This window comes from Dermacentor albipictus, chromosome 6 (genome assembly GCF_038994185.2).
Source record: "Dermacentor albipictus isolate Rhodes 1998 colony chromosome 6, USDA_Dalb.pri_finalv2, whole genome shotgun sequence".
Lineage (NCBI taxonomy): Eukaryota > Metazoa > Arthropoda > Arachnida > Ixodida > Ixodidae > Dermacentor > Dermacentor albipictus.
The window spans coordinates 21,379,502-21,436,128 of NC_091826.1; the positions used below are offsets into that span (position 1 = coordinate 21,379,502).

At 44.3% G+C, this 56,627-nt stretch overlaps 2 protein-coding genes across 11 annotated transcripts; both read left to right on the top strand.

The window, feature by feature from the left end:
- The first annotated feature begins 4,295 nt into the window (after positions 1-4,295).
- Positions 4,296-12,924, top strand: LOC139060832 (probable basic-leucine zipper transcription factor E). Of its 7 annotated transcripts, none has more exons than XR_011515065.1 (4): positions 4,296-4,489; positions 4,581-5,510; positions 5,645-5,763; positions 6,007-6,378. XR_011515065.1 is itself a non-coding variant. In XM_070540058.1 (2 exons), exon 2 carries the CDS (start codon positions 4,604-4,606, stop codon positions 5,417-5,419), a length of 816 nt encoding a protein of 271 aa, XP_070396159.1. In that variant the 5' UTR covers positions 4,303-4,489; positions 4,581-4,603; the 3' UTR covers positions 5,420-6,378. The 7 variants fall into 7 exon arrangements, 1 of the variants encoding a protein (XP_070396159.1); XR_011515063.1 differs by adding an exon at positions 12,016-12,924 and having other exon boundaries at positions 4,303-4,489; positions 4,581-5,763; positions 6,007-6,060; XR_011515062.1 differs by adding an exon at positions 8,172-12,006 and having other exon boundaries at positions 4,303-4,489; positions 4,581-5,763; positions 6,007-6,060.
- A 1,113-nt stretch (positions 12,925-14,037) lies between these two features.
- l(2)gd1 (lethal (2) giant discs 1) lies at positions 14,038-53,071 on the top strand. Of its 4 annotated transcripts, none has more exons than XM_070540059.1 (25): positions 14,038-14,249; positions 17,578-17,728; positions 18,712-18,818; positions 20,503-20,609; positions 21,454-21,607; positions 24,413-24,524; positions 26,773-26,943; positions 27,986-28,155; positions 29,189-29,273; positions 31,862-31,975; positions 32,956-33,110; positions 33,746-33,818; positions 34,488-34,670; positions 35,703-35,842; positions 37,791-37,847; positions 38,559-38,684; positions 39,514-39,572; positions 39,878-39,994; positions 41,580-41,644; positions 44,779-44,823; positions 44,903-44,955; positions 48,591-48,642; positions 49,586-49,685; positions 49,773-49,863; positions 52,427-53,071. In XM_070540059.1, exons 1-25 carry the CDS (start codon positions 14,187-14,189, stop codon positions 52,544-52,546), a joined length of 2,670 nt encoding a protein of 889 aa, XP_070396160.1. In that variant the 5' UTR covers positions 14,038-14,186; the 3' UTR covers positions 52,547-53,071. The 4 variants fall into 4 exon arrangements, with proteins under 4 accessions (XP_070396160.1, XP_070396162.1, XP_070396161.1 ...); XM_070540061.1 differs by having other exon boundaries at positions 14,039-14,249; positions 26,836-26,943; XM_070540060.1 differs by lacking the exon at positions 44,779-44,823 and having other exon boundaries at positions 14,039-14,249.
- Positions 53,072-56,627: the final 3,556 nt, after the last annotated feature.

Genomic DNA, 56,627 nt, shown 5'->3' on the forward strand with positions numbered 1-56,627 from the left:
AGTGGCCACAGAACGCTGTCCGCGAGTACAGTGCATCACTGACAACCCGGTCCACCTTTTACGAGGAACACCGTCCTACGGTGGAGCTTTGTGTGACCATGGAGATGACGTCTCCAACTAAAAAAAAAAAAAGAACGAGAAGTAAAATTGGCCCGCTGCCATTTCTCCTTCTAGTTGCCAAAATTGCGCGACCTTCGTCGTGCCAGCGGCAGCTTCCAAGAATCGAACTTTCGACCTCGAGGTTAGGCGCTCATGGAAACGATTCTCCTTCTGGGAAATCACGCCGCACACAGCAAGCAAAGGCAAGACAGGCTGCTCTGTGAGCATCCGGTGTTCTCCATTCGCAAAGCAGGGCCAGGTATTCGTCGCCGAGATATATTTGCTGTTGATGATACGTTTCTGACGCGTCATGGTACATAGTTCGGCTGCTATGGCGTTTGCCTGCCGAGCACGAGGTTGGAGGTTCGACTATCGCCGTGGCTAATGGTGCTCGCGTGTGTCGTGCGTTCATCATCGTCATCATCATCATCATTATCATCATCATCAGCAGCAGCAGCCTGGTTACGCATAGAGTTTCTCACTATAACACCTAGAGGGTAATCTGGCGCCACCGTCTATGTGAGTTTCTAAAGGGGGCACCGTGCCCTCATGGGAATGACGGTATATGTGTCTGCGAGGCTCGTGTTGGCTGGTGTTGTAAGAGGCTTCGTCTAAAACGTGGATATGGCTACACAAATAACGCGTTCTCAAAGTAGAATCTTCATAACATGTTTCCATTCACGCATATTACATCTTTACTCACCCACAATGCATGACCAAGTGAAGAAAAGCAAGAACAGACGACCAACTGTTTCAAAGCGAGCGCGAACCTTGTCGTCTGCCCTCCAACTTTAGCAGCCCGCTGATACTTTTTACGTAACATTTAGTCGTACACACAATAGCAAGTTCTCATATTTAAATAAAACATCTTTTCGCGTAATAATAAAGCTAAAACAGCTTTTCACGTGCTGTTTTAGTAGAAAATGAACCATTGTGACAGACGGAACGGTACTTGCCAAGCGCGTCTTCAAGATGTCCTATCTCTACGAGAACGATGCCAATCCGAATCCACAATATACCGGCATTCCCATGCATACCACAGCGCAGCAGCGCCAGATTTCCCTCTAGGTAATGTAGTGAGAAACTCTATGTGGTTACGCCCACTGCAGGGCAAAGGCCACTCCCATACTTCTGTCGTGCGTTCGGTGCACGCTAAAGAACCCCGGGGGCTAAAAAATGAATCCGGAACAGAGCCTTGGAAGCGAGTGCGAAACGGCTTTTGTACGCGGGAACTTCTTAAGGATTTTCATTCTGCCTGCTGAGGCAAGCGTCCGTGGCCGAATGAGAAGAGTATACCGGACATGTACTTTCTGCGAATCCGGCCATCGGACAACTTTATTTCAATTTATTTAAATATATTTACACTTGCACATATCCGTGACATCACGGCGACGGCGAAAATTCACCTGTAGAGTGTTCATAAATTGCTATCGCAGTAAATGAACAAACGAACTAGGATACACAATCCACAAATCCTCGCTGAAAGCCGTGCGAGTTGGTTTCATCGTGAAACACGCATGAAAGGAGGTCCCCTTCAGCCGCGTACTATTGGACATTATTTCGAATAAGTATCCCCAATGCTCGTATTTTATTACGAATAAATTTCTCTCTCTCTCTCGCTCTCTTTGTAAAAAAAGAAAAAAAAAAAGAGAACATTCTCATCCACTGGATTGTTGCACGAAGCTAGCTACAAAGGGAAACCCATACGGATAAGAAGGAAAGAAAGATAGGAAAGAAAGCTTCTCAGCTGAAGAAAAAAAGTTCGTCTTCGTCCGGGTTACAAACCTGACACCAATGCCTTTCCGGGGCGGTCGCTCTGTACCATCTGAGCTAACGTGCATCTTTACAGCGCTAAGAAGGCTGAACACAAGCAAACACAGTGCCAATTCTGTGCGTTGGTTGTTTGTTCTTAGTATTCCTCACCGCTGTATGTTTCTTTCACTCTCTGCCCGCGTCTACAGCTCGCGCCGTGGTTTACAACATCGCGCAGTCCGAGAGGAGGAGGAAGAGGAGGAGGCAGACGGCGGCCGCGGGTCACCACATGTTGCGCCTCTCACGGCGCGTTCTTGCGTGTGGGAAGCGGCGGCCGCCGCGCGGGGGCGATAGAATCGGGTCCCCCGCGCCGCGCTGTTCTCGTGTGAAGACCGCATCTGTGGCCGCGCGACTACCGCCAAAACTTCTTGCGAGAAAGACACCCAGTGCGCGACCCGATTGCGTGCGCCGGTCGACACCACATATCGCCGCGCCGCGCGCGCGTGCTGCGTTTGTTGCGTGTACTTTGTACCTCCGGGAAGCGCCGCGGTCACTTTAATTTGTGCGTGAGCCGTGCTTGCGGGGCCACTGTGGCACGGCGGTTGCACGCGATAGCTTACGGCGTGGGTGTGCGCGCGTTTCTGCTTGCGAGGCAGCGGTGCTAGTTGGCGTTTTGGGTTTAGGTATGTAGGATTAGTAGTGGGTTACACGCGGCGAAGAGAGAGAGTCGGAGAAGCGGCAGTCGCGCCGACTGCTGCGTTTTGGTTGCTCCGTGGGCAGATGCTAATTTGCGCACTACGGACTCTGTCGGGATTGCGGGAAAGGGAAACGCATGAAGTTACACAATTTTGAAGAAGTAATAAGGGTGGGCGCTTGCGGTGCCATGGCGGAACAAACACGCGTTCTCTCACTCACTCACTCACTCACTCACTCACTCACTCACTCACTCACTCACTCACTCACTCACTCACTCACTCACTCACTCACTCACTCACTCACTCACTCCAATTCAGGTCGGTCAGACCGTGCAGTTCAGTTAGTTCAGGCTGGTCGCTCAATCAGTCCGTTCACGTCAGTATGGTCAGGTAGCTCAGACAATTCAGCTCAGTTAAAGCCAATCAGCTAACGTCATTCAGTCAGTTCAGATCGATTAATGAATAAGGCAGGTCAGTCAGTCTGTCTTTTCACCTCAGATGTAGTTCTGCAAGTTGAGGTGAGTCATATCACGCCATTCAGCCAGCCAGTCAGTAAGATAGGTTACTCACTAATTCAGTCAGTCAGTCATATCTTGTCGGGAAGAGGAAGCGCTACAATATAGTCGAGGGTTTATTGAGGAGGAATCTACAGAAGACTTTGGAACAATTTTTACGGACGACGTTGTTCACTGCGAAACAACAATAACAGATTAGACAACAACAACAGCTGTTTCATCCTTGTGGGGCCGTAAATAAACGCAAGGGCAAAACAATTACATTGCAGTGTCAGGGTGATTAAAATTAAGGCCGGTGTGGCCTGTACGGCTGCATCCACCTACTCATTCTCGCAGCTACTCTCCCATCATCATAACGTTTCTGTGCAACAGGTGCGGCCTAACTCCTCATCTCGTCAATGGCAACAAATTGTTGGCCGATTGTTGGGCTTGCTAACTGGCACTTAGGCTTCGGAAGAATTGCAATTCCCCGTACCGCAAGCAGCAGTAGGAGCTCTAAGAGTAAAAAAAGATTACTGTCTACGTTAATGCCATTAGGATTACTCATCGTCACATTTATCTGCTGTGGCCGAGAAGTAACCTACGACAAGGAGAGAGAGAGTGAGAAAGAGAACGAGATTCTGCTCAGCTGCACTGTGTACATTGACCAAACTGGCCACTACCATAAGCAGCAGCAGGAGGAGCTGCATACACGCCTCATACACGATGCCTTTCGGTTGAGGCATTAGAGTGCGTCGTTACATTGCTTCAATGCTAACCGCATTAACATCGACATTAATTGTGAAATTGGTTCTGCCGAAGTTTTTTAGACTCATCGGTGAACCAAGCATCTCCCGCATTTAAACTTGCGCGCCAGAGCAATCACCGTCGTAATATTTTGCACTTTTATTGTGACGGTTAAGGCGAAGCAGCAAAATAAAAGAAGTGCAACAACGTGAAAAAAATTTGTTTACTTATAAATATAAATGTTAATGCCTTATTTTTCTTATTTACTTTGAGGTTTTATTATTATTATGGGGCGACACGGTGACGTCTTCGTCTAAATTACAGTACGACAAAAGCATCGACTTTGAGATTGTAAAACAACACATGGCTGTAGTAGCAAATCTCGAAGGCCATAATGCACACCCAGAACTTTGTTGAAGGGCTTACTAAAGAATATAATGCTCGCGAACTATTTCTCTACTTTGATCAACCCGTATCGCTAACGCAGAGTTACTCTTGCGTTTTTTTATAATTTTGTTGTAACGGTTATCGAGCGCACTATTGCAGTTCCTTCGGCGCTTCGGTAGGTATTCTCTCCTTCGGTTAGCAACTCTGTGTGGTCCATTGCCCTCTTCTTTTGTTGCGAGATTGCGTTTCTGCAACGTTGCGCTCGTGTGGAGTCATCTATCAGTCGAAATTACCAGCGACAGCTAACCAAATCGGGTACGCTGCGCTTATAAAGACAAGTATCAAGTAGAGTAAGAGCGCGAAGCCACAATAATGTCCGCTGTGGACGCGTTTCTTTTTCCCCCAGCTCTCCAGGCCGAGTTGGAGGACATGGACGCCGGACCCATTCTTCGAGATATCATGCTGGGCCACTACTCCGACGGAGGAGCAGAAGGGGACAGCATCTTCTCCGACCTTGCAGTAAGCGAACTGACGGCGATCGCCGAAGAAGCACGTGGCGCCTTGTCCGAGTCGCCTGAACCGATCCTGACACGCAGGGCGTCGGCGAAGCGTTGCAAGTCCCGTCGCCAGTCTAGGCCTAACTACGCCGTGCTCGCCGGTAAGTGCCGCACCCGCGTAAAAGGCGAGTCGGTATCCAGCTCTGACGAAGTTCACGTAGATGACGATGAAGACCCGGTTTCGCCGGGCGATGTAGAAGAGGACGAAAGCTTAGACGCGTTCAAGACCCGGGGAAGTTGTATGAGCAAGAATGCCATTGCCGCGCGCGAAAATAGAATTAAGAAAAAGCTATACGTGAACAAGCTCGAGCGAAGCGTCCGCCACCTTTCGACGGAAAACGCGACGCTCATGAAGCGCACGACCGACATGAGCCGAGAGATCGAAGAGCTGAGCGAAGAGGTGCAGTACCTGAGGAGTGTGCTCTGCAACGTTGATGAGATATCGGCTCTTGTGCGCAGCGTTCGGTCGGTTAGGCCTAGCTTGGCGACGAACTTGAAGAGTGGGTACTCTCTGAAGCGCGAGAGAGTCGAAGGTGATCACGACTACATCGGTACTGGTGGCAAGAGGAGGCCGCCCGTTGATAAGAAAGCGGGTGGTGTGTGCATCCACGTCGCCAATGGAGCCGTGTCGTTGGAGTTTTGCCATCGGTGCGCCAGCAAGTCCAAGGATCTTCGGGAGGCACAGTGACGTCGCTGAGCAGCGTTCGTTTAACCGGTTTGAGACGACGCCTGGGAATCGGCGGCTCCATGGGTGTGAACTTCTGGACAGACAGACGATGGTCGGTACAGCGTGTCCAATTTACCAGCGTTAACTATAGCAGGACTTCGAGTGAGAACTCTGTGTGTGTGCCGCTTCCAGTTTGGGTTCTGAACAGACGCTTTTTTTTGCTTTTCACGGATTCTCTCGTTTCAGGTGACCGTCTCGGGGTGGCAGACAAGCACCGGGAGACTGCAAGCTGTACCAACTATTGGCACAGCGAGGGTGGCTGCTTGAGGATCATGGTCACACATTCTCCCACACCATCTGCGATGGTTGGTATCCATTAACCACCCCAGCTGTACAGACACAACAGCTAGCAAAGCCTAAGTCACTTCGTGTTAGCTTTTGCATTGTCACTCATAGCAGCTCCACTGGCTTGCCAGCACTTTTAACAACTGCATCGTGATTGTGAACTAGGAATTTTTGTTAGCTGTTGAGTGTGTAGACAGGGCAACACAAACACTGTTGCGCTGGGTCTGAAGAACCAGTTATTGGAGAAGCTTTTTGCTTTATAGCTTCCACTGCGGTCTCGGTGCTGACCTGGGGATCACTGCACTCAAGTGAGGACGGTATGTAGTAGGTCTGGTAAATCTCGGTGATGTTTCTACATAGTGTGATGATACCTCTTCACAATTTGTTCTTTTTTTTTTTATTTAGGATTGTAGCTGCTTGCTAGGCTAGCAAGGCTTTCAATTGTTCATTGTTAGTAGTTTTAACAATCGTGTAAATGAAAATGTACTGTTGTGGTAAACATTAGTGTATGTGAGAAGATTGTAAATACCTATGTTTTGAGCTGAACACTTGACGGGTATATGTGCCCGAGAACTGTAAATATTGAATGAATGACAAGTTGAGTATTTGTGAAATAAATGTGTTGTGCCATTCAACAGTGTTGCTACTTTCCTCTAGGGCTTTTGCCTTTCAGAATCTATGTACAGCATGTTGTGTGCTGTAATGAGGATGCCTTTATGTTACCGGATGCTATCCAAGTCTTCCCGAAACTTAAGGATATGCACGATGATTTAGTGCTGCTGTGTTGGAACTCGTGCTACTCTAGAGGTTACCACTTTTTGGAATGGTAGGATGCAAGTGGCAATCTTGTGCACCCTCATGTAGCAGGCAATCCAACATTAAAGTGAAACTGCATTACCTATGCTTCTGCAATTTTCAAAGGTGGCACTATTAGTTGATGCTTGGTAAACCAGAAACTGCAAAAGCAACAGGCAGGTGGCCTTGCCTCGTGAAGATTTTGCGCCATTTAAAGGGACCCTTAAACGATTTTGTGCAAACATACTTAGTCATTAGAGTAAGTCCTTCTGATCATCAATTGATGCAAGTGTTCCGCATAAAGCATGTAATTTAAAAGGTTTTAAAAAGTATATCGCTGCCGATCGCAGCACGCTGCTCGGAGGAATTTTCAGCCGCCCATACCCTTGCGACGTAAATCACCCAATTGACGTCAGTAGGGCAAGCTATCCGATTGGCTGCCCAGGGTGCGTCATCGATAATTCTTCCACCTTTATAGTGATGTTCATAACAGTTGGAATGGTAGTTAATTTAATTCTATGAAAAGAATGTAACAAAGAGAATGCACAAGAACAGTTTCTCGCTACGCTTAAGCACTTCCGGCACACAGCAAGCGTCTGCTTGTGTTGCAACGTGCTCCATTTTGACGAGAGCTCCACGGTCAGAGTCGGGTCTCGGTCCTTTCACGAGTACTATGATTTGACTTTGTTGCGTTGTGGACTGCAAACGTAGCGACTGGCAATATGTCAAGCTGCAACATTGTGTCCCTCTACAAGGCAGCAGACGAGCGGTCTGGCTGCAGTGCATCGGACTCCCGCTATCCGATTGGCGCCAGGGTTTGGGTGTTTGCGGCCGTCACTTTGCACTGGAAGATTACTAACGCAATAGCGTATCGCGAGTCCGTTATTAGGGTAAATGCAAGCGCAAGGTGACAGAGCCTGGCCGCTTGACTGTGTCGTTTCACGAGATAGCAGAAGCACAAATGTGAGTGGTCTGCACGCTGCAGCCACCTGGTGGCACAGAGCTCAACCACACACAGTAGCAGTAACAAAACGCTCGCAATGCACGCTGCTTTTATAGCTCTTGCTTGGGGTCGACTGCCAAGCAGCTGGCGGAGAGCTTGGAGAGGCTTCGCGTGCGAGCTCTTAGAGAACCGGAAGTCGACGACATGATGTGCCATCATGACGCAGAGCCAGTGAAGGCGGAGCTTAGCCCCGATCAATCGGCGAACGAGTTGAGAAAATGCATGACTGTAAAGGAGGGTAACTTGTAATCGTCCGTGGCTCTCTTAATAAGACTTTTCACACAAAGTGTGGTGCGAATGATAACTTTAGCTGTACCTTGCGTGTTTACAAAATTTGAACAGTGTCGGGGAGCCTTTTAATACTGTGCTTTGTGTCTTGTCCGTGAACAGTAATAGTCGTTAGTCTTGCTTGTGCTTCCTCTCCTAAAAATTTTGTGCTTTAAATTCCGTCAAGAATGTTATGTTGTGCTGATAATGTGCTTGTTGTTCGCGACTTGGAAGTATAGGGCACACAGCGTTGAAGCAAAGAGACAGATTAGATCACAAGAGCGGCCAAAATAATTCACCCCAATACTTGTCTCTATGCCCTTAGTTTGTTTCAATACAGGATGTGGGTTTGTTGTGTTACAGTTGCTGGATCAGTTGCGGGATTGCTGCCCTGTGGTCGCTTTGGCTGCCACTCGTACACAGTGAACACCATTCTGCAGTCTTATTGCTTCATGACATTGGCAAATATTGTTCTGCGTTGTGTTGCAGTAATGTCGGTCACTTTAGCCCTGCTGCTTGGAGACAACTTTAGTATTCAATTACACTTCTTTGGATTTGTTCCCAGTTTTCGTGCTCACCAAGTGGGAACCTTTCATGTTCGAGAAGTGTGCGGTACAGTTTATCCAACTTTTTAAATATATGATGTCAGTACTCCTTTAAGATAAGCTTATGGCGTGCATGCAGGACATCTTTGTGGCCTCCCGATCGGAGTACAGCTAGCGTGGGGAAAGGTATAACGTGAATTTGACCTGCATATCCCTGCAAGTGCAGTGGAAGCTGCGGGCGAGACTGGTGTATGAAAGCTGCTGCCTTCCTCTGATTGACAGCATGTATAGTGGGGTTCACTGTTAAAGGGGACATCTAGGCGTGCGACTTTCACCTCGCTGCATTTACCTAGTTCATGTTCCGGCTAAAGCTATCTCAATGCACTTCACAGATGTGTAGATAGTTGCCAGTGTCACCATCTGCAGCAAGCCATCTGCTGAAAAACTGGGCGATTGTATGTTTGCTAGAGGGAAAAATTTGCACGTGTACTCCCGTGTTCCCTCCAACAGTGGACTGGGCTGTACGCGAAGCCACAAAAGCTTACAGGGCAATACGAGTTTCGTGGCAAATGCGAATTTGTGCTCTGTTGAAGGCCAACTGTGACAAAATTTCACTTTGGTTATTAAATTTGTTATAATTGAGTAGTATGTGCCACTAAAGCAAACTTTGCCAGGCCACAGGGCTGGTAATTGCATAGTTTTCTTTAGAATAAAAACAGGAACAGTGCAACACAGGACGAGTGAGTAAACAGGACAGAGCGCTGTTTTTACTCGCTCGTCCTGTGTTGCGCTGTTCCTGTTTTTATTCCAAAGATGAACCAACCAGCCCCATTGAACACACTGCATAGTCTTCTTGTTGGCAGCCTTTAAACAGCACCTAAGTAGACACATGCACCTGGCAGTTGTCGCTGCAACACAAGTCCTAGCATCCCGAGATTTATCTTCTCTCTGCAGGCAGCCGTGGGAGCTGCCAGGGTGTCTACCAACCGGGAAAACCGGGAATTCTCAGGGAATTTGAACAGTCTGGAAAAACTCGGGGAAAACGCAGGGAATTTGTGCTTCCATCAGGGAAAATTAGCTGTAACTTTATTGAAAGGGAACGAAAGTCATGTTAATGCTGGCTCCAGTAACAGAGGAATCGCAGCGAATCGTCATTGACGCCGTGTCATCGGCACAATGTATTGCCAGAGTAGTTAACGACCGATTTTCTAGACGCCCGATTTTTCGGACATGCCCGATAATTTGCACGGTTTTGCGGCACCACCACGTACTCCATATAGTGAATGCATATTGCCCCGACTGCAGGTCTCAAATGGCATTAATCAAAGCCGCCACCGCCGCTATTTTGATTATCTCGCCGCCTCGAACCGGCACTCTCGCAGGCACATCCGCAAATCCGTAACCACCACCGCGGCAACGTCAGGCCTAGCTGCTTCTATGTTCGCTATTAAGCTTCTTGCCGTGCGGTGCCGTGTTTTTCATTGAAAGAATTCGCCGCTGTCACCAATGGCACCGACTCCGCCTTTGTAATCCTAGCGATTGGCTTTGAAGCTCGCAGAGCACAGCGCGTTGCGTAATGCGTCTGCGAAAGTTAGCTTCGCCTCGGTACACTAGTGTTAGGCGGTGAAGCATAACAAGTGTGGGAAGGGGGCAATTGTCGCGGGACACAGTATACATTACTTAATTACACATGCGTGCACGTCGTCTTCTGTCACAGTACAAGCCCTGGTATGCCTAAAAAGCGTACTGGCAGACCTTCAGAGCTTTTTGAGACGTGCCTGTGGTAATTTTAGCCCTTAAAGGCAGTTAAAGACATGCATTAATTTTTTTCAGACTGCCTGTTTTTTTTTTCAATTTTTTTTGCGGCCCCTCGGAAGTCCAAGAAATCAAATGTTGACTGTACAACTGACCAAGAAGATGCTTCAGATGATCCATGTGGTGAAAGCGTGGTAGAAGGAGGATGAGAACAGAAAGGACCGACACACTGAGGAATTAACGGGAAAGGAAGGGTGCCGCCACCTTTTTGAAGGAGCTTGAGCTAAAAAAACTAAGTGATGGCTAATGCTGAGACACAGGTGTCCCTCATCCAAACCAAAATAAATTGTTTACGCAGTGAAACCCAACACTGAGATGATGTGTACGGGCTGAGAGTATGTCAGGACAGTTGAGGTTGACTTCCCAGCTGCTGAGAGAGAACCTTAGTTGTGACAAAGTTCAGGACCTCATACAGATGAGCTTGCTATCAGTTGATAGAAATAGCTGATATTAAAAAAATATTTACTTATGTATGCATCTCCTTTTCATTTGTATTTGAAAATGTTCGACTCAATTTGGCATGGGCTTTACCATTTCTTTCGCTGTGCATTTTACTAACACCTTCCTTCTGTTTTCTTTTTAAATAAAATATATATTACTCCTTACTATTCAAACTGGATTAAGTCATTTTTTTGTTTCAGCATGCTTACTAGAGAGTGACAGCATCGGGCAACGTGGTGTCAGCCTGTCTTGACATAAAACAAAGATCTGACTCATTCAGGGAATTTCGCAAAGGTGCTCAGGGAAAACCTGGAAAACTCGGGGAATTTGGAAATGTCAACTTGGTAGACACCCTGGCTGCATCATCTCTGAAGTTGTGTCATGGAGCCGTGCACTCTAGATAATGCGTAGCTTCTGGCGAGCTGTAATGGTGCCATATTTTTCTTCTTTTGGTATAAAGAAATTGCCAGCTTTTCGTGGTGCTCATGTTTGTATGTTAAACATCCGAAATTTCATTGCAAGTTGGTCTTCAAGGCACGGCACTCTTTAATAGATCACTGTGGGTCACAGACTGCTGCTTAAGATAGAAACTTTCGACGCTGTGTACTTTGCTTTGTAGAAATTCAGCTTGTTCATGAATTTGCCGTCTTGTAAAACTGTTTGGCCAACTACACCTTTGGCCTTGTAGCATGACTGTCTAGCAGGACTCGCATATGTGGTAGTTCACCGTGGCACTGCATTACCATTTGCCAAAATCTTCAAGGACCTGCAGGGTTGATGGAATAGCTCGATTAGCTGAGGTGCTGTAGACATTTGTTCAAATTGAAGTTTGTATTGCAAGTAATGCACATATGTGTTGCAAGAAATCAAAGTAAAAAATTGCAGTTGAGACTTTGCAGAAGTATTAAAAATAGTCTTACGTCCGTGTTGCATTATTGTAACCTGCTTGCATTCTTGAATTAATGCTTGATTTGTTGCAGTTCTATTTAACTACTCATTGAAGCTTTAGAAACGGCTTTAGCTAGCGGGACCAACTATGATTTCTCTGTTAGGATATATTTGAAAATTGAAGCATGAAGTTAAGATACTGTGCGCCAAAAGAAGATCACAGTTTTGTTGACAGTATCTATTGAATTGTCTAGAAGAAATACATTATCTCTCAGAAAATATTGAATAAGAGGAAGCTATTTTTATTTTGGATGCAACTTTGTTGTAAGGTTCGATTGTACCCCGTTTTTTTTTTAGCATTTGAATGTAAAAGCAACGCTTCATTTTTTTTTTTCAGCAGCTTGTGTGAAAATATTGATAGCCTGGATGAAAAGCTCTAAACAGTCGTGTTTTAACTTATAACTGCAACAAAGCGTACCGAAATCTGTTCAGTAAACAAAAACTATTTCTCTCGCCAGGTATGAAGAGGTCGTTTGGTGGTCTTTAAGCACTGGTCGCAATCTCACTGGCAAAAGTAGTGAAGACCTGGGATAATACAGCACTTAAGGAAAATGTATGTGTTCCGTATGAGCCATGCTTCTTTCTGTAATTACGTGCAAGTTGGCTTTGAAAGCATCGCAATAGTGCAAAATTAAGACGAGGACGGGTAGTAGCGTTTGTCTTGTCTGTGTGTTACTATCTCAGTTGTCATTTTGCGCTCGTTGATCTTTGCAATAGATATGAATGAACTAGGTCGACAAGGAGCAGCTTGGGCCAGTCTGCTTATCTTGGGGGGGGGGGGGGCAATATGTGAGAGGTAGCTAGTTGAATACAAACAATTGTGGTGCTTCCAACACTGATCTGACATTCAAGTGGTCAAGATGAGTAGCTTAACTTCCTCGCCTTGTCAATGCCTTCACACAATGTGCATTAGCTCCAGGTATGGATAATTTAAAAGCAAGGGGCTTAAATACATGACTTACCTAAATACATGAGTACATACATACATAATACATACCTTAAATACATGAGTACTGGCATGAAATCGCCTTTTTATCCTTTGCGTTAATTGAAGGTCCAAACCCTGTGAAGTGTTTGAAATCGTACTGGCAAATGGAGTGCTTTGCATTCGCTGTACTTGAGGATTTTACTACGGCACAGGACCAACTATAAGCTTAACAGAAACTTGGACAATTGGCATGCTAAGTGACCACAGTTAAAAACTTTGCTAGCGGTTCTTGCACCAGGGTTACAAGGGTGTGCATGCATGGAAAAATATTCCACAGCGAAGGTTGGTATGCAATAAACTGCGTCTCAGAAGAGCAGGTACCGGGAAAACTGGCCTGTTGTAAATCTTGTCTGAAAATAAAGGTATGCACCGAGACTGATCGAAAGTCTAAACTTTATTTTCAAAGGGGGACATACTGAAGCCGTAATGTGCGTTCTTGAAACGCCTACAACCACCTTTGGATGCAGAAATAGTAAAAAGGTAAGTTACATTGGAGGTCTTACACCCAACGTGAATACACCCAACGTGAATACACCCAACGTGAATAGTTACACCCAATGTGCATAGTTCCGAGTGTCGACGGAGATCGCAGCCTGACCTGTAGCGACAATGTTCTATACTAGCTTGGAAAAATTCGCTTGGGTTAATGTTAGCATCCAGTTTAAAACTGGGTGATGGTGCCTTTCTGTGGTTCATGCTAACCATTGAATATTCAAAGTATTTTATTGTCTTGAAAATTATTCCAGTTTTTTAGCCTCTGCTTACTGCACATCGAGAAAGTTGTACCGTCGTACAACGTGGTAGCCACGGTAGTGCAGGTCGGCTCTAGCAGTTGCGCTCTAGGCACTCAGCAGTCCCAGGTACTAAAATTTGTACATATGATGGAACTCGTGTGACGTGTGCCACCGTGCCGTGCCTTTCTACGCAGCGCCCCGGTTCGGCAGGTGTCTAGCGCGCGAGTACCATATTTCGCGCATCTTCCTTTCGGCCCCCGAGTGGAGTAGCACGCTGAAGTTATTGTTCCCGAGTAAAATGGCGCAGTCTGCTTGGTTTCACACAATATATTCCAGCGTTGGTGTGGAATCTAAGCAATTCTTTTGTAACTACGTGCAGCCTGGAGAACAAACGGGCGTAATCTTGCAGCGCGGCTTAGCAGCAGCGTGGACTTTTTATACAACAAAAAATTACGCTGTTTTCATAATGAATGGACATGAACAGTTATTTTGGCGCTGTAGAAATGAAACACAACAACCGTTTTCAGTAAACCGGAACGAAAAAAGTCCGCCGTTCAGAGAGGTGGTGTACGTAGGGTAGCCGTCCTATGAATTTAAAATGCAAATCTTAAAGCCTATGTTTGTTGAACGCGGCAGAAGCGGTTTATTGCGAGAGCAGAAAACAGACGTCAGGTTTTGGACGTCAGTTTGGCACACCACCTAATGCAGACAGCAGAAATACGTCATGGTCGCCATGTTTTACATCTATTACGAAGTTATTATCAATCCAGGACAATCCAAACCAGCCGTTCACGCCCAGCTGCATATGTTACTGGAAGCCCTTGAGAGGGAGAAGAAAAACATTTATCGTTTGGACTGTTTTTGTCGTTGTCATGGTGTGAGACGTAAGACTGCGTAAGAGAACGACATGGCAAGGCGCTCAGGAGCTAGCAAAGGCCGCTCTGGAGGAGCTAAAGGCTCTCTGGCTCAGGTGAGAGGCACGTTTTGCGCGCCTTTCTGTCATGTTGCGAAGGCCGAGTACGCAATTGCTCCTGTCTGACCGTTATTACATGTCACGGACAGCGGTGCTTGGGCGCAAGAATGCTCGGTTAGGAGGTCTTTCCTGTGCGTATGTAAACATGACACGGCTGTGGCAATTCCGTCACCGCTACTCGTTGAGATAAGAACTCAATGACTCGGCGAACTGTGTCTGCTCAATCCTTTCTACTGTTGGGCTCCTTCGGAATCTGCACTGAGGAACGCCGTGTCCGCCTTCATTTCCTTGCCGTAGTGACAGCGCAGAGCGACAACTTCAGTTGATTTTCAAGCATTTGACGCATGTGGGAAGTGAGCCTGACACTTGTATTTGTGGTAGGCGTCTGCATCTACAATAAAGATGCAAGGCTGCCTTCATAGGTATTCTGGTAATCAAAGTAGCCGTGAATATAGAGCTTGTCGCGAGCACGTTATACCGGTACTACGAAGCCAACCAGAATGTGCAGTAATAACGGCGGAGGAAGTTTCCAAAGTCAAGCAAAAGACGGGGCCGGTTTGATCATTACACCGGTCGCTACGTCAAAAGTGGCGCAGGACGTTTCCAAAGTCAAGGAAGGGACGGGGCATGACCGTAACTTTTTATGACATATCGCGCTTGGTGCTGCAGTTGATGTTTCTTTTTGTCCATTTCCTCTCTCGCTGTGTTTGTTTGTCCCGAACGCGAACATGAACTTAAAAAAAAAATACTCCAGTGTTTTTGCTATTCTGGCTTCAGAGGCACAACGCGCAAGTGAGGCTTAAAAAGCAAAACTTTGAGAAAGTGCTTTTACCAGGGTACGATTGTATGGGCGTGATGCGCTGCCCAGGAGGCGCTGCGGAAATGCCGGTCAGCAGTTCCCTGCATGGCGCGTTTATCGGTTTGGGGTAGCGCAAAACGGGAGGTTCTGCTAGTGAATGCAAGGCCCCGCGGTATGTCTGCTTGTACGAGCTGCGCCACGGTGCAAAACTTGGACACTTTCGTGCATGGGAGGCCTTGTAGCATGCCTTCCGTCCAACGGGAAGCAAAGTGCTGTGCCGAATATATGCGCGCTGCCCGAGAAGTCATGGACGCAGTTTTGCTGTGCCTCCGCTTTTGAGTATGTACCACTGAAGCCACATGAAATCAAACTGCAACAGCAGACTGTTTCAATGTGTGTCTATTTGAAGTCAAGGGTTCGAAGGAAGCCCGTCTGGTCGGGATGAAGCATGAAGCAATAAAACGACGGACACCGACCAAAAGAAGTACTAAAACAGGGTTAAATCTAAAAGACGTTTCGGTTTCCCTACTGAAGCCTTGTTCGCAATGGGATGAATGAAAGTTCACGGAAGCTTATGTATACTTCAGAATGTGACGTAAGCAGCGCATGTATGACGGGGGGAGGGTTCCCTCATTTCAATAGAGCATGTGACGTGTTTTTTGTATCTCCAGCGATTCCAGATACAGCCGTGATTTCAAGTTTCTTTCTTGGCCGATAACTCTCGAGTGATCCCAGTCAATCTTGTGGCCTGTGTCTATTTGGTTAACACGCATCAACTCGGAACCATGTTGCTATAGAAGCTGCTATAGCATTACTACTGTCACTGATTATGACCGGTTCTGGAGCGGGCTCATGCTGGCTGCTATTGGACTGCCGGATGCAAACATGGTTATGCGGCAAATGCATATTTCCTGGCAGTGGCCATTGGTAAATCGAACGATCGTGTCTCCCGAGCCTTTGCGTTCATGTGCATGAATCTTGCTCATAAAGAGAGACAATGCAGTCGCAATTGTTTTGTTTGTTTGTCAGCAATGTTTAATGTGCTTTAAGCACAACTCTTTATTTACATTCCCCTAGCGTTACACTGTAACTCGCTGTCTGTACCACATCAGTCGATCTTAATGCGATAGTGTTAAGGGCCTTGTGTTGCAGAAAATCCGGTGTCGGCAGCGGTAGAATTGTCTGTGACCAAAAATTGCTGTATATATTTAGGAATATGTATATGCCAGGTCTTGCTGTATGTCATGCAGTATATGCGAGTTATATTGCCACACCATTCTGTCACTAAAGTTGCTCATACCTTGTCTTACATTGTTGACAACTTTATTACTGGGAATTTTGAGAATGACAGCCCACAAACAAATGTAATGTTACAAAAGACTGACAGTGCATGCCTTTTATGTTATATCTTAGACTTAAATATTAAAACTGCAAGACAATAACAGAAACCTGAGAATGATGTAATTTTTTTGGTGCGGCTGTGCGCTACCTCCGCCATAGGCCCAAGCAAGAAGCTGCGTTTCTACCAGAAAGCTCGCCTTCGTGCATAGCATTCGCCACGAGCGTTTTCTGGTAGACATTACAGTTACATACACTGCAGTTGCTGGGAGGCGTGACAAGCAGTCAGGGATTTTTGAATGCTATTGTGTTCCAATCTTAAAGGTGAACTTTAAGCGTCCTCCAAGTTTTTGTTTTGCTTGTCCTCTCAGCAACCTATTCTGCAGCAGTTTCTACTGCTCTATGAGCTTTCCTTTACATACCTGTGCCACTTCACCATCAAGAATTTTCTTAGGTCCTGTAAATTTCCGTGCGTGACATGTCTTAAATTGGGGGGGAAAAAAAAAACGCCATCACTTGGGGGTTTTAAAGGCTTGACAAGCAGGAAGTAAGATACATTATTGCTCACTCTCGTCTTCTCTTTTCACTGTCACTCACACTTTAACATGGTGTCTTATTGTCCTTATAAAGGGCAATAAGAAAGTCGGTTATTTGTTCTGCATAGTGTCTTTGGAATTAATGACTAATTCCATCAGGCACCTGAGGATTTTTTGGGGTTAACTTTAAGTAACATCTGGAAAATACTATCACAAGCTATCAGAACTTTATCTGGGGTTGTATTTAACAGGTCACACAGTTCATATTCATGTGGTTCTTAAACCACATGAATATTTTATTTTGTATTCGCAGTTTATCAGCTTCTTGGTGTATGTTGCCACTTCAGGCAATACTGGAGATGTATTGAGCAATGTAACAACCTTAACATTTGATTTTAGGCAACTGTTCCAGTCTGTATATTTTTACAACTGACATTTTCCTCCCACTTGTTATCTTTCGAACTCCTAAAACGACATTGTTTCACTTTGTCCCTTTGCTTAACAGATTACCACTATGTGTGCGTCTATGTAGATTTTACTGTGATATCCATTGTGAATGAAGTGCACAAATGGAGGATACATGCCTTGTGTCCAGCTCGTAAGATTGACCCTTGGTGGCTTTTTTTACGTTAAATGCTCTTATTTTTTGCAGTTGGGGCTCTTTGACATGCCTGATCTTGATGGCATTGGCAACGACGACGATGGTGATGATGATGCAGATGATGGAGACTTGGAAGCTGAGCTGTCAGAACTGCTTTCTGGACGTGTCCAGCCAAAGCCGAAGAAACCCAAGCCAAAGCCAGGTTTGTGTGTTTGAATGGTTTTGGCTTCTACTATTGTATCGCTGGTTACATTATGTGGGTGCCAACAGATCTTGTATGGAAGCCTGGGAACACGAAGATAAGCAAGTAAAATATGATGGGAGCTGACATGTTTGGATGCGTTATAGAATTCCTGTACGTCTCAAGTGGGAGATACAGTCAAACCTCGTTACAACGCAGTCACATCCAGCACAACTATAGCTTCATTATGTTGCAGTATTCTTTATAAGCGTTGGGGAACGCCTCTTGCTGGCTCCTGGGAGAACTGCCCGTGGTGTGCGGCACAATCCGAGCTCTGGCACGCATGCTTGGAACACTCAGTTGTCGGAGCTGGCCTGTCTTCGTGGGAAGGTTAAACATTGGCTGTTTGCGGTCTCGGTGTGTCTTTCTTGACGGCTGCAGCTGATTCGACAAACCCGCAAGAGACATTTTATATTTCCTTTGTTATATCCAATAATTTGTTATATCTGTATTCGTTATGCCGAGGCTCGACATAGTTGCAAAGCATGCAAGTCTAAATGCAGGACTCAAGTATTCTTTCTGTGACGGCCTCGCATAGGAATGAGTAGATTGAAGATGTGGCATTTGCAGATAATGCTTGCCCTCTTGATACATAATTGATGTGAAAAAATGATATAAGCTTCTCTATTTATGAATGTGCTCTTTATTCTTCTTTGTATCCAGTACTCACACTTGCATATATTATTCTGATTCCATAGGAGTGACTCCTCTGCAAGAATTCTCTTGAGCTGCTCTTTGTTTTGTAAATAAAATGAGGGGTACTGTTTAAGATTTTATTTCGCTTTATGGAACACCTTAAAACAGCCCTTTTTTTCTGCCTGTTTGAATTACATAAAATGGAGTTTCATTTTTGAACATAATTCCAGCACTCTAGTGAGTGCTTTTACGTTTAGGTAATTGAGTGGCAGCCATAATTTTAACCCTTTGTATGCAAATTTTTTCAGCCGCAGACCTGGCATCTATTCAAATGATGGCTGCTGCTGCTTTGAAGGAGGATAACTCGGGTGATGAAAGCGATGATGCCAATCTGTCTGATGACCCGGAACTGGTGGTACGCAAACTTATCCTTCATTTGCCTGTTACTTCTTTGCCCCGTTTGAGCTGGTAGAGATACTTGTGCTCCGAGTAACTAAGCTAGCAGCAGTGAAACGAAAATTGCATGCATGGCTAGCTGTGAGCCAGAAAAAGACAAAGGAAAGATCAGCACTTAGAAGTGATCAACACTTACTAAAACGTTCAGCCTGGAGCTGACATATTGACCATAGGTCTGTAGGATGAGTGGATACTCAGTCATACTCACTGATAAATATTTTTGCAGGCTATGTACGCAGTCACATTCATGTGCGCTCACAGTCCTTGGTCATCACTCACGTTTCTACTTGCACCCACTCATGCACACCCATGTTCACTCGCAATAATAGCTGCTTCCATTCTCGTTTACCGGCAACCTGCTCGCCTAATACACTCACGTCCAGTGCCATTCACAGGCACTCGGTCAAACACGTACGCTCACTCACACTTGCCGACTGTCACTCGCACTGGTTCTCAGGTCTGCTAAAGCTCACCATCGCTTACTTTTTGTTCATGCTCTCGTTAACCGACACTGACTTTTTTCTCACTTATGCCCACTCACAGCCTTCATCACTCAGTAACGCGCTATCTCACGCTCATGAAATGAGTGTCCAGCGAGTTGAGTCAGTGTGTTTGTGAGTGAGTTTGCCGGCCTATGGTCTTTGCCTGAACATTGAGAGGTGGCGAAAGCGCTGGCTCTGGACTGAGGTAGTTTGCCCGGTTCGCCCGCTGTTGATTACTAATTGTGCATATAGTGAGGATTCTAATTAAATTGTTTTCTGAGGGTTCTAGTGTGTTTTTTGTTTGACAGGCAGGCAAGTTGGCGTGAATTTCTTCTTGCTTAGCAATGTGAGGTGTGGGTTGTTTGCTAAAAAGTGGCTGCTTAGCCTGTTAGTGTTCAAATGAATAGTTATGATTAAAGGGAGAGATTTGAACTTCGTCGACAACTTCGATATTACGAACAACAAAATGAACCTTTCTTCAAATCATTAAGGTTCTCATCTCCACATTGTACTATTGCCTATTAATTTTAGCAGATGGAAAAGTAGATAGTCATGGTAGCTTTTGATGATTCCACAGATGGTACGGGCATCATATTGACATCTTTCTCATAAAACACACTCTGCACAGGTCTGCCCGGTGATAAACATCAGCCAGGCCATGATTATACTGGCAGAATGCCTTGCAGTAAAGCTTGCTTGACAGCTAGGAAGAAGGTCTATTAGAAGCTGTCTTTGTTAATAACTCATTACTGTCTTCAGGGCAGTGTTGGGCTAACAAGAAAGAGTGCAGTTCAGCACCTGGCTTTAAGAGAGCTTGCCTGCAGAATTCGAGTGCTCTATTCAGAACTATTCAGAAGTTTGACCTCCACTTTCTCTGGTAGGAAACGTTTTTCCGCCAAATGATTGGAAGTATTGTTTTGAAAGAATACATTGCCAGTCTGTCATTGTCTACATTCTACATTGCCAGTCTTCCCCAAACTGACTTGGTGTACTTGCTTAGTGTCCCTCAAAAACATTTCTCACATTAAGTGCAGAGCTGTTTGATTTGCTTCTGTTCCAACTTTCCTTGGGCCACATTCTTGAGTTTTTGTGATAGAGACTTGGCGCCTGTGATCACTTCACGTTTAAGACTTGCTTCATTGTGCCTCCTCCTCACTCAAGGCGGAGCTTGGCGCTCTTCACCCTCACCAAGAAGAAGAATCGGCACCAGAGCCACCGCCAAGGGTTGCATCTAGACCACCGGGTGCCGTCCAGGTGCTCCCAACAAGGTGACATTAGAAGCATAGACAGTTGGGCCAGTTGCTGCATCATATAGTGTCAGTCCTGCCCACTCTATTTCTTCCCTCCTGTATTTCCACTCAATGACACTACAAGGTGACATTAGTATGTGCAATTTATTGTCTGTATAGTTTTCTGAAGCTGCAACAATACCAATTGGCTAGAATGCACTGGATTTGGGAGCGAAACGAAAGCAGCAAGGTTTGATTCAGTGACAGCCGCTGATGCTTACCACTATTTGGTACTTGCCACTTTTGCCACTTTCTGTTGATGAAAGTTGGGGATTAATGTGTATGTTGAAAGAGACTGTAAGTGATAGTCACTCAGCTCATATGGTTTTCTTGGATATCTACAGAATGTAATGCATTTGTTTATTTTACTATAGGCGGAATTAACATGTGCTTGTCTGCTTGCCAGTAGTGTAGTAGTAGTAGTAGCAGTAGTAGTGAAGTTTTCTTGCTGCAGGAGCATCTTAGAACATAATCTGTCAAACTAGTGGACATGTGCGTTGCAAATTGCAATTGCTTTATACAAGCCATAGTGTATTCATCTCTTGCTTCATTATAATAACCATGAAAAAACGATTGCGTCAAACTCGTTTAGGTGAAAAGGAAGCTTTACAGAAACGACAACACCGTGTGAAAATAGGTCACAGTTGCAAAAAATGTTAGCATCCGCCTCATTGTCCCCTATCAGGTTTCATGTTTGTCAGCTGGCTGCGAGCAAGAAAAGTGTCTGTTCAAAGAAAAGTCATCATTGTCTGTAACTTGTGTTTATATGTCTTTTTATGCTTTTGTTGCAAATGCTACATTAAGTGACCCTCATTTATATTAGCCCTCCACCCGCCAGTCCTGCTACAAGCCCCAGTGGGGAGCTTCCCCTTGTCGAGACCCTTCAGGAACGGCTGCGCAGCTACGCTGCTGCTGAGTCGGCAGCCAAGTCCCTGGGGGACAGCTCCAAGGCCAGGCGTTATGGCCGCGCAATCAAGGTGGGTTCCACATGGCAGTTTGCAAGATGAATCTGAAGTAATGAAAGGCTTGTAAAAACGATTGCATCTCTAGGGAGGAAGACTGTAATTGAAGCCATGTAAGAAACGGACAAAAAACAAGCACAAGGAGTATATGTATATGTGAATAGGCCTTGAAACACTTTTTGAACATAATAAGAGAGCGTTGCCGATCTGTCGTGGAGGCTGCTGTGAACATGTGAGCAAAATATTACTGAATGTGTGCAGCAGGAAATTGACAATTTTATGTCAAAAACGGCAAAAAACCCTAGCTCTTGCTTCCACTATGCCGTCATGCAGCGTCATCCAAAGCAGCTGGCCCACCAATACTATTGTCTGATTTCGTGATCGCGAGAGCATTCTTAGTAACACACAATTGTTAAAAGTTACACAAACGAAATATATATACAGTCAAACCCACTTATAACGATGCCAGTTTTAACAATATATTGGCTACAACAATGAGAAGCTGCTGCACCATCAACTTTTGTATTTTTTCTATGGGGAAATAACCCACTTACTGCAATGTCCCCATGCTGCATTATCGGTTATAACAATGAAGTCTGGCGGCTGGGTGTCCATACTGAAAGGTAATGGAATGCGAAATCCTTGAAAAGAAAAAGTGAAATGTGAGCCGCCGCACGATCGGCTGCCACCCCAACTGCAGCTGTGCACTTCTCTCCGTGAGAGATGCACGCCAGCCTCGCACGCATCTCTCCCGTCGCCTTTCCTTTCCTCTGATCACGAATGGGCTGCACCCGTAGCTCTGCGCTGCGCCATGCTCCGAAACGTGAATAGGCCATGCCAACTGTGCTGACAACGCTGCTGGCGCTGCCCCCAGATTGCGCACTGGGCTTTCACAGTTTGTTCTTCATTCTGTGGCCCTCATCCTGCGCAATTCTGCTAATGGATTAGGTCTCTTCGAGCTTGTCTTCGTTTGTTGCGTCCAAGTCGTCCTGGTCATGTTGCTTCTCAGCCTCATTTGACTCTCCGCCGAAACGGAAGATGGCTGATCCACATGCTGATCGTTGACCATACATGACGTTGCTGGTGAAAAGAAAGCGTACTACTGTAGGTTTGGAAACGAAGTGTTTCTAACCAATGAGGCGATCGTTGCAAACATGCTTGCATTGGATAGCGACAGTGTGGGCTCGGATGGCAGTGCTAATAAGGTACGGCAGGCTGCCTCAACGTTGTCCCCGCAGGAGGTTCTGTAGATGATTCAGTCCCTCATAGGCTTTGATTTCATGAGAGACCTTCCGCTTCACTACGTGGAGCACCTGGAGGCCTTGGAGAAGGATGTCAGCAAGCTTCACGTAAACCAAGCAAGACTGACCGACATGCGGTTTTCTCGTGCAAGCCAGCGGGAAGTACGTGATGAGATGCTTGTGGTGGTCACGTCCCAGCATTTCTTCTGGATTACTCAAACTGAGATGCTGCTGCGAGAACCTTCCCGCATGTTTTAAAAGGCGCCTTTTGGGTCCACCACAGCAATGGCTCGCCGGAGCTCGTATGTCACTTGCCGCCTGTGACCCCTCTTTGCAGTTGTTATAGCAGTGCCATTCTTGAATGCTGACAGCCACGGCTTGCTAACAACATGCGATCGGAGCGCGCAAGAAGCAGAGTTACAGTTAAACGAGTCAACACAATCGGATGGAGGAAAGTGGCGGGGAGAACTGGTCTCACCGCCATTATAGTTTTCTCGAAACAGTTATGCCATCCCCCATTTTGATTTTTTTTTTCATGCAGCCCGGTTATAACAATTATCGGTTACATGTAACAATGGAATTTTCATGGCCTTTTAATATTGTTATAAGTGGGTTCGATTGTATGTCTGCAATCTCGAAAAGACAAAAATAACATTTCATCGTTGTAATGCATGCAGCTGCGTCAGCTGTGCGTGGCCTCCAAGATAGCAGCAGCCCGCTGTGTAGCATAGTCTACTGCAGCTACCACGGTGTGCTGCGAATGAGCCCTTTCACCATCGTGACACTCAACGTTTGACTGGGGCTTTGCCCTCTTGGCTTTTCAGCCGTGTAGCTTCCAAGCAAGCTTGCTGAGCCAAAAGAAAGAGCAAGCCAGTTATCAGTGCGATAACTCCACTTATAGTTGAAGGATTAGAAAAATTCAGATTCGTGGGACAACATCCTATAATAGCGAGGCCATTCTATGATTAGTTAAAAGTGTTTCAAGGCTCCCTTAAGCAAATCGAGAGGAAAAAGACAAAGTAAGCAGTACAATAAAATTTCATTAAGCTGTACCCTGTGAAAAAATGGAGAAAAGCTTGCACTGCCTGGTACTTAATGCACTCAGCTTAATGTAACTTGCAATGACATTCATGCTGTTCAAGAAGCACTCACTGAAAGCACAGAATACGAATCTGGAAGTAATTGTTTTCAAATGGTGTGCTTTGAAAACATTCGGGTTAGTGTAATCGCATAGTTTGACCCTACTGAAATAATACAAAATCGAGGGTGCCCTTTATGGTGGACATTGTGTACCTTTTAACTCTTAAAGCTTGATTTACAACAATGAACTCAATTCGGCAGATGAGCATGACATGCCTAAGCTGCCAACAAGTCGTGTTGCCAGAAGATCGATCGTCTGTGACATTGGTGCGTGCGACGCGATTTGGCAGCAGCAAGCCACGTCATGCTCGTATATAGAAGTTGGCCTGTTGTGTGAACCCAGTTTTAAAGCCAGACCAGAAGTACAGTCTAAAGTAGTGAGGAATCTTGAGAGGTCGTTTGTTGGTGTTGTAACCAAACATGCCTGTTGTTTCCGCAGACCTTGGAATCTCTGTTGAAGAAAGCAAAGGCGGGTGCACCAGTGAGCGAAGAAGAGATTCCTCCCCCGGTAGCCATCCCCAAGCCGCCAGCTCCTGCGTCAGAAGTTTCCCGTAAGTTTCTATTTGGACTCCTGACTGTATGTTTAATGGTAAATGTTGCTCTGCTTGTTGATGGTATGTGTCGCACTACTCAGATGACACATGTGCTGGGCTGGATTTATCACTGTACTAGCAGTCATTTACATATGTAAATTAACAAAATTAACATTAATTAAGCCCACCATACATTTACAGCAGCAGAAACAAGTCCCAAGTGGTCGCAGACATATATGTACGACAGCGACCGAACATATTAAAATATGCCTTTTCGGAACAAAGCACCGCCTAGCATCGCTCCAGAGGTGGTGCAACCTTCAGTGACTTATAAAAACCGACCGCGGTTGCTTAGTGGCTGTGGTGTTGGGCTGCTAAGCACTAGGTCGTGGGATTGAATCCCGGCCATGGTGGCTGCATTTCACTGGGGGTGAAATGTGAAAACACCCATGTACTCATAGATTTAAGTGCATATTAAAGAACCCCAGGTGGTAGAAATTTCTGTAGCCCCCCACTACGGCGCGCCTCAAGATGAGATCGGAGTTTTGGCATGAAAACCCTCTAATCTAATTTTTTAGTGACTTATAAAATTCTTTAATGTGCTGTCACCATTCGGCTTCTGGCAGGACTCATTTTGTGATTCGATTTATTGTGGCTAACATCGTGGTAGTTGAGTAGTATTCCTGCTTTACCTAGTTTATTGGCGTGCGCTCAAGCCTGCACTTACGCGCTTCATGATCGGCATTCTCTAACATATCGTTTCGAGTTACAGGCATTAACTCTTCAATGCATCACATAGCATTACTTCAGGATGCTCACTTGCATGGCTGTCCCATAAGCAATGGAATACTTTTTTTAGTAGTTGCGTGCTCGCCTAACTGGCGATACTGCCATGCATGCGCCTCGTTTTTCAAGATGCATGAAAACTAATACAGAACCTCGTTTAGCAATGAAACAATTGATCGCTCTAATTTTCTCACTCGCTTTATTTTTCTGATTGGTGCGCACTTGTGAGTTTGCTTGCAGGTGCTCACATGGCGTGCCTCGCTTTCGCTATGGCCGTGTGCCCTGGGGCCACATTCTTCGACAGTACACTTCATTTTTAATTCTTCTGGCTTGTCATCGTTGCTTTGAATGTGGCTCAAAGGCCATCACACCACTGTCTTTGCTGGGATCACAGCCATTTCGCGATCTTCACAGATCACAAAATTGTTATAACCCTGGTATAATTTACGTGAGTATGCCGTATAAAGATATTTCACTGCTGCTGCAAAGGAAAGCCGAGGCAATAACTGTTGCAGACACCAGCGGTCGCATGATGGAATTATGCGCAGTTGTTTGCAAACGCACCTTTCAATGCACGTCGCGGGTCACAGTGTGGCTGCTGAAGTGGAGCGGTGTCTTCTCAGGCAGTGGCTAACTTAGCTCGCCATGGACTCCGAAACGCGCTGCTAGATTTTGGAGGCCATAAGCTGGTGAGGGTGGTGTAGAGCAGAGGCACAGGGTGCCATGCATATTGTCATGTATGGTATCGTGCACTCCGCGCAGAATAGTTCCGCATTCCATGTATGGCCTTATGCCATTGCCCGATTTGTTTTCATTGTTGCGCTGTTGCAGGTGGCAAGTATGAATAGGGTAAAAGCGGCAGTACTAAGTACAGTGCCTTCTCTCTTGAGAATAAGGCTAGTATCCTGCCACAGCAGTGGCGAAATGGTTGGGCGTCCGCCTTGTATGCGGGTGGTACTAGGTATGAAGCATGGTACTGCCGGGAACCTCCGCCGGTTTTTCTAACGAGTGGAGATGCCCTGCTTCCAGGTGCTCGACTGTTCATAGGGATTCCCATCTTGAAAGCAGCCTTACAGAGATAAAGAATAAAAAGACACCCACTTGGTGGGAAATTGCCGGAATAATACCGGCAGACATCCTTTTTAAAATCTCTATTCATTTTATTTCTCCTTGCAGGGGTTCTCGAAATGAGAACCCCTGCAAACAACTGAGCATCGGGCTAGGGGACATCTCTACTTATTAGAAGAAACGGGTCGATTCCTGGTGGCACTGGGATTTGATCCCTGTACTTCTCGCATATGAGGCAGGTGCTTGACTAATTCGCCATAGCTGCGATTGGGGGGGAAAAGGACGTCGACACTTCTGCCGATTTTAGAGACTCCATTACGTTCAGGTTTGACTGTATACCTTGTGTTGTCCTGCATGGAACCGGCAAACATGTTCCTCTGCCCTTTTTCTGTTCTCTTTTCGAACACGGAAGACGAGTTTCCCAAGATGGCCAAACTGGATCGGGGTCGCAATGCATCTGACACCCCTCTTTCAGAGCAACCCACCCCTGCCGGAGACAGCGCAGAGAAGCCTGCGGAGCCGTCGGGACCTGGTGCAGTGCCAACTCCACCACATCGGAGGCCTGCCCCTCCAATACCTACGCGTGAGTGTCGTGCGCGTCACATTGTTCCGTACTGTTGGCCGTTCTGTGAAGTCGGTCAGTTAGAACCCCTCACCAGGTTTAGAAAAATGTGCAAACCAAAAGGGTGTCTTGAGATTCTGGAAGACCTATCACTTGTACAAAGCTCGAGGAAGAAAAGTACACAGAAATTGCACTGAATAGCAGCAGTGTTAGTTTGTGTCCATCTTGAGATTTTCTACAGCTGCAAAAACAACAAAGAAAGGAAAAAGTGGCGCGCCAACATTGACAGAAGTGGAACGTGAATGATAGCTCAAATGCCAAAGAAAAAGATAGTTTGGTTTTTCCCTTCGACCCATAGTTCGTGCTACTCGATATGACAGCACTCTTTGTTGAGGTTTTCTCTGTTGAGCATCATCAACCCTCTTATGTTAGCCATCTGTCTGTTTCCCCTTCCAGGAAAGATCTTGATTATATGCATTACTCATAGGTGCAAGTGTGCAGCTACTTGTGACGTTCTCCTTTGCGATGTTCACTGGTTTTCGTGGTGCAACTTCTTTTTAACATTTTATTTCCCGGGGATGCGTTTCATTGCTTTTCATGGGCTTTTAACGCATTTCTTTCTCTTATCTTTTACCTTTTGACTTTCTTGCTTTCTTTTTGAACGACCGATTGTGTGTTTGTGTTGTTGCTGTTATTTTGACGGCTCCCGGTTTCATTCAGGGGCCTTCTCGTTTGAACTAAAGACAACTCCAAAATCAGAGTGTAGCTGATACACGTCCTTAGTGACTGATGTGAAAATTGGCAAAGCGAAAATTATGTAGACCTAGCAATACGTTGCACTTACACATGTAAAGTGGCTTGAACTGCAAACTGGTTGCTTAGTGTTAATGTAGTACTCAGTTGAAAGTGAGTGCTCCATCTGTGTGTTTGCCCCTCGCCTGACCTGACTTCTCCGCTGTTCCCTTCAAAGATGGTACTGGGAGTAGCTCGGCAAAATTTGGTGCACGTTGATCTTAATTAAGGAGACCTCACTCACTACCTTCTTTTACATTTGTCACATCAGGCCCGGATCCAACGCCTGCCCCTGCTCCAAAGGCGGAGCCACCTGCCAGCACTGGCAACCCGCAGGAGCAGTTGCTGGCAACACGTAGAGACCAGTACAAGCGAGCTGCCATCAACGCTAAGAAGCGTGGCGACCAGCAGGCTGCTATTAGCTACGTCCGCACAGCCAAGGTGCAGTAACTTTCTCCCTCACAATCTTTCTGTGATGCAGTGGTGTGTAGACAAGGCTTCTATTGCGATAGCAATTGTACAAACACTTCAATGACAACTGCGGTGTTGGCATCTTGTCCCGGCCTTGAGTGTGTGTGTGTGTGTGTTACATGCTGTTTGTCCAGTGTCTTCTCAAAGATTGCAAGCTTGGGTGACGAAAAAAACAACACAGAACTGGTGTTCCAGTGTACATCACATGGAGATTTCCTACGTTGAACACAATACGCTATGCTGGAGCTTTGGAAAGTGGACACGGGATAAAAAAAATGTTTCGCAGCATGGGCAACATTAATGAAACCCTGGCCCCAGCGTATCTGATAGCGTAACCACAAAGGCAATGAAATTGAAAACATTAGCATGTCTCTTGTCTCGTTACATGGTGAAGCTGTATGCTACCTGCTGAGGGTACTTTGAGTTGTGCATACTTCACAGTACTAAGCACAGCTCAACGTTTACCAATAGTCCCAGCAGCACATGTCAGCAGATCTACAAGGAAGCTATTGACTGCTTTGACGATCATCCTCTGACGGTTCCTGCTCAGGATTTGGGGCAAACAGTAGTGATGTTCTCTAGATTAGCTTTGGCTGTGTGTACCTGTAGCAATACTTCGCTCTCATCATCTTGTGCATACCTGCAGTGTGCACAAGGGAAATGCAGTGAACAAGGATTAAGAGAGCTTGTCATGTGACAGTTTGACGAGGTCTCCACATGCTTGTACACGAGAAGGCTGAATGCAAATAAATGTTTCACATGCGCGATGGCATACAGATGTGTGTTCAGTTATCTTCTTGCAAAGCAGGACTCTAAAGCAGAGGAGTTTGTTAGTGCTGCTGCTTTTAATAAAGTGTTGCCCCAAGGCATAAAATGCTATCAATAGTTAACAGTTAGGCTGCTTTTAAAGTTTTAATTCTAATCCTTATTCAATTTTCCTTGCATGTTGTTCCTATATGTATGCGCCATCACCCAACTCGTCTGCCTGTCTGCCTTGTTCTAGCAATTCGATGCTGTGCTCACCGCCATGGTTCAAGGGCAGCCTGTTGACTTGTCGAAAATGCCGCCACCACCACCAGAGTTTCAAGGTTAGGATTTTTTCTCCACTGCTTTGCAGAAGCTTCGTGAGCAGCAGGAAGTCCTGATAACACTATGTTGTGTTTGATGTGAGAATTCAGTTAAGATCAATCAATCAATCAATCAATCAATCAATCAATCAATCAATCGATCAATCAATCAATCAATCAATCAATCAATCAATCAATCAATCAATCAATCAATCAATCAATCAATCAAATAACGGGATTTTATTTCCAGCAGTTTTGTTGAGGGGCACTCGGGTGAAGAGAGGCTGAAGGGAGCTTGATAGTTCCTGGGAGCTGGTATATACTGCAACACTAACATAAGTTTTGTTGCGTGAATATTCAAATTTTCTAATAGTAGTTTCGAATATTATGCTATTCGATATTCGCTTCGAGAGCAGTCGTAATACTTATGCTTTTCTAAGTGTTGGCAAACTAACGGTCGCGAGTTTTTTTTTACTGTTTAATAATCAGTAAGGCAAGATATTTAAAATAAAAAATAGACTTACATGTTCAAAAGAACTGTGCAAGTATTATAGTGGAAGCTTTCAAATATATTAATTGTACTCGTTTCATCAACTTTGTTTAACGATGGGCAAAAGAAATCGAGCAATGAGCTCCAAATATGCCGGTATACGCCAGTGCCATCTTTGCCAATCTTGATGCCCTGGTTGCCAGCACTCTTTTTCTCACCACCGCTACATCCAGACATTAAGTTAGAAAAACAAGTTTTGGATAAAAATAAATATCTTTAGAAATTTCTCATAACCTTCATAATTGCTCAAACTTTATTTGCGAGAAAACTCATAAACACCGTTTCAAAATTTAAACTATGATATTCTGAAAGAAAGCAATGAGTGAATGACATCAACATTGTCAAAATGGCGGAAGCTCGGTTGGTTTTACCGATGCAGTTTTAGTTCATTTATTTTTTCCATCATTTCAATAAATGAGTCATACTCGTCCATACATAAGTATTCCAATAAATAAGTCATACCTAATTAATTGTGGTCTCATCCTCACAAATTAGTCTGCTTAATAATTGCATGTATCCAAGAATTATCTTGCATGCCACTTTGCAACCAAGATTTTTGAACGGCAACTATTCGATTAGAAGATATTTGGCCAATATCGCTATTCGCTCCAAATTCGCTTCGAACTGAAAATCCACTGTTCGCGCAACTCTAAAAATAAGCTCTACATTTGCCTCAGTTTTGACAAGCGAAATCAAGTCAAGTTTCTACTTTAATAACATTTTGAAAGGGAAGAAACAAGACATGAACATAAGATGCAAACTCTACAACCAAGTAGTATAATACAGTTAAACCTCAATACAATGAAGTCGGTAGAATCGGCAATTGGCTTTGCTATATCAAAATTTCGTTCTATTGAAATTTGACCTTTTATGCAAATAAGTGGAGTCGCCGATCGGTTTTTCTTAGACGGGAAGGGGCCGCAGAATTTTCAGAATTATCGGGCAATTGAAAAAGCAAATTTGTATGAGAAAACAATCCATTTTGATAAATTTGGGAGTCGGCGATGAATGATACTGTTTCATGCCACGCATGCTGATAATATCTTCTCGGCGGTACACTTTCACGTGCACTTCGCCCCCACAGCTGATAGCATTGCCCGCACTGGGATGGCGCTATCGGGGAAAACGCCGGCAGTGGGAAGCGAATGTCTGCCTCTCGCTCCAACGGGTCACCGAAACTTGAGATTACGCAACCTCTGATGATAAACACGCAGTAAGACAGCTTACGTGGTGCCACGCCAACTCGGCACGCCCACTCTGCATGCGCCGCAGATTACCTTTAAAGCAGGGTCGCGCTTGGCTGCGCTTACAGCCATGCGCAGCCACAGCTGAGATGCGCGTCAACTTACCCCCACTCTGCACTCTCCCACCCCCTAGGGCACTGGTGTCCTGATTGTGAATGTCACCAATTGTGGAAGAAATTTACTGACAAGGCAAGCTTGGTTTGCTACATTTTGCAGCTCGCGATCATTAATTTTGCAGTAAAAGACATTAGCAAATAATAATGCAGTCAGATTGCTGCATTGTGATTTGTCAATGACCCATGCTTCTTCATGCCAACGACAGCAAACCTACATGTCCTTGTGTGAAAAAAAATAATTGATCCCACCACTGACTGTGACCTCAATTTCTGGACTAGTTATCAAAGCTGTTGTCATCATTTCTACATGAAAATGTTCTTCAGGCCACGATAACGCTGCAAACAAGAATCAATGTTAATCGTTAGGTCAAGCGGGGTCCAATCGCAGTTTGAGAAATGCTGGGGGGTCTGTTTTTTTTTTCATGTGTCAGTACGCTTCCTAGCGAGCCCAATTTTCATTTGATTTCTCTTGCAGCCATCTTGTCTGTTGTCTCCTCTCACCCCGTTCTAAAGGGCTGTATCCTTGCCCAAGTATCTAACCTGTTGGCCCAAATTAACACTCTTTAACTGAAAATTTGTATCATATGTGAGCTGTAGGAACGGAAAACTGATGTGAAGAATTTTGGATTCTATATTGTGCATCTGAGCTAGGGTTTATTACTCTCTTATCTGAAACACATGGTAAACTTCCTTTGGTAGGTGCTGACCAAGCCACGGTAGCTCCAGCAGCGCCACCTAGTGTGCCAACTGCCGAGGCCCAGAAACAGGCTTCGGGTGACAACACTACAGTGCCGTCTTACATCGACGAAAATGGTAACACCCCACTGTTATCGGGTAGATGCTGACGCTCAGGTATTTGGTGTTGTGCCAGCTGTTCAATGTACGTGATGGTGGCTTTCAGTGTTCCTAGTTAAAGGGACACTTGAAAGAGCCATGAAACACTTGCCGAGCTTAGTAAGAAAATGTTGCCGGTCTGTTGTAGAGGGAGCAGGAAATTCACGATCAACTGTCAAGCACAGCGAAAAATCGCTTGCTGTCGCTTCCACAATGTCATCATGCAGCGTCATTGAAAGCAGCTTGGCCACCAACGCTATTGGCTGATTTCATGATCAGCCAATAGTTAGTTAAACAATGAAATAGTTAAATAAATGAAATATATATATATATGCTTTATCTTTGTACTGCGTCTGCTGTGCGTGGCTTTCGTAATGGCAGTGGCACCTCAGCGCAGCTGCAGTAGAGTGCACTAGAACTGTTTTGAGTGGCATGACTGCGCCTCCCCGTCTGATGCGTTTTGTGTCGCCAGTAGTGGCGATGCCTCATTGGACAAATAGTGAACGTGAATCGCGTTGCACGCTGGACCGTGCCCTGTCCAGAGTGCGCACCTGAGGTCAGGCCAGACGCATGCTCCGGACTAGCCATGGCTAGAGCTATGGTTTGCTAGAGGCGTTCGGTAGTGAGTGACGACAACACTGCCATTACAAGTACCACTTTGCGTGAACCGTGCGATGAGACTCGGGGCTCATCGGCCGGTACACTTCCCATGAATTCTAGCTCTCTGTAGCAGAAATGCCCCTTGCCTTTCGTTTTTGTGTCTTTGCTGGCTTATCAAGCCTTCTCTCACAGTAAGAGCAGCCATTTCACTACTGCAGAAGTGTAATCTCCTAATACGGCTTAATTTAGTACTCTTCTTTCCTTTAAAGCTCAATGTTTTTTTTATCTTCTTTTTCATCTGAAGCTCAAACAAGCAAGATGGCTTTGTAGGAACTGTTTTGTTTCCTGTTGTTATGCAGTTGTGGACGATCCATCCTTATTTGGGGGGCCCCCTCCACCAGCCACCATAATGGAAGCGCTTCAGCAGAGGCTCGACAAGTACAAGAACACGTTCAATGAAGCCAAGGAACAAGGGAACGATCGAAAGGCTCGGCGGCTTGAACGGATTGTCAAGGTGGGTCCTGTGCATCTATGATGGCCATGCTTTTTTGCCAAGAAATTGTGTGACACGTGTTAAAAAGCAAATCGGAGTGCAAAAAAAAAAAGAAAGAAAAATCTTGGTACAGAGATAAGGACAACGTTTATTTCAATCGTAGCATTTGTTCACTGTCCCATGTTGCCATATAGACTAGCTTGCGTGTAGAATTGTTGATCGCTGGGCTTGTTAATGTGGAAGCATGGTGAAAAATGCTTCAGCAGCAGGTTGTAAAATAGATAGTTAAGAACTGGCTCTAAAGCACTCTGCATTCAGTGTTTGCTCTACAAGGAACTGATCATCTAAGATTGCATCAGCGTTCAGCGCATTGGCATTGAGAAACACATCACTTGTAACGTGGAGCATAGTTACTTTAGATGATTCATGCTGTATGTTGTTAAACAAAGGCTCACTAACACCGCAAATGCGGACATTCAAGTATCACTTTCAAGATGTGCTGCTGTTTCCTGTGTAAGGTCTTGGCATGCGCTATGTGCCCATTACTAAGCTTGTCCTCATTGGAGACAAAGTGAACTGCTTGCTATGCAAGAACGAATAGGAATGCATTCACTCTCTAATTTGCATTGTTAATTTGATTTGCTTCTTTTTCGCAGCAATATGAAGATGCCATCAAACTGTACAAGGCTGGAAAACCAGTCGACTTTGAGGAACTACCAGCTCCTCCCGGTAGGTAAAACAGCATGCGTCGTAGCGAGCGACTTGCTATATTTTTGAAGTGGGAGCTGTATTATTGTACTAACAAGTTTTCTCATCTCTCCATTCTTTTTTATCTTTGTTGCCAGCTCACATGAAAGCACTGTGCCATCTCTCTTATCTCTGGGGTCTCTTACTCAAAAGAATAGAAGATAATAAATAAATAGAATCGAAAGATAAGAATTGCTATAAAATTTGTCCCTAGGTTGCTTTCGGTTTTGTCGTTCGAGCTCCAATTTTTTGTGTACTTGTATCCTCAGTCACTTTCACATTTGCCTAACAAAATATCCGGCATGCAGTGTCTTGAGGTAGTCAATTGCATTTGCTGTTACATATCGTGAAATTTCTGTAGCCCAGTCTGTCGAGGCATTCAACAATGGCACAGTAAAAGAAAGTGCTTTTAGAAGTGTGGCAACTTATTAGTTTTGTTTGTCACATTCACTTTCACCGCTCCATCTAGCCAGAGTGCCAGCAAAAGCAGTTTTCCCCTGTGGTACCAAAAAATGTGGGCTTCTATTCTCCTGGAAATAATCCAGATGCAACTGCATCCAGTTACTAGATGTGGTTGCATTCTGGGTTTCTGTTAGACTGCACTCTATTGCTTATCTTCTGTTCAGTGTGACCACGCACTTGGCGTTTCAGGTTTCGGGCCAATCCCTGTTCCCTCCGAGGCTGCCCCTGTTCCAAATCCAGAGCCACCGAAGCCAGCGCCAAAGCCAGCGCCGAAGCCAGCCCCTAAGCCTGCTGCCAAGCCACCTGCTCCCCAGCCAGGTGCAGCTGCTGCTAGAGCAGGGCAGCCTGGGTCCGGTTCCCCGAAAAAGCCATGTGAGAGTCCTTTTTACAGCGAAGCGGTCACAGGAAGTGCTGCAACAATTTTTGTGTGGCAGCGAAGGCTGATATGTGATGGCTTAGTCGATATCAAATGTAAATGAAATGTGACATGTGTCAAAGCTGGGCATTTGCTTTGAAGTGCAATGATTAATGATCGCAAAATAAAGGTTACCTTGTGGGAGCCTCATTTGAATAGACAAGCTAGGTATATGTGTGCTTCTTTTGATCAGTAATTACGTCGTAATTTTTGTTTCTCATTGCGCACTATGCCAGCTCCACGTTGGAGGTCAGCTAGGAGTTCGTAGGGCTATGGGGGTGAAAACGGATACTGTGTTGCCGCAACACACACCACGTGGGAGCTGTCACTAAGAACAGCCAGCCACGACTGTGCTCCAATGCATCAGCAACTGCTGCTGCGCTCGAGTGACACGAAAAGCCAGCAAACAGATGCGTAGTACTTTTGAAAGGTGTGACAACTTACTTATACAGCTTCGCTGCCTTTGATGTATCAGTTGTCCGATTGACAAACATCTGTCAAGGATTTGCTTTGCAAGGACAGCAGCAGCTGCCCAGTGTATTTCACCGTGTGGACTGACATTCATGTTTTATGCAGTTGAAAATTGGTATAACGAACATAGATATAAATGGATATAGCGAATTATCAAATATAGTAAGATAAATCTAAATCTTTCCTATCTGATATAAGCATGTAAAGATTACATGCTTATGACAAATATTCGATATAGCAAAGCTATCTTTCCATCAAACCAAACGAGAATTTGACTTGATTGGAACGTACCTTCGTTTTAACCAACAATAATTATAATCACATATTCAATACATGCTGCCGAATGCATGTGTTGGATGCAAAGTTTTATGACTAAGCTTGACTATTTGCTTAAGTAATAAAGGAATCCAGTTGAATTGACACTGTCATGAATAATAGCTATTCGCTGCCTGGATTCTGCAGTTTTATCAAGATTGCACTGAGGGCTGTTCCATGTTTATTCTGCCCGTTCTTTACAGTGCGTCGTGGCCTGTCGACCACCATCGACAAGCAAATGCAGTTCCTGCAGGAGCGGCAGAGGCTGTTCCGAGAGGCAGCCTTGGAGGCCAAACGTCGGGGCGAGGTGGAACAGGCCAAGCAGTACCTCCGCACAATGAAGGTGTGTACGCCCTTGTGGTTATGTTTTTGAGTGCCCTTGTATACTACCTGCTCACTTGAAGCATCGTGGCAGCTGAAATTGTGTAGCAGTTTTAAAGTCGTTGTGTGACCTTGTGACATATTAGTTTCTTGCTTACAGTATTTTTGCATGTATAATCCGCCCCAAAAAGTTGAAAGTTGAAAAAAAAATTAACAGCAACGTTGGGATGTAGGCTATATGTTAATTTTGCCTTTAGGTGTGCCTTGGTGGCAGTGTGTGCTGCACCGTTGGGCTTCCTCCATTCAAAGTTTTGTTGTGTGCTAGGGAAGCTGACCCCCTCCCTGCCGTGTCGTGTTGAAGCTCCTTTCTGACTGGACTAGAGCATATGCGTGTGCATTCTCCAGTCTGGCAGCATGGCTGTAGTTTGCAAATAGGATGCCGACAAACCAGAGCTCGGATCACGATGAGCTGTGCTTGACTGCAGTCCATTGCAATGTAGCATAAGCGGGAGATTGTCAGTGTGGCCGAAGAGATGGGGAAACAGAGGTGCTGACCGGAGATGTGAAGTAGAAGGTACCGTCTGCATCATTCGTGACGGCACTTCAAGCGAGAGCAACAGTGTGAGCAGTAATGACTAAATACCCCAAAGCGTAAAATATTTCTGGAACGTCTTTTTGGGTTGACCAATGTGCCTAACTGTTTTTACAAAAATTGGAACTCTTAGCAGTTATCTTGGTGGGTCATATGCGGATATTTTTTTGAAGTGTTGTAATTGAGGTTGTAGGTTATATGTGGAAAAATACAGCTTGCTATCCTTCTTTACTTGCTAAAGACAAACTCTTACAATAAGCGCACATTCAAAGATGTTTTTTATTTGGGAAGGGCTGAAGGTTACAACTAAGTGGTCCTTTCTCGTAAGTGCTCCTGTTTTTCTTCGATAAAAGAATAGTTAATGAGGCTAAGGGATCAACTTACCAGATAAGTTGCTGAGGCATTTCACATATGGTTCATATCAGATACATCTATCAGTGCTGCATCAGTCTTGCTGAACAAAAGTGAGCTTGATTTTCGTTTGAAATATTGTGGATAGAAGACTTTTTTTCATAGTTAAGTTCCTTCTGATGCGAAAATGTTATGGTGGTTACCTTGCCTTGTTTTCACACTTTAAAAACATATGACTATGGATGGAAAAAACTTTATTTTGAATCCGGCAAGTTTGACGACCCAGGCTCTATAGCTTTATGTAAAAAGAGGAGGCACATTGCTCTCATTAAACATAATTTGGAAGTGTGTATCTGTTCTTTTCATTCATTCTATGTTTTTCGCGCCATTAGCAAATATGCATTTGCACTGGACGTAGTCTTCCTTCTTCAGTTGTCGATCGATACCGTCGCTAATGTACGATTGAAAAAGTGGCATTTCGCCATTGGAAGGCTCATAAAGTTATTGCTCCATTTTGTTCCATTTAAAATTTGGTTTCACAACATTTCTTGCATCTTCAGAATCAAGCGTACTGCAGCAGAACAGATGAAGAATTTCGGATTCTTCAGCCAATTTTGTAAACTTTACAAGATGTGGACTCCATAGGAATGTCGGATATGAGAATTATTTCATGACTCAAACTTAGAAAGGTACCTCTTCGGCCACTTGAGAAATATGCCTAATGTAAGATAATGTGGAAAAAGAAAGACATGCGATGCCACTATACCTGGTGCCGTATTGACAGTGAAAGGAAATACCCAGTCACCTACCATTTAACTCATTTTAGTGAAACACTGTATGCATGCTACTCAAACTTACAGCACACGTCCAATCAGAAGTCTTTTAAAATTTGTACGACATGCTTTAAACATCATTATATTCATCAGTGCTTCAGCTTTTCATGCACCATCTTGGTATGCACAATTGTTCACATAGGGCCTGAAGGGCATTATATTAAGCACTTTGACTGACCAGTTTGTGCTTGCAGGGAATAGATCCCATGATCCAGGCTACCGAGTGCGGCCTTCCAATTGATGCATCAAGTGTGAGTAATTTTCTTTGCATTTTTATATAGACCACTCATTTTCTTACAGCTATTTCTACACATTGCTAAAGATATCCATGTGTCACACATTCTGTCACCAGCACTCAATTTTTAGCAGTGCTGACAAGTGTTAACTACAACGTCAATGCAATTTGTCACACATTTTGAGGCCATGTTCCTTGAAGCAGGTGCTGAGCACAGGACCTTCGCTAAGCTGATATTGCCTTCATTACTGCTTGGTTTCGGTTCCTCAGTTAGGATGTAGGCTCGAAATGAATAATTATGAAGTTAATTTGTTAATTACCCATTGTAAGTCTGCAGTTTGCCATGCAAGTAGCGTCCCCCTCTTCAGGTAATCCAGCATATGTGACAGACTTGCGATATCTACTACAGGAGATCTTCAGTAGGTTTGTTTCCATTATAATAGGTAACTCCCTGTCTGTCCCTATGTGGGAGATGCCAGCTACGTGCTAAGCGCGTCCTGCAGTACCACAGTAAAGTTCTTCACTCCAACCCAGTATGTATGTCAGTCACTTCTTAGAGTAACAGTCAGAGTACAGAGGGAAAGTAACGCAGAAGGTGGCTGCTGAGAATTTTATGTGGAGTGACTGTGAAGTTAGGTTAAGGTTGAGAGCACTGGGCCCTTGTCCCACACAGGGTGTGTCTGTTTGCTGCTGCTGATGCAGTGACGTGGTGTTTTTGTGCTTGCAGATCCCAATTCCACCTCAGCTTCAGGAAGACTTCGTGGTTGTCGAGGCATCCGACTGTGAACCCAAGGACGAGAACATTGAACAGATGTACCAGACACTTGAACAAGAGCTGGTGGAACAACACGAGGTAAAAGTTAAATGTCAAATGTTTCGCTTCACTGCAGTAAGGTGTTGTGTGGTCTTCCATGCATTATTGTAATGAATACACAGAGCATTTGTTAGTGTTAGTTTAGTTGTGTTGGACTGCTAAGCACGAGGTTGCAGGATCAAATTCTGACCATGGCGGCTGCTTTTCGATGGGCGCGAAATGCAAAAATGTCCGTGGCCGGTGCATTGTGGGCCTATTAAAGATCCCCTGGTGGTCAAAATTAATCTAAAGTCCCCACTATGGCATGCTTAATTATAAAATCATGGTTTTGGCACATAAAACCCAAAAATTCATTCATTCATTCATTCATTCATTCATTCATTCATTCATTCATTCATTCATTCATTCATTCATTCATTCATTCATTCATTCATTCATTCAGTGTCAGTTTGTTTAGTGTGAGGTGAAGTGTGCTCATGTTAGTGTTTTCATTTCATAGTACCATACACATTCTAGGCATCATACACAAATCAGGTTGCAAACACTGCAGGCAGGATGCAGACTGTAGGCATGTACAGTTTAGTATTAGTTAAATTATTGTGGTAGTTTCCTACTAGTTTAGTTAGTGTCACATTAGATGGACTAATGTTAGGGTTAGCGTGTCCTGTTCATTTGATTCAACATATGTCACTCTGGTAGCAACCACCAGAGACAAAACACTGTCTGTAGGGGTGTGCTTGTGCTTCCTGTGATTGCTTTCCTGCAACCTGGACAGTGTGTTTCATGTTTCATGTTTCAGTGTGTTTCATGTTAGACCAGGTCACCATGAGTGCAGATGAAGCACCATCTTCTTTGCACTGTGTTACAGATGTGCGTTCAGAACAAAGACCATTTCTTCAAGTTGGGAGATGTAGCCTCTGGAACCAAGTGAGCAATGCCACAATCTTCATTATCCACCTCAGGTTGCCTAAATGTGCCTGTCTTAGCTGCTTTGTTGAATGTGCTATTTGAAGTCGGCAGCATTCTGCATAACAACGTGATTACTTTAGTATCATGACACACATTATGGCAAATTATGGAGGTGTTTTACTTGTCCATGGTGCCACTTTTATTTCTTTCATAGTTATGTTGCATATGTGTGTACACATTTTGTGGAGAGTGTGTAATGTGCCTTGCCTGCATATTTGTTGTTGTTGTTTTGATACCATCAAGTTTCTCTTGGTTCCGCCCAGGTTTGAGAAGCTTGCTCAGGACACCAATCGAGATCTGCTGGTGGTGAAAAACCTCAGGCAGCGCAATGACCCACTTCCACGGTTCCACTATGAAACCAGAGTATTCTCAATAGTTCGGTAAGGCTTGCTGGCCTGCCTAAAGCTTTACCGTAATTAGCCGCAGAATGAAATAACATGGAAAATTCCGTTGGCAATATGGCACTTTGAAAACATAAATGCGGATTGGAATGTAAGGAGTACAGTCTACGCTCGTTACAACGGGCCCGCATACAGCACTTTCGGTTGTAATGGACCATATTTCAGCCTTAGTTTGTTCTACCTATTTTAGAACGCAATGAAGTTCGCTTTTAATGGACGGCGCTAAAACGGACTGTGGGCTACAGCGGATGAAATTGGCAGCAATTTTTTTCAAAATCGGGCGCATGAAACATGTCGCTGTGTCGACACGGGCTGACATGTGACTTGTGAGGGTCAGCCGACGATTGTGGCTCAACGTTGCGCATGCGTGGGAGGAAGGCGGGACGGAAACGTGCAGTCTTTTGCGTGCACGATGCACAGGGCTGGGGGGAGAGAGGGGATTCTACTCTGGCGGCTGCTGCTTACGGGGCGCCGCCGTATCGTGAAAGCAACCTGGGATGTGCACAAAGCGCACCTGCGTGGCCGGCGAATCTTGAAGCCGATCAGTGATGTGAACAAAGTGTGTCCTGCGCGGTCCACATCTTCAAAGTGACCTGTGATGTAGACAGTGCGCCCAGTGTCAGTAGCTTCGTATGCGCTGTGATTTTAATGTTTAGTGTGCATTGAAGCGAGAGACGGCACACAGATGAATTTGCTCACTGCTGTTGCCGCGCTTATCTTGCTTAATTTGCTATCGTAATCGATGCTTCGCCTTTTGGGCAAAACTGCGACTTTTTTGTTTTTTACTTTGGACAGTCTTCACTCCCTTTGCAAGGCAGGGTTTCAGAGTGCTGCACGGGAATGAGCAATCTATTATGTAAGATTGTAGGTTCCCTGGCTACATGCAGCGGAATGATATTGTGCTCACATGTTCATTGTAGCATTGTCTACAGATGGGAAAGACATCGAAAAGCATTTCAGTGCACTTGAAGGATCCCCCTAGGTAACCCGGAGCCCAGGGGCATGACAGCTTAAGAGTGCATGTGTAGCCTTGGGACGTGAAACTGTGTCAATTTCTTTTTACTTCTCAGCTTATTAATTTATGTTGATAGGGTACCGTATGTTTGTGTGATTGGACTTTATTAAGTTTCAGCTGTTAAGAGCCAAATTGTTTCTGGCTGTTTCGAAGAGTGCTGCATCACTGAGTGCTGCATTTAATTGAGGTAACTTGAGTAGCGTGTTCAAACCTTGCACTTTTATATCTGTGTGCCATCTTGAAGGCTAGTCAAAGCAGGTACAGTGTAATTTTGGTAAACGGAAATCGCTTAAACGGAACTGCCGGTTAAACAGAACACCATCCTTATGGCTGGTTTGTGTTGTATTCATGCAGTGCTCTCTGCAATGTCTCTCAGTAAATGTAACTCCTGATAAACAGAACCAATTTCTGTGCTCCCTTGAGGTTCCATTTAAAGAGAGTCCAATGTGTACTAATTTTCCAACTACGAGGAATGATTGACTGCATGACTGCAAACTAATAAATTGGCTGCAACATGGTAAAAAATGTCCCCTGTCTGTCTTCTCCCAGCTGCAACCATGACCTGACAGATACTGACATTGAGGTCTCAATAGTGAGAGGAGTCAACCTGCCAGGTGAATATTTTTGTCCAGTCTTTGTGAGCCTCATATGCAGTGCTCATGGCATGTGGCATAGAATGCTTTTCATGTCAACCACTTCTTCTATGTTCTTTGTGGTAAAGATTCCGAGTGTTGACTGTCTTGCAGGAATCTAGCACCAGAGTCACATGGCGGCCTAGTATTTAGTACAGCTTGGTTATGTTCTGATTCAAACAATAATAATAAACCAGCATCATGTGACAGAGATTTGATTCCCTTAAAGCTGACTTCTTACATTGTGTATTCACAAATATCTTCTGTAGTGTCTCACATCTTGGCAACAACAGCCTGTGATAATTAAAAATATGAGATGTCAGGAAAAATGTTTGTTGACGAAGCCTCACAGCGCTGGCAGACATCAGAACCTGTGCGAATGCCACAATACCTAATCTAATGTTTTCTTAATACATTTTAATTAATGACTCAAGCTGGTATGTTGTAGTTGCAGAATTGAAGTTTGCCAGTACTCTAAGCACAATCTCTTGCTATAAATTTTGGGCACTTTTCCAGTTTCAAGGAATAAGTGTACTTATAATCTGCAGCAAAATCAATTGCTGTTACAATTAGTATGGTTCCACACTGTGGGAAAATGCATTGCAGAAGACTGTTCACTGGAACGGCAACACATTCTGTGGCACAGTTCGAGCCCATACTTTGCAAATCAGGATCTTTGCAGTTACTAGCAAAAGGTTATACTTTGAGTACTGGCCAGTTTCAATTATGCACTTACAACTTGCACCCTAGAGTCTGTAATTAAAAGAAAAATTCGTGAAATGTTGGCTTTTAGATATCACATAAGTATTGACGTTCGCCATTGCTATCAACGTGTTAGGAAGTACTGCCATTTTACCTCAAATCCCCTATTATTAATTGAAGACAGTCATCATTACACATAGTATATCTGTTCCTAACTTGTGGTAGAGAGGTTGAAATGTACGTCACTGTTACATTGCATGTTTGGAGCTAATGACGATGTCTGTGTTTGGTTGTTGTTATTGGCTGGAGGGGCACAGCATTATCGCTTTGCATGCATTCATTCTATGTTTTGCACTGTGACTGTGACACTCTGTATCACTAACATTCTAACATGTTTTTGATGACACTTTGCATGTTCATGCTTGCTTTTCTGCTTGGGAACATGGCTTGACACTTGCAGGCTTGGAGCTGAGAATGTTTGCTGTACTCTGGATCTCGTGAGAACTTCATTAAGCCAAGCATTCACGTCACTGCAAGCACTGCTTAGTGTTTATACGAGGTGTAGTTGATGATGAAATACATCCTAGTGCTGAACTTAGTCGTGTTTACTAGCTTCTTCTTATTTCATACTTGTTTTCCTTGAAATATTCAGCCTGCGTTAGAAATCCTTGAATAGTACAAAGATGTTACTAGCTGTTGCCCATTTTCAATGTTTGCTTATGTTCTGTCAGTATATTGTGAAGTGTTATATTTTGCTGTACTGCAGTGATTGAAACAACATCTGGAAGGAAGCGCTGAAAAAAAAAAAAACCTTGCACCTTCTGGCACTTTTCTTGTTCCCAAACAATAACTGTCATCTATCTTGAGTGCCTTTCCTTTCTTTAAGTGTTGCATACCTGGTACTTTCAGGTCATGAAGGGCATGCGTGTATTTGTGTGACACAGTGTACTTAAAAGAGGTCCTGAACCACCCCTCGGGCTCAAACGCACTCTTTTCAACAGAAGCCTTCTGCTCACTTTTCTCGGGTGCTATATTTCGTCATATAGCATGTTCCCGTACACTGCTGCTATTGGTCAACAGTTGACATCAATCAAGAAGGGTGTTTCAATCAGTGTGCTTCTTTGTGCTGTGTATATTTATTGACCCACTTTAATAAACAAGCTGAAGTAAGTGAAAATGTGGTTTCAAATTTCGATAAGAATTACGTACTTCCGGAAGAAGCTATCGTCTGCTCACGCTCGGCCACGACTGCCTGTGTAGGAAACAAACTTTGGCCAGACTGCTTATTGGTGTTGTAGCCGTTGGGTCTTGCTAATTTCGTTTTGAATACTCGACTAGCCTTAAACCATGCAAAACTTAAGGTCACACCGTATGCACGCTTGCCAGTGTGCGCTCACTCCTGGCTGCTCCTGGCTACATACCTTGGCAGATTTCGCTTCATGTTGAGCTATTGACAGCACTTCAATATGTGCAAGTTTGGATGTGGCTACTGTCCACCAGTCATGCTGGTGCAGGACAAAGCCAGTCTGCACCATGTAGCATGGCCAGACAGGAGCATACAAGTGCGAGCGCGCATTCAAGCCCTGTTGTGCACGAAGCAAACACTGTGCATGCGTACTACGGTTGCATGTAGCTACTGTGCCATGTAGCGTAGATACTGTGACCACCGTGGGGTGCTGTAGTCACTTGCTGAGCGCATTGTGACTTGCTGAAGACAACCGCGTTTGGCGTGTCATAAGTGCCAAGATCAGAAATGCTGATGTCTACGTGATAATCCAAAATCAAATTTGAACTGCGTGCCACAGCGACGTTCACTAGGCAAAGCGTTGTGGGCATGCCCCACTCTGCCGTAACCTTAGCAGTGCAAGGCATTGAAGGAGGAGTGAAAGCACTGCGAAGGGGATCATAGGCGACCTCAGATTGCCTATAACTCTGCTTCTGCTTGACACATTGTGATAAATTTTGCAGCAAAGTTTTTCTGAAATAGTCTATTTTAGCTTCAAATGGATTTCTCGACTTTGATAAAAAGTGGTTGAGGGCCCCTTTAGCAGAAAAGCAGCGAGTACAGAGTTTTAAAGAAAGGAAATGCAACGAAGATCGTTATTGTTTGGGGACAAGATACGTCCCGAAGGGTGCAAACTTTTCTTAGAGAGTGTGGCGTTTATTAGTAGGCTGAAAGTTGCTTTCTTCTCTATATATGCTTGTTAATCACCTTAGTGTCAGTGTACACAAACTGAATTGCCTAAGTGCACTGTTGCTAAGTTGCTAAAGTGATAACAGAAGAAGGGAAAAGATAAATTTGGCTTTATGTTAATGCTATGCCACAGCTTCACGCAGCTTTTGTGTCTTGCGTTGAGTTCGGCATTTGAGCTCCTAGCCTGAGGTGTCGCTGTCATGTCTTTGATGATGTATAGGCCGAAAGATGACAGTCAAGAATGCGATGGCTTGCGGATGTGCCCGTATGTGTTTCTCACGACACGCATGGTCAAGTAAGCCACTTTTTCTCTCGTCTCTCTCACACGCACACCTGCTGTGCAGGGAAGGCCGATGACTTGGACTCCTATGTGATGGTCACATTTCCTTTTCCTAATGTGAGTGCAAACATGGTTTCTTTTTCAAGAGTATTTTGGTAGTTGTGTGTCTTACCAGGTTGTGCATTAGTATTGTCGGTATTTGTAGTTTGCTGTGTCCTGACAGTTCTTTTTTCTGGTGGAGTGAAAGCTTGTTATTACAGTTTTCCTGAATTGCCCTTTTTGTAAGTCAGCGTCACTCTTGTGTAGCGCACAGGAACTGCGGCCTCCGGGGCACTCCGGAAGCAGCCAGTGATGTCTAGTGCTAGCTGCTGGGCCCGTTGTCTAATGGTAGCTTCTGGGCACGTTTGGGCCCGGCAACTACCGTTAAACGTCGCTGGCTGGCTCCAGAGCACCCCGCAGGCTGCCGTTTCTGTGCTCTACGCAAGGGTGACGCCGACTGTACAAAGAGAGCGCAATAACTTTTGTTTCACTTGTAAAATTGCCGGGTTTAAAAAGCATCTTGTGCTATATTTGGAATGATGCATTGAATGTAATGCAAGGTTTACTTCTTTCAATTTCTCACTGCAAAATAATATTCGGCAAGCTTTACCACTTGTCGACTGTGTTATGCAGGAAAAGCCAGTCTCTCACCGTCCAGGAGAGTGGGCAGGCCAGTGTTCGTAACGTTTTTTGTAAACAATGTCGACAGGTTGCATTCCAAAACACTTCATTCTTAGTAAAAAGTTGCCAAGTGATGATGATGGTGGCTTTCTACGAATTCAGTGGCTTTCTTGCTAGCTTGTCAACACTGGTACGGGCTTGCTTGTGCAGGAGAAGGTGCATGTCAGTAAGGGAGCAGGAGAAGAATGAAGGGTTAAGGATGCAGTAGCACAAAGTGGTCTGATGTCCTGCTCTTTATAATTGTGATTACTATTATTTGTCTTTACTATTACATTACTGTGGTGCCACATCCACACTTCAGTGGAAGCATATTTGGCTCTTCCGCGCAGGCCGCTGCAGTCTTTTTAAGAAAGTTGCAGTCTGATGATCGATCGACCTGTCAACGCACTTCGCACATGCACGCACCCCTGCACATGCGCCGGTTACCATGTGCATGCCTGCGTTGCCGAATATCAAAAGTGCTCGACACATTATGCCAAATCATTATGGCTTAAGACAATGGCTGCAGTCTCACTAAGCATCTTCCATGGGGCTAGGATCACGATAACACTTGATTTTTGGAGTGAAGTTGTGCCCTTTTATTTAGTATATTCTTGCAAACAGAGGTAGTATTGCCAGAGAGAATGCGGAGGATAGCATGTGTAGTTGGACAAATGATAGTGTATACATACCTGCTAACCTGTCAACTCCCACGGCACCGACACAGAAGGGAAGGAGGAGGGGTTTGTTTTTCTTGGGGGGGGGGGGGGAATTTGCTCTGGACACATGCCATCTGAGGAATACATATGCACTTTATTAACGATAATTCATGTTTAGACACAGAACACCAGCAGCAGCAAACTTGCAGCAGCAGGGACTGGCAAGGAAAATATTGTTTTTAGATCCCGGTGACTCTTTCAGTAGATCTACTGTTGCTGATTTAACCTGCTATAGAAACTTGTCTGCATGAACTTGCTTGAAGCAAGTATCCCCTGGCATCCTTTCATCATGAGGAGGCATCGAGTGAAAAGTTTGAAGACCGATGAGTGAAGTGTTTTTCACGAACAGATTAATTTTCCGTAAGACTTGATGCAAGATTAATAAAATTGTAAAAGAAGTGCGAATTCGTAAACTTTACAAGGAATTTAGGAAGATAGGCAGGTTTGTATATAGGAAGGATAGTATAAAGTATATAAAATAGGTCAGAAGAATGGTCGTTATCTTTTCATAATGATGAAATAAAATTTACTTTAAAAAGCTTTGCTCGCTATTTTACTTCATGCATCCTAATAACTGATGTTTCAACTAGGATGGAAGGTTCGGCTGGTTGATTTGACATTAGGAATGGTAAAACATTTTGAAGAGTTTCTGTGTTACCGTTCCTACTGTCGAAGCAACATATTAACTTAGCATTGATGAAGTTTGAGAACAAAATAACAGCGTTGCCTTGGGGGAAGTGGCTGCGGTTCATGCTGTGGTGCATGATACTGTAATGAACCGGAACTGTAATGCAAGAAGGAGGTGAGTGACGCAGGCATCTAGAAGTGAAATGACAGGATAAGAAGTATGGAAAAGCTGTGTTCGTTTTTCAAAGCGAATTGTTAGCTTGCCACTGCAAATATTCTTTGCTGTTTGCTGCTGGCACAGAGTGTTATCAAGCGTCATAATGCATTAGCCATTACTGTCAAATGCACTGTCACTGCTTCACTCTTTGGGTGAAACTCTAACTTTGTTTTTTTCAACATCGCGGTAAGAGTGCCAGCTCTCCAGACTTTTTCATAAAGTATGTGAATTAGGTTTTGTTCTACTATTTTATGAATGTTGTATCAAGTTTATGAAAGATACAATTCTGCTCCTAAGAATGTTTTGGAGGTGTTGAAAGATGGGTTGTGGCAAGGTTGCAAAATATGCATGAAAAAAATAATTTGTGATGGTACCTATGCCGTCCTCTGTAGTAGTGCGGATGTCACATGCCAGAGGAGTACTTGCTTAGAATAAGTTTATTAAGGTGAGTTCCTGAAGCAGGGGAACTAGGCAACAGCAAAGTTGCTGAAAAGGTCACTAAAACAGCTCTGTTTTACTTGTTGGTCTCTACTGTTCCATGTATGCTGCTCCCTGTAGGCTGTGTCCAAAGTTAAATAATTGTTAATAAATAAATGAATAGAACTTTTATTTGCAGAAGTGATAACTGTGTGGCCTGTGTAGAGCATAGTGCATATGTATCTTAGCAAACTTCAAAACATGCTCACTGTTATCACCCTTGTTGCATGTGGGTGATTTCTATGAATTTGAAAGTTGAAAGGTTGGATGGTATGTTAAGATTGCTTTTTTCTGCTAGCAGCTTATATGAACACATCAAAGGCATTTGGTGTGTGCACCTAGCATCTTGGAGCAGTAAATGTCAGCTATTCGCAGCTGTTACCTATTTCATTGTGGCCACAGTTTTGGAACATCGTCTTCCGTTTGGAGAAACTTGACCACCATACGGCATACACTGCTTGTTGAAGTGTTGTAGCATTGACCGTGTGTAAGAGTCAACACCTGTGGTCTGAATTTGCCATACTAGAAGCGAAAGAAAAGGCTATCAGTGACAGCAGGTGAAAGTTGGATGCACTTCATTCATTTTGTATGCCAACTTCGAAACGACTGTTTGATGCTCATAATGCAAATGGGAATATGACTGAAATATGGAATTCATTAGCTGTTTCTGTTACTGGATAACTTCATTACCCAGGGAGCTTTGTACGACACTGTATTTTGGAATGATGATTCTCAATCAATCAATCAATCAATCAATCAATCAATCAATCAATCAATCAATCAATCAATCAATCAATCAATCAATCAATCAATCAATCAATCCTTATAAAAAAATTTCAGGGTTCCTTTTCTCAGTCACAAACCTAAATGTGAAAAAAAAAGTAGCTGTGCTATGATTGTTTCTGTTTGTAGCACACAAAAAATTTTGACTGTTCCTATGCTTGAATGTATTGGTGCTGCCTTTTTTGTAAGCCATGTATTTGGGAGTCCCATCAGTGGCTTTTCTTTTTCAGGATGCGCCGCAGACAGCGAGAACCAGAACTGTGAAGGACACAAACAATCCAGGTGGGAGACTTTCCCATGTTAGCACAGCTTTCGTGTGCAATAGGTTGCTTTATGTAGCCTGAGACACAGAAGCTGTTAGTAAAATTTGTACTATTGATGCAGAAAAATGTGGACTGAGGTTCGGATAGAAACCTACTCTGGTGCTCCCCCTTTGCTGCCTGAAAACATATGGCAAAATAGCACTGCTTCTGCCAGTGTTACGAGTTGGAGATGGCCATTCTTTTAGACCAAGCCATCTTCAGGATTTAGGAATTATTTTACTTTGAGAAACAGTGTGTTACAGTCCTTGAAGTGATTCTCGCACACTGGTCCCTTTATATGAGTGAAAGGGAAGGAAGTCATGAAGTCTAAGGTACAGTGGAAATGAGAAACGAGATGGAATTATTCTCTTGACCCAAAGAAGTTGCAAATGTCGCTGTCTCCTTTGTAGTAAACTGACCCAAATGATTTTTCCTGGCATAAAATTTAAGCAAGTCACATCATGAGGTATTGACTTTGCCATGTTAAACTCAATTTTGCGTAATTGCTGTCGCTGTTGGCACTTGCATGCAGCTGTGATCATGATACTCCAGCATTTTGCGTGCTTCTAACTATTTAGGACGCTTCAAACGTCTTTTCTGTAAGTCGTGGTTTGAAATTCACGAGCCTTTTCATTAAAGTTTCGTGCATCACCAGAATTGAATGCTAAATTGTTAAAGTTAACCAACTTTGATGAAGTAACTACCAGTACAAATTGTCGCTGGCTGTTTCAAAAAGGTGCTATCACCACCGTGTGAGTTCTATTTTTAGAAAGCTAAGAAACCCTATGTCTCAAGTTACACAGTACAATCAGTGTACGTTAACAGATCAAGACAGGCTTGTAGAACAGGTTTGTTGAATCTTGTACAGCCTATGAGAGTGTGCTTGTTCATTCTAACAAGTCTTAAACATACTTGCATTTCAGAGTTTAGCGAGAACTTTAAGTTTGAAGTCAATCGGAAATCGCGTAGCCTTGCAAGGATAATGAAACGACACCCCATCAAATGTGAAGTCTGGGCAAAAAGGTATGACTCTCAATATTTTATTTATGGGCAGGTAATGCCGTGCTTTTTATTGTTTGATGTCACTGCAACTCCCCATTTTTTTTGCAGAGGTTTCTTGCGAAGTGACGCACTCTTAGGCACAGCGTCTGTGAAGTTTGAAGAATTGGAAAACAAGTGTGAGATACACAATAGTTACGATGTAAGTTCTGATTCCATCTGCACTTGTGATGTGCGTGTACAAGAAAATTATGGCTTTACAATGTTGATTCTGGCAGTAAGGCTGTGCATAGCATGGAATTTCAAGCTGTGAGGCTGGCCCAGTTTGTCACTGTCTTGTAGAAGATCCACTTGCCCTGTACCAATGAAACAAGTTGCTGCTTGTTCTTGGTCTGGCCAGTGAGCTTGCCACATTAGGCCAATCCAAACTGTGTCGTGCATTGAAGCTGTCATATTTATTTTGCTACTTCTGCTCATCACTGTAATGGCCTGGATATGTTGCTGTCTGTGAAGGTGGCCACAAGATGATGTTTCCAGTCTCAGCTATATACGCAGATTTCATTTTGCTCAAACTGTGTATTTTGCATGCCTTCATTGTTAGCATTTAAAGCTCAAAAAGGTTTCTTATGGCTAAGACAGCGATGGCAGATGCTGAATGCACTGTGTGCCCAGCACTTCTGCTCAAGATTGTCGTCTGCTTCATATGCCAGAAATTTCCTGACATTGATGGTGCTGTTCATTGCACTACTAGGTGCCACGTGGCAGCTTCACAGCCCCTACAAGATGTCGCTAAATTTCATGCATAGCAGGCAATGCTTGTGAAGGCTAGAGGCTCGGTAGAGAGACTTCTCTGGCTGTTCGCATCCATGATTAAAAAGTAGTGCATCACATATGAAAGAACTCTATTAGGTACGTGCCATGTTATTCAATGTAAAATTAAGTTTCAAAGTTTGATATGTTTCAAGATATGATGCATCTATTACACAAATTGTGTTGGAGATCTAAACCTATATATGTACCCATAAATGAGCGAAGTACCCTGTTTATGCCACCAGTGACCACAGCACATCACTTGCACTCGTGACGAAAACATAGTATGTCCTGTACTATGTACAGGCACAAGTATGTACAAGTAATGTGTGATTTGACGTAAACTTGCGTCCACAAGTAGCAGTTGTGGTATATGTAGTAGCACAGCCTTCTCTATAACTTCTGTGCCTGCTGGATGACTGTAAAAGGCTGTTGTCTACAGAGACGCCAATTACGTAGGGTTAGAGTCAGCATATATAGGGTAGCGACAACCCTCACCAGGTGCTAGGCAATCATGGCGTGGCGTTGCCACAGAGTAGGGGTAGCAGACGACAAAAGTTGTTTGCACTCTTCGCATAATAATGGCTTTGAGCGGCGGTTGTGGGCGGTTCAACTAGTGCGCCGGAGACCCCACATAAGTGGAGCCCCCCAGCAGAAGTTCCAACAGCGGCTGCTTTTTATTGCTTCGGTATAGCTTCGCTATAGCTTTGCTAATAATTTTGCAACCAGAAGTATGCTGCTGCTCTTTTATTGATGCACATGCTTCTTTTTTTGTCAGCAATGAGCACCAAAATCGTAAAAAGTGTGCTTGAAACCACTTTATGTAAGTGGCACCACTGCCATAGTTCAAACGACGGCCACTTCCCATTGGTTCGCCGATAATCCGTCAGGCACAGAAGTTGTATAGGAGGCTATTGTAGTTATTTCATAAAACAATGCTACATATCAAGAACTGCTCTATGAAAGGTGCAGAGTGAGACCTTTATGACCACGCTGCTTTCAGTCATTACATGTATGAAACGGAGTTTAGTTTGGCCAGGCTCTGGCCTTAGCATGAGACTTAAGGGGCCTGAGCCTGGCCTGTGGATTGGGATGGGCACTGGCTTTTGAAAAAGCATGAACTTGTATGCATCTTGGTTGGGAGTTGGCAGGAGTTTTTTTTTTAACATGTATGTTAACCCAGTTATGTTAACGCGCTATGGTGGGAGAGTGGCTTTGGCATTTTGCTGCTAAGCCTGAGGTCAAGGGATCAAATCCTGGCCATGGCGGCTGCATTTCGGTGGGGGCAAAATGCAAAAACAACTGTATATCGTGATTCGATGCACTTTAAAGGACCCGAGGTGGTCATAAATAATCCAGAGTCCCCCACAAGGCATGCCTCATAATCATGTCATGGTATTGGCACGTAATATCCCAGAATTCAAATTTTTTGTGATTGTTATTGCTTTCTGAAGTTAAATCAAAGCTTCAGTAGTTCGAGTTTAATCAAGGATATTAATCTGCTGCTCTACTCGGCTAAGAAGATGTCTGCAGTGACATTTTCATTGCCTTGGTGAGCAATGGTAGTGCCATTTGAAAGTCTTTAGCGACTTCAAATACACTATCATTGCTCGCAATGCCTGTTATAGAAAGTCAGTTACTTTCTGGAATGTGATTTGGGCTTTTGTGTAGCTGCTGTGAGCCTTAAACCATCTGCACTGGAAACTTATAGGGCTACTTAATTTCTTGTCTGCAACATGCTTAGAAACATCCATTTAGATGGAATGATCATGAAACCAAGTCTTGTTAACAGTCTGAACAGTCAGAAACAAAGTTAGTTGAAAGTCGTTGGAGCTTGTTTTCTCAGGACGTGTTCTTGTACAGGTAAGCGTCAAGTGTTATTTTAGCCTATTGTTTCTCAGGACGCGAGGGTCTCAAACACTGACAACCACTATGCCCTGTTTTCCTTCTTCAAGGTCTTCGACAGCAAGCGGCCCAGTGGCGGCAAGCTCGAAGTAAAAGTTCGTGTGCGTGAGCCTTTCGTCTCAAAACAGGTGGAGGAGATCAGGCATCGGTGGCTTATTATCGGCAGCTAGCTTTCGCACGCCCACAATCTGCCTGCTAGAAGGACAGCCGTGTCAGCAACAGCAAGCTATGCGCCTGATAGTGCCAGACGCTAACTGCAACTTTCACGTAGAGAGGCAATGCCATCCTGTGTTGCGTTCTTGTACATATGTGCGCTTGGTCATTCTGTTGTTCAGCACAACTTGCAGTAAGTGCAGCTTGATCTTGAGCATTGCAGCCTTCTGAGAGCAAAACCTGTCCAAGCAGAAAACCCATTTTTATTAAATCAAACTCGTTGGCTGCGGTATGGATGCACTTATAACGTGGTGGAAACTGCTATTACAATGTAAAGTTATTCTCATGTTATTTTATATTGCTGTCAGCAGTGCTGTTCCCATGTGAGGGCCATGCGAGATGCAGTGTGTGCACGTTTCTATTTTAATGTTGCGCGCACTGTTGGAACACTGTGTGGTGAGCACTAAGATCTGCAGAATCTTTTTAATGACTACAATGTACTGTAATTTAAGAAAAATAAACTGGAGGCATGTAGGAAACAAGACTAATACCATTTTATTGTACATGCATATTGTACTGACAGTTGCTGGTGCTGAGAGACACGCATAGTGTGCTCTACTACATAACGTGTTTTATCTCGTCTGTGGCCTCCTGGATGGAATTTAGCACACAGAGATTTGAAATATTCGAAAACTATTAGAGAGACATTCGTATTTAGAACTGACTATTCAATTCGAGGACTGCATCGAATAGGGAAATCTTCAATCTGTTATTTAAAGCTTCGTATATTCGCACACGTTTACCCTCCAGCACTGTAGAGCACAGCACGGGCCTGGTTTTTCAGCCCAGGCCTGCCGCTTGAATCTGGTCTTGGTTTGTGTTGTGACCAATCTTGGCCTGGGCCCACTGGATGAATTCCGTCTGTACATGCCTTAAAGATATCACTCAGTTGTTACTCAATAAGTCCAAGAATAGCATACATGTCTGCCAATTTAGTGCACAATTGGTGAAAAAGATGCAAAAATAGTAGATCAGGAACATGATGCATTTAACTTAGAGGAGTAATTCAATTAATTACTCAACAATTATATGCAAATGTCAGCGTTATCACTGTAACTATAAACAAACGTCACTAATGAAATCATATGCCTCAGATTACAAACATCTGTTTGCAAACAAAAGGAACCATTGGTGGTAATATAAGAAGACATCACAATAAAGCTGCAGTGACAATAAAACATTTCGAAAAAAGCCTTTTTTTTATTAACAGTGCTAGCTAGAGCTAACATAAGCCAAAAGAAGCTAAGGCTGAGTTAAAAGCTGCTGGCAAGGCATTTTATTTGAAGCTCTTGTGTGCTCTTAATGCTGGAGCACGATGGACAAATGGTTTTGCAGCAACAAAAAGCTTAAAATTATAACGCAAAAGCAGCTGAAATTTCAAACGTGCATATCCAAGCTCTGGCACAAAAATAATGTAAGCAACTATCTTGTCCAATATAAGGCTGTTCAGTGGCGTCACTAAGGTCGTGGCCTCCCCGCTCTTTCGTTTCAAGCACGGAGGAAGGAAACTAAGGAGAGGCCCTGACGTCACTCTTTGTCAAGCAAAAGTGAAGCCGGAAATTGGCGTTGCTCGTGGCGATGCTCCGCCTTTTGTGCCACCCTCCTCTCTTGTTTACATCTTTCGCGAAACCACGCCGCGCTACGCGTGGTACCGCGCGCTCGCGCAACATCCGGCAGAGCACGGTGCAGGTAACACAGCGCAACAAGACACGGTGACTAACGCAAACCCGCCCACACAGCGCCTTTGCCAGGGCACGAAACCTGCCAGAGTAACACGTGTGAGCGCTCAAAACCATAACAACGCCGCCATTGTGGCCCAAAAGACGTGACTATACAACAACAAAAAAAATAATAAAAAAGAAAAAAAAATGAGAACCTACTACGTCATTTCCGCCACACTTTTCTTCTAGCGCGCGGAGGGGGTAGGGCCTCTCCTTAGTTTCCTTCCTCCGTGGTTTCAAGCAACAAAGCACAATTTTATCCTCGTGGCTTGCTTCAGCATGGAGTTTTTTCTGTAGCTAATGACTAATTTGTATTTCTTTTCTGGAATGCCCAAAGTAACGAGTGGCTGTGAGCACGAGGTCGCGGGATCGCATCCCGGCCCAAGGAGGTTCCTGTTTCGGCCACGGCGGCCGCATTTCGATGGAGGCGAAATGCGAGAACACCCGTGCACTTAGATTTAGGTGCACGTTAAAGAACCCCAGGTGGTCGAAATTTCCGGAGTCCTCCACTAGGGAGTGCCTCATAATAGAAAGCGGTTTTGGCACGTAAAACCCCATAATTTCAAAGTAACGAGTGTACCACACAACTTGTAAGAAGTGCTTGGGTGACCTTGGATTTTTGCAGTAAATTTTACGGTGGATTTAAAACTACAGCAGGTGAATAATAAGAAATTGACTGTTGAAAGATGCACGTATCAGAGCAGCTGAATACGTTCACGCAAATCTGAACGGACTGCATCCGTTTCTTACGGTCTTCAGGAAAATAAATGCTACGCAGAGCTTTCAGGTGGATCAAAAGACATCAACACTCGATGACTTCTATGATGGTCACGTGATAGTCTTGTCGGGCTAACAACATGGCCAAGATCGTGTCACATAATTTGGCTTTCCTTCCATGAGCACTGAAAACTAGAAAGTTTTCAGTGTGGAGGAAGACAGTCTTTGTGGTAGGAAAGTCAGGTGACCCATTGCTCCTTTCAGTCGTACTGGATTTGCAATCTCAGTCTGAAAATGAGCGCTGGAATTCACCTGTCCTGCACTAAATAAGTTTGTACTGATAAGCTGTCCTAACAAAACTCAATTGGGCTGGTTATTTTTAAGAGAAAATGATGGTCAATGTTCCAGTTCTTGAATTTCGCGCCGGATCCCCGGCGCCATTACGTCATCCTGACGTCACGGACTTCAAAGTTTTTTTTTTTTTTTAGAGCGAAGCTGTTTATGGCTACCCTCCGGAAAAATCGTGGTGGCGAACAGAAAACGCCTTGCAGCAAAGCCAATTTTCTCGCGAATGCTCTGTAGCTCTCAATCTAATGTAGGTTTCTTGGAAAAAATCACACTGAAAATTGCCGCTAGGACGATGCTATCATTACACGGAGCTTCATTTGTCATAATTAGTTCACAGTGCAGTTGTAAACGTTACATAATTCAGGTCTGCTGTCAACGCATGGGTATGTAAGGAGAGAGTATGGTTACCGAAAACGGCTGTAACTCTTGTTTTATAGAAACTATTCCGAAACAAATTGTAGGACAATTAGCCGCTATGACGACTCTAACATTACACAGAGTTTCATTTAGTCGCCATAATTACGAAGTTCACAGTGAAGCTGTAAATATGGTTGAATTCGCGTCTGCTGTCGTACATGGGCCTCTACGAGAGGGAAACGGACAGCCCCATGATTGTCCGCTAAAATAAAACTTTAGTCCGATTTCCATTCAGCTAATTAGGTAGTATGCGCAATCGCAAATTACAAACAAACGTGTTTTGTTTCGTGTACTCCTTTGGACTGCGCCCTGGTCAACGCATATTGTCACTCGCTTCGAGGCTCGGTTTAACGGCCACCTGCGTCTAAACGGCGCTCCGTCGCAGCTGCGTTAACACCAGCTGCGTCTTTAGAGAGTCGTCGTAAAGGAGCCATTGGTGGTGTATCACAGTCACCACGAGGCTGTCGTCACTTGCGTGACAAGATAAAGAGGAAACATACAACAGATGATTGTGTATTTCTTTGTACTTTGCATAAATGACATATACATAATTATATGTATATCTATATGCCAGGAAAACTATACCAACATAATTTATACCACCACAGCAGCTTCGCTGGTCAATCACCTTCAAAGGGTGGAATGGCTCCTCAATATTTTTAGAATCTGGGCCGTTGTGGTTCAGTCAACGTTCATGAAACTTGCCAAGCTCACTCTTTGGCTCATTTAGAATACAATGCAGTCCGTCATTACCAATAAGAAATTGTGCCCGCGCAGAAGCTGGAAAATCTGTGACGTCATGGTCAGCTGGTGCAGGAACCTCAATGCAGTGTCG

What these genes read in the sequence shown, in the direction of transcription:
- LOC139060832 (XM_070540058.1), top strand. Translation starts at nt 4,604, where the DNA reads ATGGACGCCGGACCCATTCTTCGAGATATCATGCTGGGCCACTACTCC.